A 72089-nucleotide genomic window follows, 5' to 3' on the forward strand; every position below is an offset into this window, starting at 1 on the left:
ATATTTATTCATTCATTTTTATGTTTTCTTTTTCAGAACCTGGATTTTTTTTTTGGATCCACCCAAATCAATTTTCCTCCGGGAGCCGGGGATCCCCTTTTCGTTTTGGTTTTTGAATTTTAGACTTAAAATATTTAATGGTATAAAAATCAAATTCATTTAATTTATATAAATTATCTTAATAAATCTGATATGTTTCTTTTCAGAACTTGGATTATTCTTTGTTTATACCCAAAGGAAGTGTCATTGGAGAGCCGGGTAACTACTTATAATTTCTTTTGTTGTATTTTATACATTTAATATTTAATGGTATAAAATCAAATGAATTTTATATACATAGAATATCTTGAAACTTTTAAATCATTTGATTAAAATTAACTAATAATTATTACTCTTTATAAATGTTGCTCATAAATTTAAATTATAATTGAATTTAAATTAATCAATCATATTTTGTTTCAAAATATTCAAATATTTATTCATTTATTTTTATGTTTTCTTTTTCAGAACCTGGATTTTTTTTTTTGGATCCACCCAAATCAATTTTCCTCCGGGAGCCGGGGATCCCCTTTTCGTTTTGGTTTTTGAATTTTAGACTTAAAATATTTAATGGTATAAAAATCAAATTCATTTAATTTATATAAATTATCTTAATAAATCTGATATATTTCTTTTCAGAACTGGGATATTTTTATCATCTATCAAAATCAAAATTGTTTCAGGAGCTAAGACCTTTTTTCATTTTCCACTTTACATTTTCAATGGTATATACATGATAATTTTGTAATTTACTTAAAATAATTTAAAAAATTTTAAATAAATTATATTAACTATATATATTCTTTATATAATTACTCTCCTTTAATAACCAAATAATATTATTATAATTCAATTTTTATGGTTGTTTTCAAAACTGAGATTTTTTTTTTCATTTACCTAAATCAAAATTCCTCCGGAAGTCGGAGATCATTTTTTCATTTTTAATGGTACAAATATGATTGTCTTATAACTTATTAAAATATTATAGAAATATAAAAAAATATTTAAATTTATGCTTTATTTCTGACTTTTTATTAATCAAGTTTAAATGTTTATATGAATAATTAATGTTTTATGAAAAGTAATAAGTTATTTAATAGTTTTATTAAAAGGAAATATTTACTTCTACAAATTTTTATAGCATTCAGACCTTGAAAATTCTTTAATGTCATCTTTAATACCATTAATATCAATCAATAATGAGAAATTTTTAGCTATTACTGGATCACTCAGTCGACTTGATACACCACTATTTGCCAATATCTATATCACCACATCAAGGACACTCTTCGCAGGAGCATTTCTGAAAAAGATTATTGAACAATAATTGTTGTATATGATGAAAGGAGAACATAAAATAGTTTAATGGAATTTTTTTACCTTGGAAGTTATAAAAAATACATATATTTATTTTCTTATTTTGAATGGAAGATAAAGTTTAATATTTACATAAATTACCTCAAGTTGCCACTATGTTGAAGATTTGACATTGTAGTGGTTTAAGTAAATAAAAAATGTAATAATCTGGTGTAGAAGGAATAAGATGCAAGTTCTGCTATACCATGTGTGATGTTTCGGTATTGTTCCTCTTCTTTTGGCCAAAAGGTACACTTAGTCACTGACCTATAGAAGGGCCGCTATGAAACATTGTTGGACAACAAGATTGATTGACAAGGAAACAAATTAAAACGGTGTTTGAAACATCACAGCAACATAAACATACTATCAGTGTTCACGAAAAGACAACAATTTACAGAAGAGCCCTCGTGATTATGGATGTTGCGATACTACTGAAATTAAAAAAATATCATAATGGTTCAAAAATCAAAAGTACTCGAATGGTCAAATGGTATCAAAGAATAATTCTTTTCTAGAAAAATTATTTGCGCACATGGTAGAGAATTTGTTTATAAAATTCGGTCATCATACTAAAGTCTATACTTTATACGACTGTATTTGTTATTTCCATGAACCAGAAACTACAGTCCACAATACAATAGTGTCAATAGGTTTATAATAAACCTTTTTATCATAAATTATGTATACTGAGTTCATTTTTAGCCATGGAAATAGTAAAAAGTATTGCACAAAATATACAATATGTTTAGATTTACTGATTTATATACCGATTAGATGAAATATAAATTACAAATAATGATATAGGTACCTGGCAAAAAACAATTAAAAATTTGTTTACATACAGCATTTTTATCTGTGGTTCATGAACCATAACTAGTTTTAGTTAAATATTAGAAAAATGGCATATTTTAAGATATACTAACATTTTGAATTCATTCTTAACTTGGAGAAAGAAAACTTTAAAATATAAAAATAATTTTTCATTTGATACTTATTCATATAGGTCGTTTTCATATTTTATTGTTATCAATATTTTAATTATATTTGTTACGATGATAGGACTAAGTAAAAGGATCAATATTTTTTTTTTCGATACTCATACCGGTCGTTACGTTTCGTTATTTTCATTCCATTCGTTACCAAGTGAAAGTATCGATACTTTTCTTTCGATATCATGTCTCTACCTGTAAAACCATAGATAATAGTTAGATACTTCTTTGACAGTAGAAATTAATTTTTTTATAGATAATACATTACATGCTTTTATTAAAGTTAGATTTAGGCGGTGCGATGCACAATGAGTGTATATTGCCTTTGGTTGCAAATTTAAGATTCTAGCTTGAACTCCGCGGTATTTACCAGACATATTTGCTCCACCATCATATCCCTGCCCTCGTAAAAATTCCAAACTTAAACCAATTTCTTTTAATTTTTGGACAATTGTATTTGCTAAATTTTCACCAGTACATTCATAAACCGGAACAAAGCAAATAAAATTTTCTTTTATTAAGCATGATTTTAAATCAACATATCTAATTGATAAACTCATTTGCTCAATGTGTGATAGATCAGAAGTTTCATCACATGAAATTGAAAAAAATTTACATTCATTCACCTCTTTTATTAATTTGTCTGTGATAATCAAGCCACATATATCGATCAAATTATTTTAAATAGTTTTACTAACAAATGTTGCATTTTTTTGGAGCCGATTCTAAGTGATTGCGAAGATCTACATCGGCCGCGTCTATTCTGAACATCAACAATTCTTTGGATATTCCAATATTAAAATAATTTTTTGCTTGGTCATTTGAAATCAGATAAATTAACATCGTCTCTATGCCTCCTTATAGATATATTATAACGACCACAGAAAATAATTGTTTTAATTATAGGAATTAACTTCTTTTTATTTTGTTTGACAGTTTCATTTAGTTGGTCATCAAGTCTATTGTTTTTTGTTTGCCTTCAAAACATTTTATAAATTCTAAAGATCGCACAATTGCTGTTTTATGATATTCTCTTTCCATATGTATCTTAAAATCGTGTAAAGCATCTTTGTATTTTATCATAGGAATTTCTTTTAAGACCCCAAGCCTTTGTCCTCTAATCCCACCAAACTTTGGTCCAAAAAGTACACATACTTTACAAAACGCTCCTTCTCTATTACGACTATAAGCTAACCAGTAGTGCTTATTTAGCCATTCAATTTGAAAGCTTCTTTTATGACCTTTTTTATTCATACTTACAGGGAAAATATAATTTTGTTTAGGTGACCACGTTTCTTTTAAATATTTGTAAAGCATATTTGGATCATTTCGAATTTTTTGATTTGCATTTTCTTCAATGCGATATCATATTGACTGTTAGAATCGACTTCACACGAATCAGAAAATGTAGCTGGCTCTGACTCTGTTGGTAACACGCTTACATTTTCTATACCTTCACTTGGAGATGGATTATTTTCGTCACTTGTTTTCAACTTTTTAAAAAAAAAGTTTATTTCACTTTGTCGTTTTTTGTGACATTTTAAAACAGAATAATTGAACATGAAACTACAAACGAAAACACTACGCACAACAGCAGTACATGCGAGTACAGCACGAAATACGAATTACACACGAGTGACACGACGACTGTAAAATTACTAACATTTTAAAACAATAATAGTAATATAGAAATGGATTAGTGAGAAACGTCTTACAAATAAAATAAAATAAAATAAGATAAGATAGTGATGGCCAGTAAGAACGATACATGGCAAAAATAGCCGATCTGCCGTCTGCGTTAAGGCGAAATGCCTTTATAACCGCATAATAAAAGAAATAGTAATATGTTTGGGAGAATTTCTTATATAATGATAATATAATAATAATATAAAATATATGTAATGGTAATATTTCTTAAATTATAATATAATGTGTTTGAGCGAAACAATATAAAAGATAAAATTATAAAAATTAATAATAAAAAATAATAAAACCTAACTTATGCCAATGGGAGGGGCCGAGGCCCTTCGGGCCCCCCTTAAATTCGCCACTGAATACTCACAAATGAAATGATACGTTGCCTGTATTATCTTTAGAGGATACATGACAAACAATGCAAGTACGAACCATAGCTTGAAGACAAATGATAATTCGTACAGAATCGGGAATACTTCAATTTGTAAAAATGTTAAATAATTTTAAAATAAAATGCGTTAACAATAAAAATATTTGTTATCATCATAGATATCTTCTATTATCATTATGAAATAAAACTAATGATAAAACCCCTTGCTAAAGTGAGTGCGCTATATAAAAGCAGTCTATCTCTCATCCACATTCCGGACCGCGACCCCTTGTATTGTTAATATATGATTGGCCTATCCATTCTTCTATTATCTATGGCTGTGACTATGATGACTGTTATCAGTTTTAACAGTTCTAATTCTAATCTAATACTATCTTTAATCTTGTGTAATAGTATATACTATAAATACCTATGCTATCAAATATTGTATACTGTGAAGAGTATACTTCATTATTTGTTAAATTAAAGATATTTAACAATTTAAACAGTTAAAATATATATATAATGAATAAAAATTATATTTTTTCTAGTTAAAATGTTATATTCATATAAATAATTAATACAATTTTAACAAATTAAAAATTTAACCTAGAAGTAGTTGAAGCACATAATTGCTTGTTTTGAATATTTTCATTATTCTCGTCATCGTTTAAGCAAGGTGGTAGATGCAGTTTCTATAAAAATAAATACAATATATTATTATTTATTAGAAGTTATTATGAGGTTGAATATGAAAATACTATGCCACTATCTATGATGTATCAATAGTAACAATATCATATAATACATGGTCTAAACCAGTCATTTTTTCTATTTTTTAGTGAACTGCGACACAAAGTGTGTAGTCAGAAACTGGAAGTGTACACTACAGATTTGAAAAGTGTGTACTTACTAAATACTAATAACCAGGGCTCGGGACTTATAGCACTTAAAATCATTAAAATAAGCGCTTAAAAACATCATTATAAGTACTAAAATAAGCAATTAAAAAATTTAAAATTAAGCAAAAATATTTATTAAAAAAAAAGAACTATAAAATTCTAACTAAAAAATCAAACAAAATAAAAATAAATCTTCAATTTCAAGATTAAGGATTTTATGGATTTTCTGAGGGATTTTTCTGAAAAAATAAAATGTAAACTGTTCTCTTTGTTCTTGATCATTCTGACGTTTGACACTCAGTTCTATTTTCAGCGTTGGAATATCTTTGTTAATCCTTCAACGATGCCTAGGATGACAACGAACTACGTTATATCGTAGATTAGTATTAATTTTAATTTTAATTTTATAAAAAACGACAGGAGAAAACTATAAAAAAAAACTATAAAAACAAAAAAAAACTGGTCAAATAAGCAAAAAAAAGCTAAATAATTTTTTAAAATCTTTGGAGATAGCTGATAACAACCACTGTTATAATAAATAAAAATAAATATATCATATTAAATAATGATAATTAGAATAATATAATAAAATATTTAGTATAACTAAAATTCTAAAACCTTTTCATTCTTATTTTTGACTTTTGAGCGTTATAGTATTAAAACTTAGAAAATCCGTTTTAAATTATAATAATGCCTCCTTAATACTAACAAAAATTTTGTAAAGAATGGTTAAGTGATCCACTATTCAAAAATTGGTTGGTTAAACTAGAAGATAAACAGAAAGTCTGTTGTAAATTTTTTAAATGTGACATAAAATCAAAACTTTATGATTTAGTTCAACATTTTAAATCTAAAAAACATTTAGTGGCCTCCAAAGATTTTTTTACTTTTAGATCAATTAAAACATTTACAAAAGTGATTTCAATAAAAACAGCTGAAGCTGAAGGTACTACTTGTCTGTTTATATATAGCTTGTTCTAGTCGTATCAAGGAAAAATATATTTAGCCTAATCTAGCTTTTTTTCATAATAGTAATGCTTATTTTAATAGTTCAGCAATGGCAACACTACTGATGAGGACTTAAATATATCTATTAAATATTAAATTATATGTCCCACATTAAAATTAATAATTTGTAAATAGTTTTAAGGTTTATAACAGACAAAAGTATATTTTCAGTTTAAAAATAGAAGCTGGTCTAGACCATATAGTCTTAACTCTAAATACTAAGAATTCATTAATATATGGCAAACATTGTATGGCATATAATGTAAAATCATACAAAAAGAAATGCTATTACAAAACCCACCAGCCCATATTTTACACAAATATCAAGTGTCCTGGTGTCTTCGTAATAATTAAAATCATAGGAATTTTAGTGTATTGAAATATTTACTTATTAAAATCATAGAATATATTAAATCTTAAAAAAAATATTTTTTTTTTTTAAATCTAAGATTAGTAAATTAAATAAGATTTGTAATTATCAAACCCAATCATTTTTAATAATGCATTATAAATATAGAATATATCAGAAAAAAATTACTAAAATTAACATTTAACAAACAAACAGATTTTTATATAAAATTGTTTAAAATTAAATTTTATTAATTATGTTACCCTAGTAGAAATATAACCTAATCAAAAAATTACAAATTAATAAAATATTTATAATACCTCAATACATAGTTTTTTCCTTGTGAGTTTTGTAGCCCAATCTACACATGATGGTTCATATAAAAAGGTATTAAATGACGCTAATTTACCAATGATAAGCTTTCCATTATAATCTGCACAAGAACTTAATTCCATTGGCTTAAGAATTAGCACTGTATCGACAAAATGTTCTATTCGACATTTAATTATCTAATAAAAGTAAAAATTTTATATTATGATAAATATATTTAGATTCGTAATATTTAATAGCTGAATATTTAAAATAAAATAAATTCTTACATTATTTATTATTTGAGCTCGAGTTGTTATAAGACAAGTAGCATATGAAGAACGTATAAGAATTCGAAGTTTGTATAAAAATTTAACAATGTCCATATCATTAGAATCCCAAATAGGCGAAAACAAATTATTTATTGTTATTCTTAATACATGTCTTTGTTCAACAGGAATCTTCGTACTAAAACCATCTGTAGTTATAACTTTATTTATGAATTCTAACAAATGAGAATAACTAGTACCTGATAGAAAAAAAATCAAAAAAATAATTAATATTACAAGTGTACTTGTTTAAAAATGAAAAAATTAAATTGTATTGTTTAAATTATAATTTTTTTAAAATAGTATCTAGGATAAAGTTGGGTTTTTAGTAGGTCGAAAATCTACCTAAATATTTAGTTAATAAACTAAAAATATATTGAACATTTCTTAGTGTACATAATTAGCTTTATAAGTAACCTAATAGTTAGAAAGATCCTTATTTACTTAAAATTATAATAATTTTATTAATTTCTAAGCAAATAAATACGATTTGGATAACAGTGTAACATATTTAAAGATATATGTCTCCATATTATTTTAAGTTTTCTAAACAGTCCATTTATAATCAGAGCTTAATTCAAATATAACTAAAAATACTGAGAATTTATTAAGTTAAAAAAACTGAAAGTTATAACACTATTTTAGATGAAGAGATATACTTTTTTTTATAGTTATTTAAAATTTTATAAGTTTAGTCAATAGTTATGCAAATAATTTATATTTATAGAGTTTAGTACTCATTGGTACCATCCTCCAATTTATTAAAGATCAAACTTAATATATTATATTAAATATTAAGGTAAATACTTTGGGATTGGACATTTGGCCAGTATTTAATGTTTTGTAATTCATCAGTAGATATTTTTGCTGACATATCAAATGTATGTCCAAAAGATATAGATGTCTGATGTGGTTTAGAATCATAAATTGGATTTTGACTATACCGCCATGCTATTTTAAAATCTTCAACAACACCTGTAGGTTGAAAACTTTCTTCTTGAATAAGTTTTGGTAAATCATTTGCCTAAATAAAAAGTAAATAAATGAATAAAAAATATTTAAAGAAATAATTTTGAAATTTATGGATTATTTTAACTCAAAGTAGAAAAAAAAAAATTCTAATGAATGTTTAAATAAAATTAGTTTTAATTTAAAAAAATTGTTTCATAAAATATTGTTATTTAGAAATATAAGAATTGTAAGATTATACAAATATTTTATTCAATATCAAAATAAGTATTGAATAAAAGATTCTGAAAAATATTAAAACCGTAAAAAATTAATAAAATACTTGTATTTATTAATTTTTAATATGTCTACCATTTATTCAAAAAATAAACTTACAATTGTTTCTGGTTTCTTCTCAATATCAGCTATTAAAATAGAATGGTCACAAACAACTCCTTCAGCAATAAAATGTTTTGTAATCAAATCAGCGTTTCGGCCATAATTTTCTTCTTCTACAATTAACAAAATTAATTAATTATAAATAAGAGTAACCTTACAGATAAAAAATAAGACAAAATAGACTGATTATTAATATAGAACTCATAAAAAAAATAAGAGTTAATAATATAGAACAATAAACAACAACATAAAATGTAAACATAAACATAAACATGTTTAAAATAATTGGAAGTGGTATAATTTTATATTATTGTTACATTATGTCCTTACCTACAAGGGTAACTGTGCCAATTGGAATACCCCCATCTGAAATATTTAAGTTGATATAGTAAATGTAGATGAATATAAAGAAATAACATTGAAATTTTATGCTTTTACCCAAAACAGCATCCAAGGAAACAATTCCGGTAGAAATTAAGATTTGGTTTTTAGCCACTGATGTTTTTGTACCTTTTAGCTTTAAATTTTTTCTTTGGCTAATTGTATGAGATTGTAAAATAAACGACATAATGAGGAAACAGAAAATATTTGATTATGTATGCAAAATAATGATTAAAAAATAAGAAACAATTTAATATTCAATAAATACTAAAATGTAATAAGTAAATGCATTTGAAAGTGAAAAATTGTTATCATTGTTTATCGAAGAATAATATAATCTAGTAAATTAAAACAATTTATTTTATTTACATTATACTACAAAATTAACAAAATAATTATTTATTGTATAGAATTTAATATTCATAGTCAGTGATATAATTCTTAAATTCCAAATCTTCAACTGTTTTACCTCGTGACTGTTATCAATTATCATAGTACTAAATAGTAAATCAAAGTGGATATATATATATATATATATATCCACCTTGTAGTAAATATTTTATTATCGGTTCTTATCGTCAGACAATTATGTGAAACTTGTGATACGACACAGACAGTGGCGCCGAACACGTACTTTCATGGGGCGATTCCCCCTTGTATTTAACTTTGTGCAAACGAGGATTCATTGGGGGGTCGGTAGGGCACCCCACCCCTCCGTTGGCTGTATCCATAGGCGTACGCACGGGTGGTGACTGGTGTACTTGGGCACCCCCTGAAATATCGTAAATGGAGGTCTATAATTTAAGTCTATAGTAAGGGGCCTGTATTTTAACTGATTTTGTTCAAATTAAATTAAATTTATTCGAAAATATTTGGTAAAAAATAAATGATTTTTCGTAATAGAATAAAACTAAATTTTCTACACTTTCATGCAAACATGTATTATGATAATATAACAATATATATTCAGTAGTAATGGACTACAAAAAACAAATCGTGAATAATTGAAGCTATCTAAGAAAAATATACGAGATTCAAGGAAAAAATTATTTATTGAGACTAATATAGCACAATATTAAATAAGAAATTAAAGTTATGTTACACGTTTTGTTAAGATAGGGCCTAAAAGAATTGTAGGTACCCTCTGAAATACAAGTCTGCGCACGCCTATGGCCGTATCAAAATGTGTTACCTATTTAATTTATTTAAATATAATATTTTGTATAACTATAAATTTATTGTTATATTTTTCAGTTAAAAATCTTTGTATTTTATTTTTATAACAACTTTATCATTTATTATGATTATACTACATTATTATTTTGACTGACTGATCGACGACGGCCGTCGACTGCCATCCACTTATAGGGTTTAAGCCTGTTTCACACCTGTCCGAAACAGCACAGCAGAATACCGAACTGAAACGTAAAGGCATATTATCATTCATGAGTTAGAATATTGTAATTTGTTTTAAATTTTTTTAGTAGATGTTATAGTAAGCCATCGGGTAGCAAACATCCGCTAACATAATATATATATAATACAAAATAATACATAATATATATATATATATATATATATATATCATGTATTGATACTGATGTGGCAAAACCGAAACGGAAACCAATATCAATACTCAGCTACCCGGCCAATAAAAATAATTAGAAGTCAACTTATAAATAGCGTGAGTACCGAGTTAGAATATAAATAATGATATAAAATCAGTTAGAAAGGCTATGTATATTCAACGAAGAAAAAACTTTCCTCCTTACCCTTCATCTTTAGAAAATGCCATTATGCAACTTAACGAATTACAAAATAAAGATTTTTTAATGTTTAGAGGGAAAAAATTTATACATTTACCCGATGATTGCACTTTTATTTGCTTAACAACTAAAGAGAATCTTCAATGTTTGACAAGTTGCACAGATATATTTTCGGACGGAACATTCGACTATGCTCCAAAATTTTTTTTGCAATTATACACCATTCATGGCTATAAAAACGATGTTTACGTACCTTTGGTATACTTTTTTTTAAAGGATAAATTTAAAAACACATACATAAATGTATGGAAATATTTAATTAATATATGTGAAAATCAATCACTACTTTTTAAAATTGAAATATTACACATTGATTTTGAAATTGGTGTTATTCAAGCAACAAAAGAAGTTTTTCCGGATGTCAAAATTAAAACATGCCGTTTTCACTTAGGACAAGCTTGGTGGCGCAAAGTAAGTTGAATCAATATGAATATTTTTTAGAAATAATTAATCAAAATCAATTTTCAGATTAATGGCAATACAAAGCTAAGAATGGCATACAGCGATCAAAAGAACGATTTACAATTATGGCTTAAATCATTTTTTGGACTTTCTTTCATCGCTCCAGATGACCTGGAGGATGCTTTTGTAGAGCTTATAAGTACGTGTCCAAATATTACAGATGGACAATTATTTTCTGACTATGTTTTGGAGACGTATGTTGAACCTGGTTGTTTATTTCCACCTATTTTATGGGCTGAAACGCCATCACTAAATCCTAGATATATATTTACTAATAAGTCAAAAAAATAAAAATTGTTTACTATATTCATACATTTCAGAACTACAAACGGGGCTGAAAGTTTCCATAGAACATATAACGCCTAGTTTACTAGTGCTCATCCTCCGACATCTGTTGTTATAAGTACGCTTATGGAAACTCAGGCAGAAACCGTCACTAAATTATCAACTATTTCCAAAGGAAAAATCAAGCCAAAATCAAAGAAAGAACTAAAAATAATCGAATTTGTGAGTAAACAACACAAACAATATCTAAAAAATAAAACACCGGAAAACTTACTTAAGTATTTAGCTTTAATTGGAAATAGATATCAGGGCTTTAAAATTTAAATTTTTTTCGATATCTATTCGAATATTTTATATTATTTTATTACAATTTTTTATTGAATTAGACTGAGTGTGAATATAAAGTATCTGTTATTTTTTGTAACTATTTGTACTATTTAACCTAAACACATATAATTTAATACATATATTTTAACATACAATACACATACAATTTAACCTAACAACATATACGACAAATCACAAATTTTTTTATAATTTTTTTAATAATAATAATTATTTTATATTTTAATAATAAGTTGGCAATGTCGCATCCAATTTCACACGCAATCGTACGCTTTTGAAAGGTCAAAAGCGTGTTCTTTGTTATTCCGGCACTGCGCGCAATCGTATGCCCAAAAAGGTAAAACGCGCGCAATCGTACTCCACCGATACGGCTGTATCAAGCGTATAGCTTGTAACTTAACAAATGTAAATAGTAAAACTTTTGGTTATATATTTGACGTGATTCAGTATCGGATATATTATTATTTATCTTTTTTTTTTTTTTTATATGAACAATTCAAATTTGTTGTCATTTAACAAGTTTTCATTAGAAAAGGGGGATCCCAAAGACTATGTGAAATCGAGGATGATAAATCATATATCAGCAGAAGACACTAGAAATAAATTAAGTCACCCAGCTGTAAATCCGGATAGTGAAATCAAAACAAGTCTTTGGAGAATAATAACATAAAAAAAAAAGTAACAATGATCTATTTTTTTTTTATTATATCTTTTTATTTAAATTTTTTTGTCAACATGAAAGAAATAAACGTGATATAATTCAAACGAAGCGTGAAATTTTTTTGTATGTCATATTATACATTTATACCATAAACACGTACTTTCTAACTTTGAAAATAGAAAGAGATATGAAGAGCGGTTAAATTAAAAATCAATACCCACTTAATAAAATAATTAGTCCATTTTTTTATCATGTAAAAGTGTTATAGAATGAATACAAAAGTATAATATTCTATCATGTTTTAAGCGAATACAAGTAAAGTGAATATTGTTCGAGCAAAGCGAGAAAAAAAAAAATTTGTTTCCTACCATATGATATTTATTACATGAAATAAGGCGTATACCCATAATTTATTTTAGCAATACATCACTGCACAAATATATAAAACAGTGATTCTCAATCTTTTTTTTTGTTCACGACACACTATATAATACAAGTTTTCGCGGCACACTCATGCACTGGACAACAACAAAAACTTTGGCTTCACCAAGTCCAGTAGGGTTACTATTATATTATATATTATATATTATAATCTACACAATTAATTGAAATTTAACTGTCACAGTTTTATCAATCGGCCATTTTTCTCGGCACACCGATTGAGAACCACTGATATAAAACATCTATAGATAGCCGACATTCTGAACGACATTACAGGAAGACATGAAGCGTGTGCGCCATATGCAAAGCTGGAAATGTTTACAAATGTTGTAAAGGTGCGATCCACGTACCGTGGGATTACGTCCACGTCATAGTCCCCCATTACGAAAACTATAAAAAAATTATACTCAAATATTTTGTTCATCATTTGTATAAATGTATACGAAAGTTTTTAGAATTTATACGACGTAATTATTAGACTTATATCAAAAATACTGAAGAGGGGTCAGAGACTGATGTCTCCGGCCCCTCCCCCTAACGTAAATAAATAAGTATTCTTTTTTTTAATTTAGTAAAACTCAAGAACTCAATTTGTATGAATTTGTACGACCGTTTCCGGAAATTTTACCAAACCCCCCCTCCTGTAATATGTGAACCCCCCCCCCCTAAATTAATTTCTAGTTACGCCACTGCTACCAGTTCATTTTTTGAACTGTGAACTGTTAGATTACAGGTATCTACCGAAACTATTCATTCACGAACTTAATATATCTACTGTCAAAAGTTCGAAACTCGACAACCGTCGATACACATATACCACGATCTATTTAATTTACTATTTGTTGATGCGCGTCACAATTAAAAAAGATTGCATTATTTTTTAAAAGAAAAGAGTAATTTTAAATTTTAAATAATTCAATTAAAAACATTCAATGTAATGAAAAAAAGTAAGAATTATAATTAATAAGGAATGTATATATATTAAAGATCTGCAAGGGCCGGGCCGGTCCAACCTGGTCCTCAAATAGCCCGGCCCGTACTAAGACTGGACCGGGCCGGGCCTTAAAAAAAATAACGAGGGCTAGATCGGACTTTCGTTTTCGTAAACATTTTCAGACCGGGCGGGCTGGGCTTTTTTGGTAGAACTTTTCGGGCCGGACTCTCAAAATAATAAAACCAAGGATGAATCGAGATTTTTTTTTTTGTAAAATTTTTGGGGCCGGGTCGGGTTTAAGGTTTTTTACATTTATTTCACCTTTCTAAAAATACAATAATAATCAATTTATTGTCTTCATTATTTGTTAAAAAAATTACCTAGGTAATAGGTATCACAATAATTTGTTCTAAAGATTATAATGAATGGGTACATAGGCGGATATCAGAGGGGCTTGGGGGGGGGGCTTAGACTTCTCAAATATTTTAATAGCCCCCTCCTAAAATCGAAACTTTGTTAGAAATTTTATTCGTTATTTTTATAATTTATTTATAATAATTATAAATATAATAATATTATAATATTAAAATTATTATTATTATCTGTTCATTTTTTTTGAAAATCGTAAAATAAGAAATAATAAAAAACTATTTACAATAGCATTAACAATACCAATTACATAGTTTGGCTACTTGCGAAAGAAGTTTCAGTGCAATGAAAAAATAAAAACTTAATTAAAGACATTGTTGGTTCAAGATAGGTTCAGCAATCTTTCAATACTATACATTGAAAAAAATATATCGAAAAATATAAAAAGCGATGATATTTTGAGTATCTTTGCTAATATAGTTATTTTTCATTAAAATAAAATATTAATTATTTTTAAATATACAATATTTAATGTTTTTTTAATACAATTTAAACATATCTATATTTTAATGGTAATAGTTTTACTTGTGTATGGGAAAGGGGTGTGGGAGCAAAGCCCCTACGGGTTATTTTACATTGAATTATCATAGTCCCCCCAAAAATTCAACCAAATGTCCACCTATGAATGGGTTATTAAATAATATTGATGAATAATTACAGTGACTGTGTCATGTGAGTGAGGCATTTGTCATAGTCTGCCTCCCCCCCAAAATAACGCCCCTGAATGAAAGCGTAAACGCATTGGGTGTTAATAAAACTGAAGAGCGTTCGATGACAAAATTATTAGTAGAAATCGTTTAGTACAATTGTACTATATTGATTTATACGTTGTATAAATTTAAATTGATAAATAAGCATACATAATAAATAATAATTTCCGCACAAAAATGTGTATCATAATTCATAAAGATTATAATTTAAAATTTAAACAACATAAACAAATTTGATGTAAATTTTTATAATTTATATTAATAGATACCTGTAATTTGTAAAATTATAGAAGCGTATAATGTAAGCCAATGTTCTTCTGATAAAAGGCAAATGTTAATAAAATCATTAATATTAACTTATCTGTAATTGTCAATTAGTATTCGGTACCTATTTGAAGTCAATAATATTCGTCAACAGTGCGTTTTGTGGAAGAGTTAAAATAGAAAACAATAAAACACGTTATCGGGGTCAGACAAGACTGATTCGCGGAACCGATTAAAAACCGTCAAGAGAACACTGTAATTTGCTGCGATTGGCGGTCGAACAGTTCAAAAACATAAATCCAAGTTTATATTTGTCTGATCATACTGACCAAATTTTATATTTTTATATTCATATTTTTTTCACAACACACGATTTAATATAAGTAGATGCTAGGAATCTTTTTAAAAATTACGTATCTAATAAACAGAAATGTTAAAATGCTGCCACTGAAAAATGCCGCCCTAGGCATGGGCCTATATCCCCTAACCTTTGAGCTGAGCCTGGGTATACGCACTAAAAAACTATGGATATTAATCCTAAAATATATTTTCTCGTTTCGCTTGACAATTTTTTTCTTAAGATACGTTCGAAAAAATTAAATTTATCCTTTGTACCCCTTTTTTTTTTAGTTATAAATTTGTGGATTTGTTTGTTGTAGCTCTCCATGCTTCTCTATCGTAAGACAATTCCTTCAGGTCTTTGTAATTTCTTTTATTCGTGTCCTGAATTATCTGTGTCATGAATTCTGCCCTTGGTCTTCCTCTTGCAATGTGTCCTTTGTACCTGCATGTTTATAATTTCTAATAAAACTATAAAATATAACACCACAAGATATACATTTGCCGCGCGTTATAAATTGCATGATGCAGATTTAAGAACCATGGGCTGAATGCCCACTAGGGATGGGCAAAAAAACATCGATGTTTTTGTTCCATACAATTCAAATAAATGGTGTGGTCTAAAAAATAATTTGTCAACTTATTGATTTACATCATAATATAAATAAATGCCATGAATTCAAAGTATTTATAAAAATAAATTTGAAAATAGTATGCATGATGCAAAATATCTAAAATACTTAGTACTTATGAAAAAATCAGTAGCAGAAAAAAAAAATTAAAAACTAAATTAATCCATTGAATTATAACTCATCCATGCACTAAAAATGATTATTAAATAAATAGCTTTGATACGGACGCACATCAGGCTTTAGAGTAAGTCTTTTTTCCAACTACACGAATAAAATATATGATACACTGTTACAGAAATAAGTAGGGACACACACACTAAATACACTATTTAAACTATAAAAAAACTTTATGGGAAAAATTGTGAAACTAATTTTATTATGAATTATTTTGTAAATGATTAGTTAATAAACATAATAATAATAATAATTTTAAACATATTTATGGATGAAAATTATTTTTTTTAAAATTGTCTGTTTTTTGGAATGCATTTCCGCTTTATTATTTTCAATATATAGGAAATCTCTTTAGACCTTGGATTTTAGATGCTTTGCGAACACTCCTTTGTACCACTTTTTTTTGTGGGCCATTTACTCGGCGACACGTTTCATTAGATAAAACCGAGGAGCGGCTCCAAAGCCTTGGTTAGGGGAGGTCAAGTTATAATTTTACAAAATTTTATAACAAAAAGAAAACAACTATTTTTAAAAGTGGCAAAAATATCAATAATATGATCTATTTGATCTAGAATATCTACTTTATGATACACATTAATTAGACATAATTCTGATAATCTATCTTCAGTCATCATTGAACGAAGCCAGGTTTTTAGCTTCCGAAGTGTGGAGAAACTCTTTTCAATCATCATACCTCTATGGCTCTATTTACATACTTGTGCTGTCGTATGATATATATTACATACATATTATAATATGCATTTTTTGTTAACAATATGCATTTTTTTATAAATACGGTACGAGTTTGGGGGACACGGCCCCTAGCTCCTCCCCTCTGGAGCCTCTCCTGATAAAACCGCATCTCTTGGGTCCCATAATAATAAAGGTGGCATGTTGAAATGAATAATTATTGTTGTATTTCTCAAGTACCTACACATATTATCTAAGCCAACTGCACATTTTATATTTCCTAATGCACAATTAGTGTCCTACTGCATCTTACAATAAAACCTGTTATAATAAAGCACACACATATATATATATATATATATATATATATAATATTCATAAGCGGACATTTAGTTGAAGTTTTGAGGGGTGAGTATATAATAATTCAATGTAAAATAACCAGCAGGGGCTTCGTCCCCATACCCCTTTTTCGTGCACAATTAAGACTTATTACTATTAAAAATACAGATATGTTTAAATTGTATTAAAAAAAATACTAAATAACGTATATTTAAAAATAATTAATATTTTATTTTAATGACAAATATCTATTTGTATCAGCAGAGATATTCAAAATATCATCGCTTTTTATATTTATCAACATAGGTATAGTATTGAAAGGTCGCTGAACCTTAGCCAAGTTTTTATTTTTTTCATTGCACTAAAACTTCTTTCGCAAGTAGCCAATCTAATTGGTATTGTTAATGTTATTGTAAATAGTATTTTATTATTTCTTATTTTACAATTTTCAAAGAAAAACTAACAGATAATAATAAAAACAACGAATAACATTTCTAATTAAGTTTTGATTTGGGGGAGGGCTAAGCCCCCTGATGTCCAACTATGTATATATTACATATCAGTGGCATATACAGAAAATATTTTTGGGAGGGGCTAGTATAGACAAAGTTAAATTACCACTGCTATCTGAGAATTACTAACAAGATACAATAGGTACTTAACTACATTTTATTTACAAAATGTCCCAAAATGATTTGACGTTGGACGCAAATTCTAAATAAGCATAAAGCACCATTAAAATATAAAATACATACGTTTAAAATAATTTCTAAGTTTTTTTGGAAAAAACATTTCGGGGGGAGGGATGTAGCCCATTAGCCCCCCCCCTATATACACCACTGTTACATATACTTTTTAGAAATATTTTGTCGCCGACTATGGTAACTAAGTCTGGTCTGGAAACGTCTTAATAAAATGTCTAGAAATATCTTATTTTTGTAAGAGCACTCATGATTTTTTCATTAAAAGCTGTTTTTATGTGAAAACACAATATTAATAGAAAAAGTTTTTTAAGCTTTATGTATATAGTACATACGGGTGTGTTTCATAAATTGAAACTGTTTTATCATTATTCAATTACAGTCAGTGGTGTAGATACAATTTTTTTCTGTGGTGGGAGGGGGGTGTTTAAGAGTAAGTTTTTAAGTGTTCTTAGTATATCTTAAAACGAAGTCATATGTAATAATATAACATTTAAAATGGTATTATTTTTATTTCCCGTATTTAATGAAAATTATTTTGTTACTCAATTTTTAATATAAACCTAATCATAGTAAAATCAAAATATTTTACTATAAAATGTAGGTAAATATTAATAAATAATAATCAAATATCATTAAAAAAAAATCTGTGGGGGGGTGGAAACCCCTTACACCCTCCCCGTAACTACGCTACTGATTAGAGTTTACCTAATCAAAATCCGTAGGCTGAATCTTAATAGATTAGAACTTCGATTTTGTGAACAAGAAATGCCCTTATCAATATTCGGGAGAATAGTACCAGTAACCCATTCAACCACGGTTGAAAATACCAAATCAATGGTAAATCTACCATTGAGTAAAAATAATTAATGGTCAGTTACGACAATGATAACGAAATGGGTTCGATTTCGATGAAAAAGATACTGTCGTCATTTCAAATAGAATTTAATTAATATAAATTTAATTTTCAAGTGAACTATTTTTAAATCGTTTTGAGATTATTTAGTTATATTGTTAAAGTATAAGAATAATGTCGAAAAATTTAGGTGAGTGTGTCTAATTCGTTCATTTATCGTGCTTTTTGAAAATAACTACTATAACGTTTTTCACTATTCCTCTAGTGCAATGTCTGCAGCACCCAGATGCTCCGTTGATTGAGGATTATAGAGCAGGTGATCAAATATGTTCTGAATGTGGCCTTGTAGTTGGCGATCGCGTGATTGATGTTGGTTCCGAATGGAGAACATTCAGCAACGACAAAGGTGGCAACAGTGCTGATCCATCTCGAGTGGGAGGTGCTGAAAATCCACTGCTCAATGGTTCAGACTTGTCAACCCTTGTTGGCCCTTCTAGAGGAGATGCATCATTTGATGAATTTGGTGGCATGAAGTACAAAAATAAAGGTATGGTGTGCTCAACAAATCGTTCACTGCTCAATGCATATAGAGAAATCGGTTTAATGGCCGACCGTATAAATCTACCAAGAAATATCGTAGATAGAGCTAATGTGTTATTCAAACAAGTACACGATGGAAAGAATCTGAAAGGTCGTTCTAATGATGCAATTGCCTCTGCTAGCTTATACATTGCTTGTAGACAAGAAGGTGTGCCACGTACATTCAAAGAAATATGTGCTGTGAGTAAAGTCAGTAAGAAAGAAATAGGAAGAGTATTCAAGCTAATACTTAAAGCTTTGGAGACTAGTGTTGATTTAATAACAACTGGGGATTTCATGTCAAGATTCTGTTGCAACTTAGGATTACCAAACATGGTCCAGAGAGCAGCTACTCATATTGCTAAAAAAGCAGTTGAATATGATATTGTACCGGGTCGGTCACCTATATCTGTAGCAGCTGCTGCAATATTTATGGCTTCCCAAGCATCTGATGAAAAACGTTCTCAGAAAGATATTGGGGATATTGCTGGTGTTGCAGAAGTTACAATCAAACAATCATACAAGTTGATATTAGCTAATGCTTCTTTACTATTTCCAGAAGACTTTAAGTTTGTAACTCCAATTTCTGACCTTCCAACATCCTAAGTATTCCTAGTTTATATTTATATTTAACTATATGTAAATTACAAAATTTATAAAAAATTTCTATATGTAACTAATTTCTAAAATTATTACTGTACAATTATTTTTATTAAGGTATGGATTAAAAAACTATGGTAATTATATAAAAGTTTGTTCTATTTTTTATAACTGATTTTGAACTATCTTTAACTTTTGGTTTTTATAAAAGTAAATCTTGTAATACATGATTATTATGAAGGACATTTGAGTGTATTTCTCTAGAGGAAATGCAAAATATAGAATTACACAACTTATTTAATGAATACATAATATATTTTTTTCTATATTTAACTATGTCATATGAATATGATTTATGCAACAAATTAGGACTAGAATAAGAAAATACCAAATTAATTTATTAGTATTGTAAAGGCCTACTAGAAGAATTTATCAACTGACTAGAACAAGCAAGTTAATAATTGATATAATAAACAATTTTATAATAACCTAACCCAAATGATTATTTAGGACACTTGGTTTTTCTTTAAATTGAAATTAAAATATTTTGCTCAGTTTCAAATTTTTAAATACATGAATGATAGATCATTCTAGTTTTAATAATAAATTAATGTAGAACCAGAATATTTCATTCACAATAAAAATTAATTTATTAGAATAGAAAGCACATTATGGTTCAATTTAAACTTTAGTTCCATTTTGAACAATTATGAATCATATTTGTTGCTGTACCAATTTTAAAATAATTAAATTTACTCTTTTGGATTACCTTCAATCATTGAGAAGCAGATAACTAACTTAACATATTACAGTTGAAGTACATAGGTGGTAGGGATAATCAGGAAGTACTTAAATAATGACATGAAAATTTATCAATACTTGCTAATTTCCACTATATATGTGGACTATATATTAAAGAAATTTTCACAATCAATACAAATATAATAAGCATTGATTTTGTGATATTTTTGTAGTAAATCATGTATTAAAAGATATTAGGAAGATTACAAAAAATAAAACCAATAGATCGGGAATAAAATTTTTTATTTCTTCTTTTTTTTGTATATGTATATTATTTTATATTTCTATTATGAAACGCTTTTAAAAATTGGACTTACACTTCACTTGAAAAAAAAAAACAATTCTTTAATTACATTTAAAGGATTAGTATGATTTTACTGAGTTAGCTGTAAGATGTTTTTTACAAAAAATGAAATTATCTATAATTTATGGGCGGGAGTAGAGGGGGGAAATGTATAAAGTAAACAAAGACCTTAAAGTTAATAGTTATAAATGAAAATTATAAAAAAAATCTATATTTAAGTTGAATAAAATGAATAAATAAAAAATTTAATATTAAATTGTTAACATTCTAATAATAACAAGCATACATTTATATCGGCATTATTTTTGCACAATCACTATTTTCAATTACAATTACAAATAAAATTAATCAATTTTGTTCTTATCTGTCTGTCAGACAGTTATATATCATACCAACAGAGGAAATTTTTTTTATATTGATTCTATGACATTCCAATTACATACATGTATATTTGTACTATTTTAAGAAAAAAATGATCAACCCACAATTGAAATACCTACAAATTAATAGCACAACTTTTTTTATTTAGTTGTTAATTATTATATAATATTCATTTAAATGATAATAATAAAAAAATTGACACAGAAAAAACTTGCTTAATACAAATAAATAGCGTACAAGAACTCTCAAATCATTGTTTGGGATAGATTATGACAATTTTTTTTTTTAATATATATAATATAAATAAATTGTTATCTAAAGAACACGACTAATTTAGCAATTTGCATAGTACTCATGAGTTCACAAAACATACAATGTATAGTCTACACGTATATCCATTCGAGTATAAAGTTTAAAACTATTCATTAGCCGCCAAGGGTTTGTCATCTTTACATTCTGTGCTTTGTGGTTTAGAATTGCTATCTATTTTTTCTTCAGCTTTCGAATCAACGTTCACATTAGCATTATCAATTTTGTTGGGTAAAGGCAATTGTGATTCAACAATCAAACCTAGAAAAAAATAAAATAGAATGTATTATTTAAATAAAATAAAATTAAACTACAAACGATAAAAAAAAAAAAAAAAAATAGTAAAAACCTAGTTACCTGTATTTGATACAAAATAGTTATTGGAGGTTTGACTTTTGTTCATTAAGTGTTGCATAGGTGCACAATTAGGTTGCATACGCATGTTTTGTGGAGGAGGCATTCGTTGTATATGTTGGAACGTCGATACTGGCCTTTGGATAGGAGATGGATATTGAGGTGCAATATTTCCAGCCATTGATCCACTATTACTATTATTCATATTCATTCTAGGTTGTTGCATCAGTGGCTACAAATAAAATAATAATTATGTATTATTGTTAAAATTACATACATCAAAAAAATTTACCAATTGATTATTTTGAGATGCAGACACTTGATAGCTACTGTATTTTCCTTGCATAGCCTGATGAGTTTGTTGATTTGAATTCATCAATGGTTTATTAGCTAAAATGTAAAAAACCACATAATAACAGAAATTATTTTTATAAAGAGAATAAAATAATAGCTTACTTTCAAAAAATTGTTGTTGTCTGAATATATTTGAGGAAAACATAGGATTTCCTAAATCTTGTTGGTTAGAGATACCAGATTTTTGTAGGTCATTAGTACCATTTCCAGCAGCTAAATTACCTTTCATGTATGAGATTTGTCGATACTAATAAAATTAATATAAAAAATACTTTGAATAAAAACACTTTTATACATGAGATAAAAGAAATATATTTTATGCACTATTTTTGTTTTATACGTAGAACAGATAAAACAAATCTAATTTTAAAAAGTTGAAAATAAAGAAAAAACAATTAAATGTAAAAAATAATTCATTAATTCAATTTCACTGAAGTAAAGCTCAGTTTTTTAAAATAAAAGTTTCAAATAAATTGATTTGAGTCAACTATTTTAATGCTACATTATATAATTTATACTTTGTGCAACATTAAAAATTATTTATTTTTTACAATAATTGAAACAATTTTGAAATATTAGTTAGGTTAGTAGTAAGAAATTAAGTACACAGTTACCATAAATGTTAAGTTGAGGATACAATTGATAGCTGAATTTAAGAAATATATAATCATCATTAGGGTACAGATGTTGTAATAATAAAATTGATTGCAGTATTGCACTAAAATATACTGAAAATAGCATTTTAAAAAATCTAAAATTGCACTAAAAAAAATTATATTACGTAATATTTCATAAAATTACGTTTATTTATTATTTTTCATAATCTTATTGGTTATAAATATATACTTAAAAATATTGTTGCATATAACTGTAAATAATTTTTTTTTAATTGTTTTTCGGTTTGGAGCCAATAAATTTTTATATTTCATAAAATTTTGTCCTACGTCGGTTGATGGGAACGAAGCGTACTTAAAATAAACTAAATAGCTTACCGTCAAGTCTTCAGATAATGCAGCCAAATTTTTTTTTCTCCAGTCAGTAAAGAATTTATTATACTTATGGTTTTAAATCTAATATAACTTCAATGAATTTTTTAATATTTTTTGTGTTAAATATATTTATTTGTACGCATTTTAAATATGGCAAATCAAATAATCATAGTATGACGAAACCAATATAATTTTTAAAATAATCAAACTATTGTTGTAACTATATATACAATAATATCAATATACAATAAAACATTTAAATAATATACATCAATATATCAAGTACTTCAGATAATTTAACAATTTTATTTCATGGAATTTTAGTAAAACAGTTTAAAAAGTATAAAAAAAAAGACGTTATATAAAAAGTGAAAAAAAAGTTGAAAACTGTATTTTTAGATTTTCATTCGTACCTACACGAAATGCATTTAAAACTTACTTTGCAATAAATTGGAGCAGAAGAAGAAAAGTTGCAAATGTAACAACATCCATGTCCTAATCATCATTATTATACCATATACAAATTTTTAGGTCATTTAAAAGCATAAGTTAATATTTATTGTTATAATTACATTTTATGGGTTAAAAATAACGACTAAATAAATTAGTAATAAATTAAAAAATAAAATTATAATAATTGTGTACAATTTAAAATAAAGCTGAAATTACCTGAGATGTGTAATTTTGCATGTTTGGTGGTGGTGGTGCATTTTGGGAACCAAAAGCAGTTGGAATTCCAAATGTGTTGCCACCCGATGCACCAGCAACCACTTGTGCTTGAAATGCAGAGGCAACATTTGGAATATAACCAGGATTGGTTGGTCCTGCTAAATATTATAAATTTAAATATTAATAAATATCAATTTTTAATAACATATTAAAACTTACTTGCTGAATTAGTAGAATATAATGATGATGAAGACTGTAATGGTGTTGGCCGTGCATTATTCAAAGAATTATATGGCTGATTGAACATAGTTGTTGGATCATACTGTACCATATACTAAAATATAAAATATGATTTTAAAAATAATTTAAGATATTTAAAAAAAAAACTTACAGGTGAAGGTTGAGGTGTTGTTGCATTATATGCAGTCTTATTGCCAATTGTTCCAATTTGCTGTGAAGACTGTTTGACTTGTGAGGAAGAAGAATTAGTACTGCTTGGTAATAATACAGGATTTAAATTTGAATTTATTTGCTGACCATTGTTATATGGCTATTTATAATCAATTATATATTTTAATTAGATGGTTATAATATGAAATAGTATTTTATATTTTATACGTACTGGTCCCATTCGAAATGGAGATATAGAAGATTGAAATACTTCTGAACCACCTTGACCACCTGGTGTAGAGGCATGAATAAACATTGATGGATTATATTGAGGTGAATTTTGATTTAAACCATTAGATTGAAGACCATAAGGAAATTGATTATATTGAGACCGTGTAGTATTGCTTATAACCTATCATTTATTAAAAAAAAAAAAAATAAATAAATAATAATTTTTTAGGAAGAAAAATATGATTATGTATGTATGTTACCGGCAATATAGATAATTCAGGTATTTTGTAAAATGCTTAGGCATTATGCAAATTTCCAAACCATTTTAGGTAATGTAAATAAAACATATGATTTTTAATATTATTTTACATATAACCTAGGTATTATATTATTACCATTATATAAATATTTTACTTAACTACTATTTATTTATTATAACATGTTTTAGAAAAGTGACATTTTGAAGAGCACAAAATATTATTTTTTAGGCAAATACACTTTTTATTTTGACACTTGGACTTACAAACATATTTTAAAAATCCTTAACCTATTCTTGTGGATTCAATTTTTATCAACTTATTATACTGTTCGTCAGATAAAACACTGGTATTAGTGGCCAAATTTTTAAAAAAAATTTGAATAAAAATTTTACTTCATATAAATCATATGCATAGTTGCAACCAAAACAAAACACGAAAATGACGAGAAAAATTACGATATCGTAATAAAATTATTAGTATGTTCAATAATACATATCAGAATTACTATTGTAGTAGTAAGAGGATATTTATCTTTATTGCGTTAAATTGTGAACGCACATTTATGATAAACAAGTTGTTAATAATAGGCGAGCCCAATTTAGTTTGTTTTCTTCATATTGCCTACTCCACGATTGGCATTATACATAATACCTAGACAAAGCTCGTATATTGCGTAGTGATTTTTGGCATTTTATATAATGTCTAGGCATTTTGCAAAATACCGGATTATCCATATTGCTGGTAACATATATAAATAATAAGTTTATAAATTATATTTATGTTTAACATATTTTAATGATGATAATGAACTGTATTAAGTAGTGAATTTATTAATAATAAATTTCTATTTTTATCATCAAGATTTAAAATTATCGACGAATAGATTGTGGGTAATGAACTTTTTTAAGTTCAAAATACAATACAACTGTCAAATATAATTTAAAGTTATAAAATATTAATAACATAAGTTTAGAATGTAATCTACTAAATTCATTAACTAATAAATACGAGCATAATGATCCATTCACCTATTTTACCAAAAAAAGAAAAAAAAATTAAATTTAAAATGGCCAACATACCTCGGGTAAATAATGATTTTTATCATATAATTTTTAAATTATCAAATATTTAATTTTTTTGCTATATTTTAGAGCAGTAAAATCTTAGCTCTATAACACATTATACTGTTCAGTAATGAATTATTGGTAAAAGTTAAATTTATTAGATGTTCATCATTACTCTCTTTTTTTTTTTTTTTATTTTATAACATTTCAATGCATAAAAGTTAAAATTTGTATTGACTTACGGTTTGTGAAGGTTCTAACATCGTTTGATACACTTGTGGTGCTGATGGTGATGGAGGAGGTATTAAATGCTGTTGAGCTGAATTAAACAAAATAGCTGAAGATGGAGAAGGTCCAGGAGCAGCAGATACATATTGTTTAGCTAACATCTCTACACCAGTTTTATTATTTGTATTTAATATTAAATGTGTTTGTTGCTGTTTTAAAATATGAGCACCATACATATCGGGTAACGCATCACTATTATCCATCATTATCTAAAACACAATTAAAAAAGTATTAGAATACATATTTTGTTTAAATCTATATATTATCTTCAAATGTCAAATATATTAAAAAGCTAAACTAATAATTAAATTATTAATACCAAACAAATGAAAAAAAAAAAAAAAAAAAAAAATTGAAAATGTATCATTATTTTTTATTTTGCTATGCAACTAGTAATAAGTATGTTAGAGGAAAAATTTATTTAGCATAATTAAACTGATCAAAATACAATCAAAACTTTAACTTAAATTATTAATAAAAGATAATGTAATTTACTTGTAAGTTCATATGTGTTGCTTGTGTTGGAATAGTATTTGCAAGTGGTGTAGTAGAAGTATGTGGTTGAGGTGTTGTAGAACTGAATACATGAGTACTTGTAGACTGTTGTTGTGGTTGTTGAGGTTGTTGTTGTTGTTGTTGTTGTTGACTCAATGGAGGCGACAGTGTACCCTGCGGTTGAGGTTTAACCTTGAGAAATATCAAAATATTATAAATGATATATTACCTTATTGACAGCCAAGAAATTACCTTGCATACGTTTGTGGTAGCAGAATTTGGATCTTGTTTTAGTTGACCAGCAGCAGCCATTGATACTGGAATGTATGAACCAGCAACATTTTGTAATTGAGGGGCAGGACTAAAATTTTTTAATTCACAAATATTTGATTAGCATAGAATATATTATTTTAAATTTTTTGTACAGGGTTATACAATAAAAGTAATGTTAAAAAGCAGCGATGAACAAATATTAAAATTTACGTGTTAGTTACAACAAAAAGTGTCACGTACCAAAGTACATACCTGTACACTTGCTGGTTATGAACTCTTTGTTCATCAATAACAGAAATTTCAGATTTATCATGTTGTCCACTACTTGCAGTGCTATAAACTGTATTAAAAGCATTTTCAGCAATATTTTGTTGGACTTGTTGATTAGACTCAGGTTTATCATCCCATACCTTCAACAGAAAAAAAAAACATTTATATTTAATTTAACTACAAATGTTTTTATATAAAATGTTAATTCAAAATAATAATACAATAAAATTGGGATTGGAAATATCCTAGAAAATTATCAAGCTAAGATTTAGAAATGCAGAACACAAAAGAATGTATAAAACCATTAATAAAAATAACTATAATTACAATAATTTACATTAAGAACCAAACCATAAAATGTTTGTATATAATTTTTATTACAATATTTCAAATAAACTATCGCTACATTTCGCACATTTTTTCTTTCTTTATTAATAATATACACAATTGGCATAATAAGACTATGAACTAAGTTAACAAAAATCAATTGAAAAATGTTGGTTGAAGAAGCCACCCAATGATTAGACTTTCATTTTTAACTATTATTTTAATTTATAAAATTTATCTTTTTTTTTTTTGTTTGTTGTTTGTTTTGGATTAAGGATTTAGTAGGTTTCTGCACTATATTTATAAGTGCGATTGGATGACAGTTTAGGTGTAGGTGGAACTGTTTATAATAATTTTTTGCCTAATACCTATAATTTTTCTTTGTATTTTATTTTGAAACCTCAGAATTTTATTTAAATTAAAAAATGTTTGCATTGCCCTATAGCTATAGGTCGTATGTCCAAATTGGCTTTAAGAAAGATTTGTAGAGAAGTAATTTAATATTTAGTTTTGAGCATTTGTTGTTGACGATTAGGGTTTTGAGTATTCATAAGCAAGTTAAATTGTAATTTTTTAGCTTTGATGTGATGAGCCCCGGTAAGACGGCAGTCTAGGGTTAGCGCGAGATATTTAACAATAGGAGATGGGGGATTCAAGTACAAAAGTGTTACTTCTGGACATGGTACTAATTTAAGTGTAAATAAATGTAATATGTACTGATTTGGATTAGTTTATTTCAAAAAGCTACTTTTTATACCAGATGGTTTTATAGGTTTATGGAGGCTATAGTAGGATCTAAACTGGATGATACTATGACTTTGTTGCCCACGTAGTCAGCTAATAATGTGTTGGACGTGGTCGGTTGGTCAGATGTATGGATATTGAACAGTATTGGGGAGAGGATTCCACCTTGTGAACACCTGCCACAATTCCAGCTATATTAGAGTACAAAGAACCATAATGGACTTAAGTATTGGTCTGCGAGATATGATTTAAGTATAACGTAGTATGTTGGGTGTAAAAATTTTTTTAATTTGTATAGCAGATCTTTATACCACACTCTGCTGAAGGCCTGAAATACTTCAAGGAATGCACAGGTACAGTAGTTATTTTTTGGAGGGCAAAGTAAATAGCGTCGACAACTCTATGGACTTGATGAATAATCGAGTGTTGAGCACAAAAACCAAATCGATGGCCTGGTAATATTTTTTTTTTATTTAACATGATAGGAAAGAAACATTTAAAAAAGTTTTTCTAATATTTTGCTGAAAAACAGCAATAAGCTGATTGGTCTATAAGAATTTAAGGAGTCAGTTAGTTAATTTGATTTTGGGATTAGAATGATTTTAAAAAATTTCCAGAGAAGGGGGAAATAAGAGTCTTTGGGTTGCATTGAAAATGTGTGTAAGGAGGGCGATAATACATTTTGGTAAGCATCTGGCAACTTTCACTGTAATTAAATTGAATCCTGGGGATTTCATAAGTGAGTATTTTTGTATAGTAAATTTTACGCACAGGGCGTTAAGTGTTTGACTGGTAAAGATACCAGGAGAGAAGAGTCTAGATACTTTTGTAGTGTTTGTAGTAGCTCGTGAGAATGTTTCAGGATGAGATTGAAAAAATATAATAATAAAGATGATTTTTAAATAGTTCTGCTTTTTCAACATTAGAAGAAGCAAGACTAACATCTGGATTTTTTATTGAGGGGGGATGAAACTTTGTATTGGAGAGCATGTTTTATTTTCCTCCAAAGACTCCCATATTTGGTCTACAAGTTAGTTAAGTGATTTGCAAATGAATGCACACTAATATAAATTAAATAAATTATATTTAAATTGATAATGAATTTTAGATGTATAAATAATGAACAATTGATGGATAAAACAAATATATGAAGACATATAATAACCTTTTTAGTGCCAGCAATCATGGTTTTTAAATCACTTGCTGCTAATGATGATGGTCCAGTATGCATTGATCTAGAATGTGATGTCATGGCCATAACGTCTTTGTTTTCCGCAGATAAATGACCACCATTATGAGTAAAATCAGACTCAAAGTCACCAAATCCAAGATTCAAATCAGAATTTTCATCATTCTAAAATAATAAGAATATATTATGCATATAACAAATAAAACTTATAATTTAATAAAAAAAAAAAAAAATTAAAAATATTCAACTAAAACAAGAAACATTAATTGTATATAATGTTTAAAAAAATATTGAGCAATAGAAAATTGCTGGATTATAAATACATTCAAAATCACAGAACATTGTGTACACAAATAAATTTTAAAAATAGGATTTCAGAAATAAATTATTGAGACCTTTAAAATATAAAAATAAAATACTAATTCCAATGAGTATTTGAATAGAAACAACAAACATAGCAAAATAAATTTAATTTTTTTTTATCAAATCCTTTAAAAATACCTTAAAGCTCATTGACATTTGAACGGCTTCGTTCAATTTAGCATCTTTATTATCATTATTTGAAGATTTGAATGCTCTAAAGCAAGTTTCTTGACTCTCTTCATTAAAGTTACAAGTTTCTAAAAAAAATATATTTTATCAATTATTTAAATAATTAATTATTAAAAATAAAGAAATTTTACCTTTATCATTGCGCTGTTTAATATTTGAGTTATATTTATTTTTAGATTCTCCACAAGGTTTAGATTTGTAAGTGGTATTTTCAAATATAATTGTTTTCATTCGTTGAGAAGAATCAAGAATACCATTTTCCATGACCTTATATAAATGATTAAATAAAATATTATAATATTTAATTAATTAAATAAATATTTATATACAGGAGATCTGGAAGTGAAGTAATTATTTTAAATATTTAGGTATTTGAATATTCAATCTTATTCTACAAAACTAATGATGAAAAATATTTTCATAAAACACAAAATTAACTAATTAATAATTAAAAAGCTACCACAAATTTTTATTACTTAAAACAACAACAGTTACACTAAAAAAAAAAAAAAATCAGTTTTAACATAAAAGCCTTCATACATTTTCTTTAACTATATGAAATCATAAAAAAATGTCTTTATCAAATGAAGAAAATGGTTAGTTTTAAAAATTGTAAACACATTTCAAATAGTTTTTAGTAAATTATCTCTTCAAGGTTTTTCAGTTAAATAATTATTCAAAATATATATAAATTGAAATTTAATAAATCAATTTTAATAAATATACATACATTAGGGGATCCTTTTTCTTTATTTGAATTTAATCTTTGAGTTGTTTGTCCAGGAATTTCTTTAATTTCAGTTAAACTAAAACATAATGTGTTACTTGTTAAAAAATAATTATTTCAATAAAATTATAAAAATAATAAAAAATCAATTAAAAACTATCTTGAATAAATATAATACCTGTTGGCTCGGTTATTGGATTGAGGAGCAACCGCCTTATTTACATTAGGCGATTGCGCTCGGAGTGCATGAGTTATTGGTTTGTCCCAAGCATTAGTTTGCGGAGGAGGCGGGGGATTGTTGCTAACCATAACTACAGCATCTGTTATAACAATTGATAATTAAAAATAATATTTTATTAAATAAAAAAAAATCATTAACCCTATTTAAACATACCTTTAATAATGGTTGCATTTGAATCATCTTGACTAATTTGAGGTTGGCTTTTTTGTCTTTCATACCTCTGATTAGTTTGACCAGGCTTGACCATATTACTATTTTGATTAGAACGGGACGATGATTTAGATAAATCTTTGCGATTACTTTGATTACTTAAACGTTGATTTTTTTGCTGCGAATCACTTAATTTTCTCTGTTCATCTTTTTTATTGGATCTTCCATCCTGAGAAGAACTTCCTAAAATAACAAATTAAACAAGAAATAATAACACTGATTAAATTGTAATGGTTTATTAAATATATACCTCCATAGTTATTTTTAGAATCATTAATTGAAGTAGTTGAGACTAACTTCTGTCCGGACTTTTCATTACTACCAGATTCTTTAGGTTGATCTTTTTTATCATAATTTGGTCTTTTTTCTCCCCTTAAGTAAAATATAATAATTACAATTTGTTTTAAATTAAGAAATCACAAAATTACCTTGAAGATGACAAATATGTACGACTGCTAAGTCTACGATTACTACTTTTTTGTTGAGCTTCATAATCACTAGGTTCGCTAACAGATTCCCAATTATTGTCTTCTTGTTTTTGACTACCAATAGATCGATTATTAGGCCTTGAACTGAATCGGGTTTCACCACTTCTACGGTTTGTATCCCCTGACATTCCGTATGTATCCATTTTAGATTGTGATTTAGATGAAGAATTTTTATTTCGAATGGATCCTGAATTCGAACTTGATTTGTTGTTTTTATCAATACTTTCATCAATGCTATTTTTTTGACCACTGCGTCCATTTATAACGCGGGATTCCATAGTACTTAAACGTCCTCTTCCTCTTTGTTCAGATCTTTGACCATAACCACGTAACGATTTTTCAGAATATCGATCATTTTGTCGGTTACTGCCTCTATTACGATCATCATTTCTATTTCGATCATCTCCACGATTTCTGTCATCCCCACGATTTCTATCATCATTTCTGTTACGATCTTCACCACGATTTCTATCTTCACCTCGATTTCTGTCATCACGTCGAGATGGACCTCTTGTTCTTTGACTTTCTTCATAAGAATCTGGCCATGCATTTTTTCTATTTGATCCAGACCTGGAAACTGTTCGAGAATTGATACTCTGATGATATGAACGTAATCCAACATTGCGGTCAGATCTCATTCCTTTATGATGAGATAATGTAGAAGTACCAGAATTTTCTAATGAAGATTTTAGGTCTAAAAATATGTTTACTTAATATTAGTTGCTTCTACTATGTTTCTACTTTCTCCAAGTAACAGGAGCACCTCGCATAGCTCCCTTCTCCCTTACCAAAATTGTGATCGAACCACTTACTAAGAAAAAAACTAATTCAAATATAATTTAAATAATCTAGATTGGATAAAACTCATTCTTCAATTTCTATTATATACTTAAGGATAATTATAAGGCTTATATATGGATCATTAAATTGCATCATCCAAATGAATAAAAATCAACTACTTCACCAGTTTTGCTGATTATTGTTGAAATTATTTGAAATATTTATCAAATAATTTAAATAATAACTTCTGCGCTCCTGTTTCTTGATATGACTAAAAATTTTTTTAAATTAAATTTTTAAATTAATATTAGAGTATATACCTGATGATTTAATGTCTTCTTCATTTTTTTGACCACTTTTACCACTTTTTACTTCCTGATCAAGCTTTGATTGATTATGATCTTGTAACATTTTATTTTTGTTTGTTGGAGCCAAATCCCAAACACCAGATTTAGCTTTAGTAGATAAATCATCACCCTAAAATATTAATAAATGGTTATTGCTTCATGTAAAAATTTAATTTTATATATATATGCATTAATGAAATAATAATTCTAAGAAATAAAAATAATGTATCAACTCAAACATAAAACTTATAAATGAATTGGTTAAATGATAAAAATGTAATACATTTATATAATTTATTTAATACATTGACTACTTTGAGGGTTATTTTGGACCCCTAAGTAGAATTTTTAAGTGGGCCATGAGAGGTCATTTTGTTTGTCATTGTAGACTCAAAGGGTTAATAGCCCTTCAGTTGCTGTCTAAATATCAAACATAAAATATCAGATTCTCTGTTATCAGCTAATCGAAATTTTCCACTTAGATTTAAATATTTACATTTTTTGTTAGTCATTAATTTAATTTAGTTTGATTATTTTTACTTTTTACATATTAAGTTTTAATTTATATAATTCAATTTTCTCTTAAAATAAATTATAAAAACAATATTACTGACTATTGCAATATGTCAGTTGATACTGAAATATCACTATATTTACTATCAATAATGCTTAAGGATATTTTAAATTTTTGTTTTCGTAAACTTAATTTTTTTTTTTTAATGAACATTACTCAGTGGGCGAATACATTTTCAGATGAAGGTTAAGTCAAAAATTACATCAATGATGAATTAAATGATCCAGGTTTAAAAATACCTGATTTACAAAACAGAAGCAATTGAATGGCGAAAATGAAGATAATGAATGGGTCTGCGAGAAAGATAACATTGATTAAAGAACATAATATTATTTTACTTTGGATACTAGAATATTGAAATGGGGTCCAGTTACTGAAAACTTAAATGACATACCATATAACTTAAACACTATTTTGTAGGAATACATTTAACTTTATATTTACATAACATTTATTTTTAATTTTATAATAGTTATAATAATTCTTTTTGCAAATGAGGTTCAATTTGACCCTCCACATTCTAAAGGTGAAATAACATATGAAATGATATATAAACAAGGCCTGTAACTAAGAATCATTAAAACAAATTAGTTGGGATTCAAAAAAAAAAAAAAGTTATAAGGCATATGGATAACACACTGAAAATGGAATGCAGTCAAGGCGTTAAAAATTTAGAATAGAAATAATTAACACTTGCTTGATCATTTTTCTTTGAATCCTTTCTTTCACTTTTAACCAACTGGTTTAAATTGCGTTTAGGTTCGTTAGTTAATTCACAAGCTTCAAGTTTTTCTTGAGTAATAGGACCTGGTATATATTTTTTACTCTAAAATAAAATGAGTTAAAATATTTAATAAAAATATGAATAAAACTATCAGATAAAAATAAGTACTTACATATTGACCTATTAAGTTTATATCATCCTTATAGTAATCTGTGTTAAGAGATTTCTGTCCCCAAGAGTACGATTCATCATCAACTTGCCTAAAAATAAATGTAAAATAAAAGATGTTTGGTTTGTTAAAAAAAGTTAAGTGCCCAGTCAAAAAGTGCAATATTCCCAAGGACCACAATTTACATGTTTCAATTTTTTTTTTATAGATTTATTATTCACCATTTTGATTTAAATAGTAATTATTATGATGAAATGATTTCATTTAATAGTTGGCTTTTGTTTAGGATTTATAGAGGGCAATTATGATTTTTTCAAGGATAACAAAAAAGCAGTAATTAGGTTAGGTTACAGCTGATAATATTTAAGACGATGTATGATAATAAGTTAATTTTCATGCTCACAGTATACATACATACATATATATATATATATATAAAATTCAACAAGTACTTTATTGTATATTTATTTTGATACTAATTTCTCAACGAAAAAATAATTATAATCACCAATTATTAGTAAAGCACAACATTAATCCAAGAACACTGATACAAGATATTTGTTTATTGTTATTAGTTTTGCAGAAATAAATACAATATGGTAAAAAATATATAATAAAAACATAACATAACTCTCAAAACTTACAAATTGTCTTTTTCAATTTCCTCTGGAGTTTCTAACGAATCTCGAGAATGATACTTTGACACTTTTTTATCAGTATCATAACTATCATCACTGGATTTCTTTATATTACTTCCAGATTCCTATAAAAAAAAAAAAAAATTATATACAATGAAATGAATTAATTCTTCACTGATAATACAAACATTTCTTTTGAAGTCACGTTTGTGGTCAAACATTTTTCTATTATCATCAGTCCTAGAAGAATAATCAATGTGAGCATATTTATCATTTTTATCTTTTGGATCTGAACGAGCTTTTTCTCTTCTATATCTGTTAAAAATTAATTTTAAGTTAAATTTATTCGAGAACAAATATATTGTTAGTTACAACCAAAAATATTTCGACGATTATTGACAGTTAAATAAATATTTTTAACATTTGAATATTAAATAAAATGCAGTACAAACCTATCAAAATCTGAACGCTTATCACGTTTTTGACTTGACGTTTTATTTATATGATCATCTTCAATCCATGAATCACTTCTATACTCTGAATATCCACTACTACTCATATCACTGTCAGTACGACTAAGTGTTTTAATACCTTCTGTAAAATAATATTTAAATACTTTATAAATTTAAAAATTAAAACTTTATCAAAAATTAAATATACTTGAAGAAATATTTTGAACTTTATTAGTTATATCACTATTTGGTTCAAACTGTTTCTGCAGTCTTGAAGAAGCATATTTGTTCATTTCTTTATTGTCATTAGATTCATCGTTCATATCTTTTGATAGTTCAGAACGAGATTTGAGAGAATCATCTACGAAATCTTTATTCTGCAACAATAACATAAAATAATTTTAATTTTATAAATAATATTTTATTATTTTAAAATTAAGATGGATAGGATAGTCTTATTATGTATTTAACTATGTATTTAGTGGACATAAATATTTACAATAATTTGACTTGATGAATTGTCTTACATCATTGTTTTAAAAATTACCATTTAAATATTAAATACAATATTTACTTTATGATCACTATTTTCTCCATCTAATTTTTTAAATTTTGTTGCTTCTAATTGTTGTTGCATTTCAAAACGTTTCATTTCTTCTAATTTTCGATCTTTAGCACGTTGTAGAGCAGTAGTTAACTCTTCATTTACACGGGCTCTACCCAAAGATTCATCATCATAATCATCATCAATCTGTCGATCTTCCTAAGTTTAAAAATTAAATAATGAGTATCCATAGAACACAAGTAATTTAAAAAAAAAATCTAACTTCATGTAATGGTAGTCTATAGTATTGCATGTAATCTGTATTATAAGGAATACCGTTGATGTTAATAGGCATAAATATACCTTCCTATAAAAAAAAAATTGCCATGAACTTTAATTTTCTTTCTTAAACTTATACTTTACTTACCTTTACATTTTGAGCTAAGCTTGGATCACTATTAACAGCTTTATTTGAATAACCTTTTGCATCAGATTTACTTCTAATATCTCCATTTAATGATTGTTTTTTTAATTTTTCGTTTATTTGGTCTTCATCATCACTAAAGTCTAATTTTTTACTGTAAAATAAATCAATATTTAAAAATAAATATACTATAATACTTATATATACAAAATCATTACTTATAATCAATTTCCCCTTGTATAGACCATCCAGCTTCTTTTGAAAGTTCATTCATTCTTTTTAAATCTTCTTCACTTATAATTGGAGGAGGTATTAGTTCTTTGATATCTGCTGAAGGTTTATTAAGGGCACCATCATTAGACGATGATGCTGATGTATGATGCAAACTTTTTTCTGATTGATAAATATGTTGTTTGGGATGATGTGTTACAACATTATCAGATTGATTTGAAACCATCTAGTAATTATAAAAAAAAAAGTATAAATATGGAATTTCGAAAATTATATATTAAAAATCTTACAAATGTAGGCAACATGTTTCTCATAATTGGATTTTTAGTCATGTTATACTGCATGTGATAAGGATTCAGGCCGGCCGGGGCCCCTGCCACCCCATTTTGGACCAAATTGCTCCGTACGCCATTCACATTTTCTGTCCCTTAAAATTTATATTTATACAAGACATGTTTATTTCACTAACACATTACAAATATTAATAGATTAGCTAAATTTTATTAATTACACACAAAACTAGTATTTCAGTTTTTACTATTTTAATAAAGTAGAAGTATAAAAACAATGATTTTTAAGTTATAGTTTCTTAAGTAAATTAAAATTTGTTAATTATATGATGATAAATACATAGGTTATGTAATTACTAATTGCTAAAAGAATTCTATCAAAAAATAATATGTATTTTAGTTTTAAATATTATTTAACCTAACATTTAAAGATTAAACATATTCTAAATTACAAGTTTTAATTGTATAACATATGTACTAAAATTAATGCATTAGGTTAAATATATTATATGTATTTAGAATTTTAAAGATACATAATACCATAAATAAAAATATAATCCTAAAATGTACATACCGGAAGATATTTGAGAATGAAGGGTTTGACCTGGAGTTCCAGTAACACTGCCACCACCTTGAGGCATTTGGGGACGACTGCCACCTTGCATCCAACTTGTTTCGGCTAAGATAAATTAAAAATGAGTCAATTTATAAATTCTAAAAAAAATTATCTTACTTTGTGGACGAAGAGAAGGTCTCTGTTCTGTGTTGGCCTGTGTAGGTGTATTCGTAACGATTATATTTTTGTGTTCTCCACTTGAAGTAAGACTTGGAAATTCTTGTTGGAATAGCATTGTACGATGCGCTAGATATGTGGGAGCAACTGGAACATCCACAATTTTTTTTGCCCATGTTTTGTTGTCGGCATGAGAAGGCTATTAAACAAAATACATATAATTTATAAATAAATAGTTTATATAAATAAATAAACGGTCAGTCAAGATTTGATTAACTTTGTATATACCCTATGATGAATTTTAAATATATTTTTTTATTTATTTATACATACAACATTCATTAACAAGTATTAATTATTTACTAATTTTATTTTTTTATTTTATTTAAATATATATATTTAAAATATTGTTTTCTGGTTAATTGATATAGGCAATAAATTGACATACCCTCGCTGTGGTAGTAGTCACTTGTACGGAAGTAAGATGGGACGAAACATGTTGTTGTCCCAGTACAGGCCCACTTTGGGACTGTTGAGATGTTGTCGTGGCAGTTGATGTTGGCGGTACCTCTTTGCCCGCAACCTAAAAAATATTTAATAAAAACCAGTTGGTTAAATTTTTCATAAATATAACAAAATAAAAAAAATTACCACAAGTGATTTCTCTGCAGTTTGTTTGTTTCCCCATCCTGGACCACCAATAGGGACTAAATTAATTGAAGACTCATGGCTAGATTCGGATTTTTCACTTGGCAAATTAACAGGGTTACGAATATTGCGGATAACCTTTCCGATAGGTTGTAATCCATTTTTACGTGTGGCTATGTTTTTATGATGATTACCTTCAGCTGATTCTCCCTAAAACACAAATAAGTTTTTTTTTTTTTAAATTTATGTTAACTACAACTACATAGCTAAAAAATATAATAAATAATAAAAATATTTCACTTACCTTATACAGATTATTTATTTTGAATGATTGAAATGCGATCTTTCCTTTGCTTTTCTCCCCCTTCAAACTGACCCCTGACAATGTAGACATACTGTCTGCAAGGCACCATTTAGATTATACACTCGCCCGTAGAACGTACCTTTAGTCTGCAATACAAATACATTTTTTATATTTATTATATTAATTATTTACTCAGTTGATAGTTAAATGTAATAAATCCTAAATATCGCAGATTCTTTTATTTTGTTTTAACCAAAGTATGCATTTTGTATTATTCATACAGATAAATTTTAACTTTAACATTTTGTTTAACTTAAACAAAATTTGTTAGGTATACAAATATAATAACTTTATATGAATAATAGAAATTAGTTATAACAGTATCATGAGGATCAGTAAAAATGTAATTTTTCATTATATAAATAATTGTAAATAAATTTTACCAATTAAACAGTTAAAAAAAAAAACAATCTATATTAAATGAGAAATTTTTATAATTTTACCTGTTTCGATGAGTTAAACATTGATTTAACATATTTCTATTTTTAAGTAATTCTTAAGTATCTATGAATATATTTAAGTTAATTAACAACCTTAAGAATTGTTTTGTTTATGATAGTAAATATCAGGATAAGAAAATAAATAACAATCACTCAAGAGTTTATACATACAATTAGATTGATACAAATATTAGTACACATTAATTTGAACAAGAATCCAATATTGTTACACATATTTAAACTATACAATATTTTTTTTTACTTAGAGATAGTTACTGTTCTTACTAAATACTATATATTCTTCGTTTATTTTCAAACATTAAGTGAAGATTTTTTTTTTTTTAATTAACAATTATTAACACATGATCTTAATATCTGTAAGTATCGATTAAAATATTTTTAATGGGAATATAAATAATAATATAAAATTATAAAGTTAATAATTCAAATTTAATATAGTTATAAAATAAAAACTTTAAATCTACTGAAATATTGTGATAAACTTTAAATTTATAATTATAGTCAAGAACCAATCAGGCTTAAACTAATTAGATACTAGAAAATTAGTTTGACTTTGTATTGACTTTAAACTCCCTTATAATACGTGATACAAATCCAATAAAATATTTATATATAGCTATAATAAAAATAATGATAAAATTACGATACAACTAGTACAATTTACGTCAAAGTTTAAAATTTTTTAACCTAACTATATATATAAAAAAATAAATAAGAAACAGTAATTAAAAAACTATTAATTAGATAGGTATATACAATAGTGTAATTTTATTTACAAAAATCAATATAAAAAATAAATTGCTCTCATATTTTAAAATGTAAAGAATGTCATTAACACTTTTTATGAGAGTCCTTGACCTTTACATTTTTTAATAAGGAGTTCCAAAATAATGGAATGAATTTCAAAAACAATTATGTTAACTTAAAATTAAATTAAAATCATGTATTTTAGTAGGCATCTAAAGAAAATATAGGAATTTTAAATTTAAATATATACTTGAGAATATAGGTTAAAAATGTAAGGATGTTTATAATAAATGAATATTATAGATAACAGATAACTAAAAAATAAAAATTAAATTCAAACTTTCAACTTTTATACACAACTATTAATTTTTAAATATGTATATTATAAATAATGTAAAACAACAAAGAAGTTAGGTAGAATTCATTTTAAGAATGATAATTTAATATTTAATCTCATGAACTTAAAAGGTTTCAAAAATTATTCAAATTGTCAATAAAGATTTAATATCAAAATAAATGTCAACAAAACTTAACCAGAAAATGATTATAGTATATAGTGGTATAAAATAAGGAGAGAATAGAGTTTTTAATTTAACCCTCTCCATTGCTAAAATCCTAGTTAGGAAATAAATAATAATAAAAATAATTATCATCTAAATATATAAAACCCCCCCCCCCATAAATAATCTTTACTAATACCCTCATATACATATATTTATAAATGTAATATTATTATAGTATATTATTTATATTTGTAGTATTAAATAGTATACTTAATTTTACTAATAATTGTATACTTAGCTGAAAAAAAAAATAAATAAAATTATAAATAAATGCACAGTTGAATAACTAAGTTATAAGCTATTGATATATTATTGAACTTAGTTGTACATATACAAAGCAATTAATGATAAGTATTTAACTAAGAACAACTCTTGATATTTATAGAAATGTACTCTAGGGGTGCAATGACTCAGGAACAATGTTTTTTCAAGTATTAAGATATATAAAGTATGATTGACAAAAAGGATATTATTCTACACTAAAAATACTCAAAACAAACGAAAATCACACTAAGCGTATAATCTACAGTTTAAATTTAAATGGAATTACAGATCATCAACTATTCGTAAAAACCCCAGTATTGATTCCTTTAACTTTTTTAACCACTAGCACAACAGCCTTACACTATTATGCTTAAGTAAACATGCATACGGACATTCAGACTACAGAAGACACTCGAGATCAAATATGTGTTGTGTGTCTGTACAGGAACATCAAATTGTTGTGATGTATGCGTGGAATTAAGAGTCCGAGGACTCGGAGGTTGATTATCACACATTATCCGGGGACGCGGAAAAAAAAGGGTGTAGCGATTAATAGATCTAAAGAGTCATTGACAGGTTGGGTTATAGAAACCCGGAAATGTGGCAACAAATGCACCGTGTGCGTCTGCAAACATTGAGACCGGTCGACCGATCAGCCATAGAGATGGCTTGAAAACAATGGTATTTCTCGGTGAGTCACAATGTCTTGTATCGGCGAGTTGAACTATATTAAAACTGTACTCACTTAGGTCCGTTCGAATGGGTGCACTTGTGACAATTGAATAATATCACTTGAAAAAATTTATTTACAATTAACTGGTGCGAATAAAAAACTAATACGAAGCGAAATCCAATGCGAAATTGTCTTCTTTTTTATCAAACATCACATCGAAAACACAAAATGGCGTCTTTAGTATTGGAAACCTTCATTCACCACATTTTTGCGTTGTGCCGCTCGCCCGCCACGCCTACAATCTCGATTCTCGAACGAGAACGCAGTGCCGGCGCGACCGGGGATTTTGTTGGCGACGGGAATTTTTGTGCCACTAAAGCAGAACGTTGTTTATTTCCGTTTTATCGACTCGATTTTGGAATTTGCGGAGCACTCTCATGCGCATAGACCTATTAACTAAATAGTATTTAATTAATAGGACTGTGCTCACGCACTTGTGACGTGTAATGATAATAATAATAATAATAATAATATTATTATAATAATAGTTCACGGTTCATGTACCTGGACATTAAAATGCACTGACGAAAATAGTACGCGAAAAATATTTTCCTGAACAACAACAATACTAACACTCTATTAAGCCTTCCAACGAAGAGTATTTCGAGAAATATTGGTTTACCCTCAGTCTTTTAATGTATATATGCGACCATCGGTTGTTCGTCGTCGTAAACAAGACTTATCGCGTTTGATACGCTCAAAACGGTTTTTGTTTATATAGATTTATATAGTTATAGAACTTCGGGAGTGATTCAGAATGAGAAGCAGGAAAGCGATGACGAGAATAAATATTCCATCGGGGTGGTGAAAACGATGACGGCGTTGACCCATGGCCAACGTCGACGGCCTTTATTGCGCGTCCTTTCCGCATCCGACGATCATGACCACCCCCACCCCACCCTAAAATGGTGTGCCGTTCGCCCCTCAAACATCACGTCGGGTGAACGACCTTCGAGCCGCACAAACCTGTGCGCACCAACAACATGCACTATAGTTATTGTCACTATTACATTTGTACGTACGTGTATACGTAAACTTCATTCGAAATAATATATTATTATTATTATTATTGTTATTAATATAGAATCACAAACATTGTCATGAACGGTAGCGGTTTTTGTTATTTTATCTGGAGGGGGGGGAGTCCTTTAACTTTATCTTATAATATATGAAGACAAAAAAAAATGTTTAACATATTAATAATTTATTACTTAAAGTTTTCAGATGTAATTCTTACACTAAAAAAAAAAACATAGCATACTTAGCATTTTAGTTACAAGACAAAATATATAAAATATAAAATATAATATATCACAACCTAAACGTGTTACCTGAGGGGAAGTCCAGACCCCCTGGACCCCCCATAAAACTGCCATTGGTCATGTAATCACTTATATACCACGATGTTTGACAACACGTGATATATTAGTCAATGCTCGACTTGGAAAAATTAAAGAAGAGGGACTCTATTTACTTTAAAAAAAAAGAGCGTCTTCAAAACTTGTTAAGCGTTATAATTATAACATAATAATCGTAGGGGGACGCTAAAATTTTTGAAAATTAGTTGGGGTACTCCGTCCCCTTGCGTCCCCCCCTTAATTCGATGTATAATACATTGTAGTAGCATGAAAAAACAGGCGAGAATTATGTAACCGCGTTGAGTGTAGGCACTGCATGTAGACGCGTAAGGTTATAACGGAGGTAAATAAGGAATACTGGTTCATGTTTATAATCTCATAAATTACTTCGTTCACTGTACAGCATCATGACTCCAGAGAGTTCTTTGTCTTATCCGTATAGCCGTATAGGCAGTGCCGGGAATATATATATATATATATATATATATATGTATGTATACACAAAAAGTTAAAACATAGTTAAGATTGTTTAATTAATATATATTTATAAACATATTGTAACATCGGTAATTTTTAAATGTATAGACCTTAGTAGGTACTAAATATAAACATTCGAATACAAATTTATTCGATATTAAAAATTTACAACTATTTTTTAGCTTTCTGTGCAGCAAACTCTTTAATAATATCATTCCATATATACATTTTAGGACATTATTCTCAATAGACATTAGAGCCAATGATTTTATATTTTCATTAGATAATTATGTTCTCTGGTAGTTCTCGACTATTTTTAAAATTGAGAAAAATTAATTTAAATATTTTTAAAAGGATCTTTTTTTCGCTAGCATTTGAACATAATATAGATACAAAAAGTTTTAAAACTATTTCCACAATAGGAAATGAATCGTTTAGATTTAATGTTGTTAATGCTTCAAGAAAACTATGCATAGATAATTTTTCATCTTCTGAAAAATATTTTATTATTATTTTAAACTATATAATCTCATTCTCAAGGTCTTGTTACAAAACTTTACTATAAATATTTACTAATTTCTTTGATTTTTCTCATAAAACATCATCGTCAATTCTTTCAACATTAAAAAAAAAAAAACTAAACAACTCATTTATTTCAATATATGCACTTTTATGATCCTTTCACTCATATTGATTGAAAATAAAATATTAAGTACGTTTGTTTTTTAGTCAATCGTGATTCGTGAATCGAATTCAACAACGACGATAACTATGACCATAAGATTCAAGAGAGATATAATAAAATAAATTAAAAAAAAAAAGCTTAGACAATTACCTACCTATTTTTTTTTATCTAATCACCGTTGAGATCAATACATTTTTTCATGTGGTGTACCTTCTTCTATATGCCACAGTCGTAGAACTCTTCCGACGCTTCACGAAGATAGCTTAAAACTTCTTCTTTAAGTTCCTCTTCCGGTTCGAAATGCGTCCCACTCAGATGTTTCTTAATTTCATAGAAAATATGGTAGTTACTATGCCCGGGCTATAGAGTGTTGGGTTAATATTACATATAAACTATGGTCTATATGTTTTATTATATACTAAGGATGTAATAAGTGGTTAGATAATGTAATGAACGTAATATCCTTTCCTTTGTTTACTCACAAAAAGTTGAATCAATGTTTACTTTTTCCTGTACACTTGTAATGATTAAAATGTTAACGTAATATTTTGATAATGTTTTGTTATATAATTTAAAAATATTGTAAATAATATAAAAATAGATTAGTAAAGTTTTTTTGAAAATATACAATAGAAAGCTTATAAGTCAGTGTACTGTGATAGAATCAGTAGCGTATTTGAGGGAGGATTGCCCCCTCCCCCCGAGAATTTTTAGACCCAGACAATTTTTGGACAAGTAATGGTTATTTTATTAAGAAACAAAAATTATAAATTATTTTATAGTATTACTACATTCGAGAACGTTTCAAATTTTATACTAATTTAAATAACGCAAAACGTTAAATTTTTCATAACGTTTTAATTGTCAATAACGGTAAACGGAAAATTTTTTAAACGTTTAAATTTATGTAACGTTTAAACGCTTAAATTGAATAACGTTTAAATTATTTATGGCGTTAAATGATCAATTGCTTATAGCGTTTATATGTCCCATAATGATAAATAATATATACCTATTTTTTTTGATTTAAGACCCAGTCCATACTTAGTGAAAAATTAAATAAAATACAAGCGAAACTTTTAAAACACAGATAGGTGTTAAAAAAGAACTATATAAAAGACCATTCTAAGTGGATCTGGCATTAGATTAAAAAAAAAAAAAAACACAAATATTTCCAAAAATTTTACTTGTAAATTTTGAGTCTGAATTAAAGAAAAAAATTGATTCGCTTCCCTTAGAAATAAGTCTAAATACGCCCCTGGATGGAATCAACAAAGTCTGACATTATATAACAATACGTTTCTATTTTATAATCAATGTTGGAGGTAATCAGATAATGAGATCTTCTGAAAATCTCTCTAGAATTCTCTTCTAGCATTACTGCGATCACACATGATCGTTTACTATTAAACTATTGAACAAATAGTATTTAGCTATATTTAAATGAATAATTAATCATAAATGATAATATAATTCATGTGTAAAGTATATGTGTTTGTGTGTATGTACAACTACTATGTATCACACATACATTAATACAGTCAATAGTAAGTATTCAACTGATATTTTCATAATTTCTAACTTTTTATCATATCTTCTATATTTTTGTAGTATAAATCTTGTATTAAATTCATCTAATTCTGGTCATTCGATTGAAATGTAATCTTTTATTCATATCTTATAGGAATATTCACTTTTTCTAGGCTCAGAGATTCGTTGATATCTAAAATAATGAAATAACTGACTCGTCACCCACCTTCACTAAAAATAGTATCATTCTTTAAGAAATTACAGTTTTTGATATCCTTCCTGATCACCATAAAAAGCTTGAACCAATATTTGATCTTCTCTTCTGGCTCAACTATTGGCACAGTCTACTTTCAATGAAAGTCTTTCATCATCTATTCTCAGTTCTCCCTAATCTATGTCTCATTTCACAATCATATTTTTCTCACAACATCGTTTGGATAGTATAACATTATTTATTTATTATAATTAGTATGATTAAATAAATTATTTTCTTCCCATTCAATCGATTCTCTTATCACTAATTTCCCTTTTCTTTGTTCACTTCAACCGTGCGATACCAAAAACGGTAATCCATCATATTCTATTAATCTATCACTTTCTTTTTATTTTACAGATCTTTCTATCAATGTCAATTTCCTTTAAAATTTAATTTTACTACCATCATCTATCTTCCTTGTCATCAATTTTATTATCAAAATCGGCTTTCTTAATTTATTTACAACATATAAGTAACCATGCTGAAAATGATATTATTTAATCACTAACAGGTGCTGATCTAGAAATTAAAAAAAGGGGGGGCTAGTAATGTGAGTTACTGCCATAATTGGTTGCGCATGTCGATTTGTACGAATTTTTTCTTACGTTCAATTTTTTTAATTAATACTTACGTACGATATGGTCCTACCTAATGTCTAAAGGGGAGGGAGTATTTAGCCCCTTTCTTGTATCCGAGCCTGATAACTAAGCTTTAATATCGCAAAATAAAAGCAAATATATGTACATATATGTTTATATATTTAGTCATTCGTAATTTGATGAACTAATAAATATTGAATTTATTAGTTCATCAAATTATTATTGACGTATTTTATTGCCGTTTTACTGTTTATTAAAATATGGGTAATAATATTATTTCATATTTTCACGCATAGCTTTTATTATATCTTATTATACTGTACATACTATTTTACGTCTATCCATGTAAAGTTTAAATTGCAAAAGAAATCTGTAATAAAAGAATTGTATGTAATCAAAAGTGACACACAGATTTATAGATACATTATAAACACAGGATATCTCACGATCATTTTTTATTTCAAACTTATGGGTTAAAAAATTATTTTTAAAATATAAGTAAATTCCCATGGTGTATTTCATATAAAAATACATGCACTAAACCAGGGATCGGCAATTAATTTCCATGATGGTTCAGATAATTTAAAAAAAATGTCGAGGACCAGAAATAACTTAAACGTAATTTTATCAATAATTTATTTATTTTTGTATTAAAAACACATTATAAGACAAATTATTTATTATTTAATTATTTATAAAGTAATTACACATTCATACTAATAATAACAAAATTGTATACTTAAGTTTAATGAGAGAAATGACATTTCTTTTCTTGAGCTAGTTTTTTTTGAAAAACTGATATTCTTGGAGAACAAATGATGCGCAAAGTATTTTCAAAGTGGATCTTGAACGGTATTTATTTTTTAAAAATTTCATTTTGGAGAACGAAGTTTCACATATATATGTGGAGCATAGTACTTAATTTTATGGCCAGGGTTTTACAGTTCGTGTATTTATCCTAGACATATTTTGTCCAAAAATCTTCAGTAGACGAAGTTTTGTTCATTTGCAATGAAATATCTTCTTGTAATTCAATAATTTCCATTTAAAGTGAAGATTTTATAAGTTTAGTCGGAAAACTAGCAAAATATTTTTGGTGGGGACAATTATTTCCCTTCTACTGGCTGCACATGGCCGCGGGTCGCCTATTGCCGACCCCTGCACTAAACAGTTCTCCTTTCCAAAAGCAATTTTTAGAGGAATTCATCTTATTTCTAAACACACATCACAGTACACTCTCATACACTATGTACATAAAATATATAACTCATTTTAATAAAATATTTAAGTATTTGTAAATTTTTATTTCTCTTATATGGTACAATATGTATTGATCATAATAAATAAAAGGCCTTTTTAATATTTAATTCAATTTTTTTAAATGTATTTAATAATGTAAAATAATTTTAGAAATTTATTTAATTTTCAAATTAAGTAAATTATGTAATCATTTTTATTCTCATAACATTTTGAATATTGTTTTTAGTATATTATTTTTGATAATTATTTTATTAAAAGAATAAAATATACAGGCTAAATATTGTAGTTATATGTAGTTTATTTTGCAGATATTGAATACTAGGCGCAAAGATTTATGTTCTACTTTTACTATTTTTTCTAACTGAAAGCTCCTAAATAAAAAAATAAAAAATACTTTTACTATGTCGGTATTTCAATAGCTGAATTAATTATTAAAATATAGCCATAGAAATATATCAGAAGAAATGTATATTGTTGTAGATTGAGAAGAAATTTTTTATATGAGCTTAGTTAAATTTTTCCTAAAAATAACCAAAAATTTGTTAAAAAAAATTGTCATTGTTTTTTATTTCTTTAACAACTAAGTTTAAATTCAACATTTATATATTTTAATTATAATTATTTTATACACTTATTAACCTGGTATTTAGTTTAAAAACTGCATAAGTGGGTACAACTATTTGAGAATCTTTTCTAAATTATTTTGCCAAATAAAAGAAAACTTGCATAGTAAAAATAATAGTGTTCATGTTCCGTAAATAATAATCTTTTCACTTATAAAATTCAAATTAGTATTATGCATTTATCATTTTATGCAGTTACTTGTATTTACTGTGTAATGAAAGAGTGAAAATATTTTGACTTTCTATTAACTACACATTATACGAGTATTTGTTTACTTAGGAATATACTGTTATTATTAATATATGAATATATGTATAACTAAATGAATCATTAACAAACGATTTAAAAGTATCATTTTATATTAAACTTCATGTAATAAATTAATTTAGATTTTACATGCAGATTTACATAATTAATTATTTGATTTCCTCTTTTTCATTTTATTCTTGACTTATACACTTTTATGGGTTATAAACTTTGCAGATTTATTGCTTTAAATTTGTTTTAATTTTATTATTATCCATCTCAATCACAACTTTGATTATTACATAGATAATCCTTTTAATTGTAATTGAAAAAAAAAAACGTTTGTATTTAATAATAAATATGATAATTGGAATTAAAATAAAAATATAATTATGTAAGTAGGTACCTAATACCTATTATACACATAATTATTAGTAAATATATTTGATGCGAAACTTTTCCTAATTTCCAACAATTTTTTGAATTTTATTATAAATCAGTGTTAGCATAGCAGATAAGTATCCCGTAACTGATGTTTTCTTCATGTCTATAAAAACAATGTTATAACATTTTGATGAAAAATCTCCGCTTATAAGTTCTTCGACAAAAGTTATTTTAAGTTATTAATCATAGTTAGTCGAATTAGTCATTATAATTAACTTCGTTTAAAGGGGGAATAGGAATAATGTTTTAACTTGAAAACTTCATGACTCATACTAACATTCAAATGTATATTTAGAGTATAATGATAAATTCTAGGCAATTCAATAATTATTGAGTGGTTTTTTTAAGTACTACACCAACTGGACAAAATCATTATGGTGAATATATTTTTACTTATAAACAACATCAGCTGTTGACTCAAATTAAAATATATAATATATAATTAAACATGAACATATAGTGGTATATACATTAATGAAAAGATTTACTATATTATATAACCTTGAAGACGTAATTTCTTTGGTGGGTACGCACCTCAATTTTTGTTTATTATTGTCCTACAAAACTAATATTTATTATCTATTTATTATAAATCTATTAAATTACTTGTAAATATTTATTGTATAATATGTTTTGTTGACTTAATAAAGTTTTTGATTTTTTGTGTGGTTTAATTAGGTACGGTTAAAAAAGTTTGATTATGACTGTTGAAATTATTCTGCAATTATCACATGTTATAACTTATATGTATATTAAATGTGGCATATTGATTGAGATACTTATATGTATCTTATAGTTGATGATAGCTTATTATTTATCGAAATAATTGAGTTAAATAAGCGTTTTCTGTTCCATATTATCATCACAGTGATATCCATTTTGTTAAGTACCAATGTCTATTTTCCCAACTAAATGTAAACAAGTAAGTTTAAAACAAAACAATTTTATGATTTTAAAACAATTCTATACTTAGGTTTTAATAAAAATAAACAATTGTGTAAAATTTAACGCAAAATAAAAATATGTTTTCTTTGTAAGAGAAAAAAAAAATTGTAAAGACAGATACAGTCAAAAGATTGTGTTAATTTCACAAACAATAGGTAAATATGCTACAGGTAAATTATGTACAGTTTCTTCCGTGTCTTGACCACTCTCCGTTTACGAACGTCGGAAATTGTGGCGAAATTTGTCGCGCACCGAACCTCGTTGCACGCACGCTAGAGCATTATTTAAATCGGCAGAACCACAACATCTCATTAAACATTTATTTATTTATTTTTGATTTGATTTACGCGTTTTTTGCTGTGTTTACGTGTAAAATATGTAATCACAACGCAGATACGCGATTATTGTGTGGAGATTCCGAAAAACGGAGGTAACGCACGGGAGCTGTGAGTGCTTTGAATGTCTCGAGTGATGAAATTATGAGCGCATGCAACGAACCGGATACTTAACAATCGATAATAATACATTATTATGTGTGAGCACACGCACCTGTTACGTATTAGGTCCGTCGCGTTCGAACGCGTTTAAAATGTAACTGAGCAAAGTTATTCGTACCACTACGGTATAACGCAATGAAAATGCCTATAAATACGTGAAAAATCCTACGACCGTCGTGTTGGCCGTGGGGTTAGACGCAGCGCGTGTATGTTTACGTTACGAAAATTATTTTTGAAAAGTTTTTTCGACCACCGTAAACGTGTGTGTACGCAGCAGAACAAAGGCACGTGGTGTTAACAGAAAATATTGGTAGAGAAAAAAATATATAGAACAGAAGACACACCATCGAAATACGGCAACGTGATACACGCGTACAAACGAACAGTATTATAATTTCGGAAAGTCCGATTCCCGCAGTAATAAATTTATATGATATACTGTGATCACGGGACCGTGGTGGGTTGGGAGGGGTGGTGGTGTGTTATCATGTGTAAACACGTGCGAGTGTGTCTGCTGGACGTACGTCGATGTACACAATATCAGTAAGGATGTATCGCCGCGATACCGATACGGCCGGACGGCTGTAACGAACCGTTGTGACGGTACACCGGGTCCTGCGACGACGGCGGCGGCGGCTGCGGCGCATACTGCTGGTGGTGCTGGTGCTGGTGATGGTGGTTGTGGTTGTGGTTGTGGTTGTGGTTGTGCCTGTGGTAGGCCTCCGCGTAGCTGTGTCTGTACCTGGGCGAAACGGGCGCGGCCACGGTATCCTCGTGCACCGCGGCCCGCTTGTCGGCCACCACCATCATGTCCCGCGGTCTGCCGTAACCGCCGGCGCCGAATTCCTGCTGATGATGATCCTCGTAAGCGTACGCCGCCGACCGGCGCTTGTACTCACGGCTGGCCAACGGTGGCGGCGACGACAGGCCGTCCTCGTCCGCGGTCCGGCCGTCCGGCGACGCGTCGTGTCTGCAGCCGCCGTAGCTTGGCGGACAACAGCCGCCGTCGCCGCTGCAGTCCTCGTACGCGTACGCCGCTGAACGTCGTTTGTAATCGTTGGCGCGTGACGACGACGACGTCGACGACGTGGGTCGTGGCTGTGACGGCTGCGAGTCGCCGAAATGGTTCCGTCTCGGCGCGGCCCTGGGCGCCGCTTCCGTTACCGTCCGGCGTTGTGGGCTTTTGTACCGGTCTCCCAGCGGAGACCGTCTCGGTTTGTGGTCCACATAATCCTCTGTCGAGTAGCTCCTGGGCGCCGGCCGCGGCTCATCGTGTTCGTTCTGTGGACATCGAGAACAAACGAGATAAATGTACGCGTTGCACGTAATCATACCGTACATGGTTATTGTTATATTATTTTATGATTGAATTATATCGCAGTTGTTTTCAGTTAGCATATAAGACCTGGGACTCCAATGAGGCAGATACTTAAACCGCACCGGGGATAGGCTTTTTTTGTGCATTCTTATAATACAAACGAAATCTTTTCATTTTTTCGCACATTTTTTGCGATAAAATTAACACAATATTTCCCAACAAATATAACGTATTAAGAGATTTGTTTGATATGAATCTTTAAATTTACGGTTTTTGCTGACAACTTTTACTACTTTTATAACTCTACTACTAATCTACCAGCTATTAAAATTTAATTTCAAATCATTTTAATTGCCTAACTATTGCATTTTTTTTGACCTTTGTGAGACGAATGAAACCTTTCTTTTATATATTCATTGGACACACAAATGCGTCTCATCTACTGGCAATCACTCTTTTATTCTATAGGGATAGGGTGTTATTGCAGCATTTTGATGTATTTTACGTTGAACTTATCGTTTTGAGTATCTGGAATGATTGGTCAAACTGTGTTCCAAAGCTGGGTTACGTGAAATAAATAGTCTTAACTCACGGAGCGGATACATGGCAGTAAATACGAAATTCAACATTTTGGAGTGGACTAGCCTGTATCGTGGAAATGTTTTTACGGGCTCAACAGGCCGCAATATAGTACATCTATATAGAGTATAAATTTAATTGTTTGAACACCACGTTCAAAGGAAATTTCAAGATAAGCAGATAAACGCTAATTAGTAAAATAAAAATAGTCATCATTGTAATACCTATCAACATTATGATATCAGCTATCATTAGTGATAAGACAAGAGCCATCTTAAGGATTTTTAGGGCCTGGGAAAAATTAATTCTAAGGCCCCTCAATCATCATAATATACGGTTATGATAAAAAAAATACACACCAAGTTTGTAAAATGTCGATAAAGTTTTCCATATCTCAACCAATCAGTCATTTAAATGTTTCGATACAATGAATTGAATTTAAAATAACTTCTCAACAACACAATACCACATTTAATTAAAATGTTATTTATTCCTAGATAATTTATAAACAGACAGATACTTACGATAACGAATTTCTACGTACATTTGGGTAAAATCATGACATTCTTCTCACTCCGACAATAACAATAATAAATTACAATTATAACTATTTATAAATTAGAATAACTAAAAATGTAGCCTCCTGTATAATACCGCTTAAATATAAATGTAAATTAATTTTATTTATTTAAATTTATTAATATTTCATAAAAAAAAAAAAAGTTTAGAAATAATATCAATTTATTAATATCAATAATCTCTAATGAATAACATCGAGTATTTCTAATAAATCTGAACTTTAAGGGGCCCCCTTTTAAATTTTTATAGAGCCTGGGGTAAAACGGTTCCGTTATATTCCCCCTCTGGTGTAATATTTTAATAAACAATATATGTAAATAACGGGTTAAATAATAAATTTCCAACTGTTTAGATAATTTTTATTAATGGTAATAAACTCTGTGTCCTATTTTATATATTAATTTTTGTATTTTATAATTATATTATATTATTATTTTAATCTACACCCGGGGGGGCATGGTAAGAAGTTCTACGTGATGCCTCCTGGTAACAGCGTGTCTTTCATTTCACATCCATTATTATCTAAGAATATAAACAGCGAAAACAAAAAATAAGACGCTGGCCAATCTTACTATTTACAGTTAGCCTAAATGGCTCTTATCAGGGCTAAGCTCAACACTGGTGTTTCTCCACACCAAGGGACTCATATCAGAGAAAAAACAGTTCAGGGTATAAATAGGAACAAAAAATAACTTCGTTAATGGGAAAGTAGAAGAGACCACAGAATACGAATGCAGAGACAAACAAGACGATCAGCACCTATTGTAGTGCGGTATGGCCAATACGAAATGCATTAGAAACGAGCTCTTTAGAGAACTCACTGACGAAGTAATAAAACTGATTTATTATTGGCTTCAAAAAGGAATCTGACACAGTTAACTGATACGATGAAGAAGAATCCACATCCATCGCGTAATTCCGTAATAGTTATGTAACTACTGTTTTATCGGAACTCGGAACGCAATTCTTTTCGAATCATATAAGAATGCGTTTTCATTTGCATTAATTAATGTAAAAGTTGAATTCCGTTCACTAATTCTTGTTTTTAAAATTAAAGCGTTCACATATATGCATATATGCATTACGAATAAAATAATTTTAATCTTTTTAGTGTAATGATGTCATGTTAATTTTATTAACATTATTCATAGAGCTAATTTTATAATTTTACAAAAATATATTTTTATGGAATTCAAACAATTTTTTTACCCTTTATTTCAAAATGAAAGCAGGTAAGTTCATAATTTACTAAAATTACAAATATGAAGGGAATTCCGGTTACAATAAATGCATTTTATGATTATTATTCAATGATATTATCATACATAGTGTTATGGATTCTATAGTATAACCCAGTGATGCCGGATCTTTTTCCTTTGGCGGACCACTTTGGTAAAAAATTATCTTCAAGTGGGCCACAAATTATAAAAGTACAAAAATAATCTTATATATTGGAATAGTTTTCTTTTCTAAACAAAACGATATTTTAAAATTTTATTCAAAACTTCCACACGAAGATTTCTCTGCTTTAAGAGACTTTACAATGAAAATAGCTACTGTATTTGGCTCGACATATATATGCGAACAAATATTTTCACGAATGAAACAAACAAAATCAGTTCATAGATCGCGACTTACGGATGAACATATTCAATTATGAGGATTGGAACCACCAAATTTCAACCAGATTTTTCATTATTAGTAAAAGAAGTACAAGCTCAAATTTTACATTACAAAATAAGAGTAAAACATTTTTATATAGTTTTTAGTTTTATTACTGTCATTATAATTGTATTTTTTGGAATAATTATTTAAATGAGTTCATAAATTTAAATAGAAATAATATATGAAAATAAATAATTTAAAAATGTTTTCATTTATTTTTAAATTTTTTTTTTTATTTTAGAAAATTCGTAACAGACCACATAGAATAACTTTGCGGGCCACATGTGGCCCGCGGGCCGTGAGTTGGGCACCACTGTATAAACCTTATAAATAATATTCCCCATTCCGCAAAGTGTTATTTCTTTTTTTTTTTTTTATATTCGATACATGGAGATCTGTAGAAATAATGTTCCATCATTAAGGTAAAATATTTTGAATGGTTGGAACATTCGATTTGTACATCGTTTTTTCATTTTGTTTTTTTTTTAAGTTTTACAATGACACAAGTTATTTTTGATAATAATAAAAAAAAAAAATCAATGAGATTTTAAAGTATGCTTATGGTTTTATATTTTTTTTCACATACAATTCACTTACAAAGATTACAATGACTTACAAAAGTGACAAAATGATATATTTTTAAATAAATTGAAATAATAAATTATTGATTGGTGATAGTAGTAAAGGTAAGAGACGAAATTCGTCCAGAATCTGTAAAATGTTTTTCAACAAATTTTTAAGGTAGGAAAAGTGGAAAGTGGTCATGCAGATTATATAAATCGAAAACATACTAAGATATATTAGCAGTGGCGGTTCTGGTAGTATTTTTTTGGTGAGGCAACCTATGTATCCCCCCCCCTCCCCATACAAAATAAGGCTTCACAATAATGTGATTTAAAAACATAAAAATAATAATAGTTGTATGAATGATAATAATATACTTGTTTATAATATAAACAATGTAATTAATATAATATTAATATATATATTATTATGTAAATAATATAATAAGTAATAGATAAGTAATAAACAGAGCATTTGAAAATTTGGTATTCCTTAAAAGGACCTTTTAAGTAGGTATACCTAGTCCTGAAAAGAACTTTTTAAGTAGGTATGCTTAGCAGGGTATATTGTAAGGCGCTGTTGAGCATTGATTGCGATATCGAGAACATTTTTTGTGATTTTGGAAGTACATTTTTATGTTGTTGATAATGTTATAATGATAATATTACGGGTGAGAAGGTTGGTGAACTCAGTCGTGTAGCTATTTCAAAAGGGAAGTGTTATTCAAAATTATACACAACAAAATAAATACTTTACGTATATTTTATTGTACAAGAATACAAACACATTAGTACATTTACATGAATATCTATTCATGTGTAATGTACTATAGTATGAGAAAATATTTAAATATTTTATCATATTAAAATTTCAAATGTACATTTTTGTCATATGTATCTATTTTAAATCGCGCATGATACGACATAAAACCACGGTTTTGGTATATTAGACAAAACGATGTAATGAGAAGCTGGATCCCGGCTTTACATTATTGTTATGTTCATATATATTTCGTTATGATAAATATGTTTTCATCATGGTTTATGATCAATTTTTACCTTTATTAGACTTCAGTATAATGTTAACACGGTTAAGGGTGGAGTGGGGGTGTTACTACACCTGTAACCCATGGCTACGGGCCTTGGTAAAATGGTTTGAAAATTATATTTTTGAAAAACCACCGATATCATAATTTTGTGGGAATTACACGTATTTTAGTGAAGTGATTTTCAAATTTTTAATATTACTTGTTAAATTATTTTACCAGTTATATGTATTATTTTAAAGATTATTTTTCGGAAGTCGATTACCTTATAAGTACTTGCTTACGCCGAACATAGACGTCGTTTCTTAATTGTTTCCTTAATTGTACTTGTTTAATTTAGTATGATGTATATTGTATATAATACACTATTTATATGCGTTATGAATATAACATTATAATAGGTATGCGAGCCTTGGTTTGTTTCGATTCAGTTCCAGTAATTCCACCAATAATTATTTTACAAATCGTCGGCTTTCTATTTATTGTACTGGTATAATGTAATCATATTTGAAGTACAGTATTAGTTTGAGAGTGCACTTAATATCTAGCGTAGTATTTATTCATATAAATAATTATATTTAGTATACTTAATTAAGAGTAGAGTTATAAATGTGACTTTTGATAAAGGGGTAGAGGGAATTTAATGCGTCGTTGACCAAAATTTTAGAATAGACCCTGATGCCTAGTCCTAAAAAGGACATTTAAGTATGTCTAGTTCTAAAACTATTAATTAACTAAATTAAACTATTAAGTTTTGTATAATAAATTTATACTCCTATCTATTTGACTAGCATACATATTTATATCATCGTAAAATGATTCAGTTTTTTTAAGTTGATGAATCAAGAACTTTTCAATTGATAGTATTGAAAGAGAATTTAAACGAACTTGTGAAATACTATTTCGAGTACAGGTTTTAATTCTTTTGAGGCAAGAGAAACTTCTTTCATTTGATAAACTAGTTGATGATATGGTTAAAATAAGAATAAGTAATTTATAAGCTTCAGGTAAAATGTTTTTCAATCCATCTTATTCAATAATTTTAACCTTGTCATAAATGTGTAATAAATTTTGATATTTTATATCACTATACAAAACCTCCAATTCTACTTTTAATGTATTAATATTATAAAATATAATAGAATTGATTTCAAATTGTTTAAAGCATTTACAGGAAATTTACAATATTCTTTAAATTTAGTACATCAGTTAACTGTAAAAAAATTTATTTATTTGTATCTTGAAATCTGGTACTTAATTGTATTAGAATATTATCAATTATTTTATAAAACAATATTTTAAAACTTGATTGATTGTTAAATTCATTTCTTGTAGCTTTTGGAGGTTTTGTAAGAGTAACCACTTGATTAAATAATTTTAAAAATTAATTTCTTTTTTTTTATTTATAAGATTATATGTTATATATATTTTTCTCAAGCAAAATTCTACATCAAATGATTTATTTTGCAGTATGTTAAATAAATTGTCAGTATATATGAATATATCACAAAATATCAGTGCTAAAAAGGCAAACTCAAAAGTTTTTAAATTTTTAAATGACCAATAGCACCACAAATAGATTCAGATGACGATTTTGGATTTTTGCTAATACAATCAAAAACATTTATAAACCCAGGAAACTCATTAACTAAAGTGTGTAAAATATTTGACCATGAGGACCATCTTGTTTGAACAAATTGAGGAATTCTTTTCCCTACAATAGTGTCTAAAACATTTGTACGCGAGGTGGAATTGTGAAATTAAGCAGTGACACGGATGAGGTTAGTAAAAAATATACGACATTTAGAATTTATGCTACAACCATGTTACAATAACAAATTTAATCTGTGAGTTAGGTAGTGTGTAAATAAAGCATTAGGTGCAACTTCCTTTATTATAGTCTGTAACCCTGTTAAATGCATAGACATTAAACATGACCCATCATAACATTGTCCAACTAATTTATTTTCAATATCAAACTTATGAAAACAGAATTAACCAAATTAAATAAACCTTGAGCCGTACGGTATTCACTAACATTATGAAAACCCAAGAAACGCTCAACCAATTCAGATTTATTTGTAACATATCTTATTATTATTGAACATTGTGTTTTTTGACTAATATCTGTAGTATCATCAATTTTAATGGAATAAAATTTACATTGCCTGTTTTACATAACCTGATTTCATTTTTTATTTGGTTTATTAAAAATCCAGAAATACATGGAATTAAATCATTTTGTATGGACTTGGACATAACTTAAAATACGTTTTTTATACTATTATAATGATTTTGTATTTCTTGAGAACACCTAATAATATTCATATCAAACAACTCTCTAAAATTCCCTTTATTTAACGAATCACTGCTTTTATCATGACCTCTAAATGCCAACTTTTGTTTTCCCAAAAATAAAACCAAATTGATTAAGTGCTCCCATAAATAAACGATTCAATCTCATATTTTCATTATAATTTTTTTAAACATATTACCATGTTCATTAAAAATATCTAGTATAGTAAAACAAATTTTTTCTAGGTTTTTTAATCCTAAATGATTATGAATATGTTCTTTTCATGGTTGATGTATTTGTATACCCCTAGATAAATTGTTTTATCATAATACCCAACAGTAATCCACACAACTTCATTTTACCCAACAGCAAATATGGCCAACAAAATAATTTTTGTATATAATGACTTTCACATAACCAAGAGTATTTTTGATATAAATTTGGATTAAATGACCTACAGAATACTTAACTTAGTTTCTTGACAGGAGCCAAAGCTGAAAAAATTGGAATAGGCTTACCAACTTTTAGTAAATTTTTTTTACTGTAAGAGTTCCAACGTCGAAACGGTGTTTCTAACCACATGACTACCACGTCTGTCACTGGATACATAACTCCAAAATGAATTTAATAATTTTCAATAAAAAGAATAGCAGCATTCATACATACATTTTAACGAAGACGTCAAAACAGAAATGACTAATAATAAATATAAAATTATTATCAATAGATATTATAACGGACAATGGTTTAATTAGGATTGTCCCGAGTCCCGACTGTAACAATAACAACTTTACTGATAATGTGTTTTTACGTTGAAATTACGGTTGACCATAATTCCTGTACATCGCATCTATTTTTAGTATATAAGGCAATGTTAGTCGAGCCTCGAGATGATCTTTGCGCATGTACAACTCTACTTATTTTTATAGTCACGTGCATTCGCGTACATACGCTCAATCTAAAACAAATGGACGTAGCCGTTTGGACGTGGCTGTTTGGACGTCGGAACAAATAGACGTCAAAAAAAATATATATATTAATCAGTAAATACATTTTTTTTTATATAATCATATATAATAATATATAATTGTAATTTTTTTATAATGAGTTCTCATTTTTCAGATTAAAATCCAAATTGCAAGTTTTTATTGTAAATTAATTAATTATTTTTTATACAAAATTTGATCAATATCAAGACCGTATTTGTAGAGGGGTCCAAGTGGTTCGGACACTCCCTCGAAATTTCTTTAGTATTTTATAAATGTTTAAAATAACTATTTATTTTTAATACTAACATAAATATTTTCAGTTATAAATGGCTTAAATTCCGATTAAATTAACTGCTTCATCAAATATTCACCATATTTGTTATTTTATAGGAATAATTAAATCTATGGGAAATTTTATTAAAATATCGGCTAAACGAACTAAACTTTTAACAAATAAAATAAAATAATTTCTATCTCAAACTAAATGGATTAAATTAACTTCCATATATGAGACTAGGTGGGTTGAAAACTACGATGGTATGTTAAAATTTTCAGAAATATATAAACCTATTGTTGTAACATTAGAAGAACTACAATTATTTGTAAACATTGAATCATCATCTAAACTTTAGAAAAAAGAACTTTAGAACTGTAAAGCTTTAGATTCTAAAGTAATGATAACTAAATATGATAACTGCGACAGCACTTATTTCTATAACTTTGCCATTATGTAAGGTATTGCAGTTTGCAAAAGGCGATTTAAATAAAACAGTTGAAACAAGTTGAAACTGTTTTAAGTGAAGTGAAAGATATGCGAAAAAACATTGATGACAATTTCAAAGAAATATTCATTAAATCAGAACAATTATTCATATCCGTGAAAGATTAAAATTTTTTTTAAAAATATCAATAATAGTCAGTCATTCAAAAAAAAAATAATAATAATAATATAGATACCAAAATTCTGAAGATTATTTTCGTATATTGCAATTTCTTTCTATGATGATTTTATTAGTCAACTTAAAGAACGATTTTCCAAACACAAGATAATTTTATTGTCTTTGTATTTATTAATACCAAAAATGTGTGTGAAATCTTCAATTTTAGAATTAGATTTTAGTTTATATTCAAATTTTATAAATGTTGATTCATTACCCTCAGAAATAAAATTATGGGAAAGAAAATGGATTGCATTTAAAGACACAAATCGTCCAAATACAGCTATAGAATCATTAAATTATTGTAACCCTGAACTTTTTTCCAAATATTCATTTTTTATTAAAAGTATTACACTGCTGGTTTCTTCAGTAACTCCCGAACGAACTTTTTCGACATTAAAACGCGTCGAGACATTTTTACGAAACTATACAGGACAAGAAAGACTAACTGGCCTGGCTCTATTAAGTGCTCATAGAGATGTTACATTCAATTCCGAAGAAGTGTTAGAGTTTGCTCTTCAAAAATATAGAAGCATTATATTAGTTTAAAATATATTGGATTTATATATGTTATTTTATTGTTATTTTGTTTATTCAATTATATATTTTATTAAAAAAAAATTAAACCTTCTTTAGTCTTATTTTTAACCAAATTTTAAAACCCAATTCAGTAAAATTACAGTAAAAATATTTTGAAAGAATAAATCGGTGCATTTTTTAATAGTATACCTTTGATTATTGTCAAAATATGATTTATTATCAAATTATAGTTTACCTGCAAGTTCCTGGATCTTCTATTGGAGGAAGTAGGTTTTGAATAACCAGCATTGTGATAATCTAAACTTTCTCTCGATCGGTTTGTTCTTTTAATATTTTTCAATCTTTTATCATCAAAATCATCATTATTATACCGATTACTGTCAATTTCATCATCAGAACCGTGTTCTTTTGACCAATCACTCGAGTCTCTGACTGCTGCTCTTATCATGGGCATAGCGTTTTCTTTTCTTTGGCGTTCTAAACATTTTTTTAGAGCAGACCGTTGCTCATCGATCCGTTCTTTTTCTAGCATAAGGAACTTTTCTTTAGCATCCTTGAATCGTTCTCGGGGAGATTCATTGATTATAGAATCATTTGGAGATGGAGTTCTCTGACGAATTTCCACGGGTTTTCGTCTGAATTCTGATGTTGTGGGTGTTATAGAGGTTTTGGTCATTTCACAGTTTCTCGGTCTCGGTTGGACTAATGCGACATTACGATCTGAATATTTTTCTCTAAGGTTTGGTGCAATGTTTTGGTTTTGACGCTTAAAATTGGATGGATTTATATGCTCTGTTTTTCCATAATAATCTTTTTCTGGAGAGGTCACTGGACTACTGCTGCTGTCCACGCCACTATCTTGTCTCCGTATTCTGGGTAGTGGATGATCATTCATTGATTTTACAAACAAAGGTTCTTCTAATGGATTTGTATTCCAGTCATCATCTGAAACAAATAAATATAGTTATGTAAGTCATGATATTAAAATTAAATACATAGTTTTTAATTTAAGATATATTTATTTAGTAATGGTCATAAAATCATTATCATCAATTCATCACGAAGCAATAATTACTATAGTTTAGGAAATCGCTTAAGGACAACAGGTATGATTTCTAGTTATTATTAGATTAAGACCGGTTTTTTTTTTAAAACCATCAGTTACCTAAAATATAAATATATTAAGTAGGTTAGGTTGCCAATGAAAATAGTATTATCTGTATTTGCGAGACTCTTATAACTATTTTCAAATAAAATGAATGTCTATAAATTATAATAAACGTCTAATAAAACCTGCACCTTCCAACTGAATATGGTTGTATAAATATATTTATAGCGTTAATCGATTATCAACAAAACTGAAATTGAATAAAAAAAAATCGTAATAGTATTCACCCATAAATTAAAATTAATTGGTTTCAACTTTCGAGTACAAAACATAGTCGATAGAAGTAATTGAGGACAACTTATACATGTTTTTGACCACTTTAAATATAAGCTACGTGTATAATGTATATACTACACATTAAAATATATAATACATATGTATTATATAAGCAAAAACCTCAATTCTTCGCCAAATTCCTAACAAAAAATGTAAGCAACCAATGTTTTATTAACTACTGGTTTGTTATACCGAAATAATACAAGTATTAGTGTCGTTTTAATTAACCGGTTTCATACACTTTGCCTAGAAATCTAAAATCCTATTTTTTGACCTCAAGAATCCTTTCTCCCAAAGCCCAATATAATGACCGAAATAATAAACCGGCTTACATAGATAATATATTGGTATATATACATACATTACAATACGTGTATAGAAGATGACCACAAACAAAATTATACGGATGCATTGGTTAAACTTGACTATGTATTTAGATACCTTGCATATTGAAAATCAGAATACGGATCGATACCATAAAAATAATTTTTCTTCCTATATTATACATTCGTGTAGTAGCAGCAAAACAATGGTAGTTTATTATTTTAATCGGCTATACGGCACAATTCGCACGGTTTTTTTTATACAGCCACAAGAGGGCATGAGAAAGAGGTCATATTATTACGTACGAATTGGTGGTTCTTTACAAAACGAACGAATCGAACACTAAAAGCCGCGGAATTGTACCAAACAATTTTTTTCTCGTGAAGGTGGGGCTTCACACGTGTGAAAATATAATATATTCATAAAGATGATTTCGTAACCGAACTATTACACCTTAGTTTTTGTATTTTAATAGTATTCTTAAAGCCAAAAATCTCCAAAGTAAATATGTAAAATACACTTTAGACTTATTTAATGTTTTTGATATCTAGGCGTAAAATGTTGTTTTAAATCGTTTTCATTCGCGTATTGTGTATACGGGAAAAAAATTAATGTGTCAACAGTTGTTTGATAACAAATCACATCGTGAATGTTCATTATTTCAATTTGCAGCACCAATTATTATTTTTTTTTTATTATTCAAGTTGGACTAATAATTTTAAATAATACAATAAAATCAATAAAAGTCATAAATAACAAATAAAATCTAAAAACAATACTCCGAGTATATAGAAAGACAGTGATTGTAATAAAATAGTTATCAATAAAACTTTTAAAAGTATTGTCATTTGGCACCTTTTAAATGAACGACATATACGGTTGTTGTTCTGCAAAAACTATGTATTGTATTAGACATTTAAGTACCTAATTATATATAATTAAAATTGTTTTGTATCCGACACAACAAAAAATTTGTACGGAGAAAGTGCACCAGATGAATTTTACACGAGTGCTTCGGGCTGTGTACCGTTATCCAACTTGGCATGCAATAACGCATATTCGTGTTTCTTTTTACAATCGATACATTCCGAATGTGATTATTTCACTAAGGATAGAAATGAAACGTGCAATTTATGTTTAAATAAAACAAAAATTAATTACGCGTAGAAGGTTTACTAGACACGCACCTACGTGGTTATATTGTATATGCTTATAGCTGTTAATTCGATGTACGGTGCATTTAATGTATTAAAATAGTATTTACATAATATAACGAGGAGACTGAAAAATAAGTATTGTATTATACTTGGTTCAATCGCGTTTAGGTACACATACAGCCACAAGATTAATATAAGATCATTATAGCGAAAAAATATACTATGAGTATTATATTATAGTCTTCCTTTGGCCGTAATTTCTGATTGTTGAAATCCATCTTTTCAACGAATCGACGACCTCTGACTCGGGCCGTGTGTGTATGAAGAATCGTGCCGCGTGAAAGTCTTTCGCGCGTGCATATACGTTTACGCTCTCTTAATATCGCCAATAGACATTCGGAATTAAAATAATCTGTCTACGGTCAATCCGAGAATAATACGGCTGTCGCAGTTGAATGAATGTAGATACATCTGGTATATGTGTTGTACAGTTTAAGCCTTTGAAATCGAATAAGAAGCGCAGCACATTGCACGGACTCAATCTCGATTTTTTATACTTGCTAAAATTTCAAGTCTAAGAATTTTTTTCCTGTACAATTTTACGTTGAATGCGTCATATTTTTTTTTTTTATTCGATAAAAAAAACCTATTTTAATTTCTTTAACATAACCGTGTATAATTGTAGCAAACGAGGGGAAAAAACCAATTATATTACCATATCGTTCCATTCCTTGGTAATATACATATATGAATAAATGTTATTTTATAGTACCGTTGTGTACACTACTTTACCGAATAAATTCAGCATATATCGTCGTTAATAATATTCTGTTAATTGACACATTCTAAATTATATTAATACACTGAAGTGGAGTTAGCAAATATGGGGAGATACGCCTAATTTACGATTTTCTAATGTTTTCAAATTAAATGTATATATGTATATGAATTTTCTTTTGGTAGTTTTTGAATGCCACATAAATGTGCGTACCTCACAAACACTGAATACAAACGTCATAATATATGCACTTGGACTATATATTTATGCGCGTGGTATTATAATTTTGATAGATAAACAACTATTAAAGCTCAGCAATTATGCGGTAAAAAACAATCGCTGGGTTTGCACAATCCTGTAGTTGGCGCAATTTCGTTAGCTCTATTATCTAAAAAAAAAAAAAAAATAACCATACCTGAAATATACGTTCGCATAATTTCAATCATAGTGAATCAGATATTATTTTTATGTATACCAATAAACTAACATTTGAATACTCCATACGAATGAATGTATTTATTGAACACGCAAACATACCAAATAGGTCATCTACTATATTATATCGTCTATATCCATTGGGAACCCCTCGGGTTACTAGCATTATACTGTATACGTACTATATAAAATATATCATGGACAGTAAAGTATAACTACTTCTCATCGTGTTGATATTCATGTTTTATTATATAGACACGAAAATGACCTCTGGTACTGCTTATACAATACAATCTTATTTTAAATGGTGAAATTTAGAAGTGCTGTATGTAGTTTTTTACGTCTAGAAAAAGAACAAGTTCATTATTCAATATATATATATATATATATATATATATATATATTATAAATTTTATTTATTGTATCCTTCACCGTAAATTTTACGTTTGTTTAGATTAATTATGAATTTATAAAGTAAACCTGTAACTTCCCATAAAGAAAATATTTGTTTAAATATTCAATAAATGTAAATACATGTAATCACTCATTTCTGATATAATCCTCTAATTCTAAATATACAATATAATTTAAGGTAACACTAACAAAAAACCAACAGTGGCACCAGGGATAGACTACGTAGGGTCATGACCTTATCTAAAAATGTCTACCCCCCCCCCCTTCTAGTGGACCTACTACTGGCCTGATTTTAAGCATAATAATATAGCCAATTTTCATAAGCAGAAATATTTTAAAGTAGTTTTATCATAGTGTTGTAATCATTTAAAATGTTCAAATATATTAATTAACTCATTTTAATAATAATAATTCTTTTTCCGCTGAAATCTAATTTTTTATAACCCTTTCTTATAATTATTGACCTCTAATTAGCTCTACTTTAAAAAAAAAAATCCTGACACCACCATTGCATAAGGCTCTTCAATTAGCTTTATACTTTTTTCAAGTTAAAATTTATGTTTATGCGTAAAATAATATAGGTTTATGGGTTAACTGATGATTCTATGCCTCTATGGTATTTATATATATTGTTTTTTATTGTGTAATATAAAAAACATTAATAATCACTATTCATATTGTGATTATTAATAACTGATTATTATCAAAAAATTATTGAATATAAATGATTTTTATCTTTTTATAATTTAAAAATTTAAAGATTCATCAGAATTTACTTGAAAGTCATTCAAGTACAAGAATTGATTCAGCACAACCATCCGACAGTAAATTATAAACAATTTTCACCTTGTGGTATGGTAATTATAGGCAAATAATCTCCTACGGATTTTAAATTATAATCTTAACAGTGCTGTAGTTTTATTATTATTATTATTATTATTATTTTTTTTTTTATTTCTTTGTCTTGATAAAACAATACGTAATTATAAACAAAATTAAGCTTCATGGTAAACAAAAATTTATAGAAATGTATAGGAAAAAAAATTATACATTATTGACTTATTTCCGAGAAAAATTTTAAATTATTACTTAATGCGATTCCAGTCGCTATAGGTCATTGGTTTTCAAGATTTGTGCATCTTACGCAACTCAACCATTGCTAATTCATTATCTTCGAGTTACGAAGTGTACAAAATATACTGGGAATTAACCTCACGATTTAATAAATTACTACCTAACAAATTGTAAAATTACGAAAACACGCGTGCTTATAAACAGAGCCCGCCAGAGTGGTATGTATGTTGTGTTGTTTGTATGATGGAGTTTATTCGAATTTTTCCGATCAGAGATGAAAAAAACAACGACCGTTTAATCCATAACTAAGTTAGATCAGCGGTTCTCAAAACTTTTTGTTCACTGAGCCTTTAAGGTGTTATAAAAAATCTTTTTTTTAAGTTTATTTATAATATGTATATATTTTTACAATAATATGTATTCGCTTATAAATATTGTCAAAACTATACACTTTAAGTTATTTTAAAACGATACGGTTCAAATAATAGTTCATTGCAAATAGTATATATAAATTTAAAACAATTTAACTGGTAATAATTTATGAATTTGATTTAATTCAGATGTGCCACACAGTCTCTAGAATACTTTTGTCGAGCTCCAGAGTTTCGCGGAGTACACTATGAAACCGCTGGATTATACACACAGCAATTTGCGTTCCAAGACGCGAACGTTTATTTATTTTTGTTCCCATCAAGCCTCGTCTGTACAACTATATATTTATAAACGACGCAATTCGTGAAGAATATTAAATTTCACGTGTGTACGCGTGCAGCACAATGAATGCAACGCACGACTATATAGCTGCCCATCTAGGATAAGGTCCTACATGCACCGTGCTACTACATGATGTAAAGCCATAAACCGGTTTCCTATTTGTCATCCTGTTACACCCACTCATCGGTATGTGCAGCACCGTTAACGCACGGGCATCATGATTTAGGTATCTCTACCCAATACAAGCTGTACTCCGCACATTATTATTATTTCATAGAAGACAAACTCACTCTCACTACATAATAGTAATAATAATATGCGGGACAAGACGTGTCGCCGTGTCGATTATAAAATGTCATATTGTATCGCAACAATTGCACCGAGATACTTATAATATTTTTTTTATTCTATGTATGTATATAATATATTAGTTATTATATTATACAAATACATTTCAAATACGTTTTCGAGGTGCGAAGAGAAAAATTCTTTGAGTAGGTAGCTAATACTTACATACGCATGTGTATGTTTATGGGATATATTATTCTAGGCTGGTCTTGTGGAATGTAGGTACAGCAGTTTTACCAAATTAAGATGAACAAGAAGTGAATGAACGTTCAAGGTTAACAAGGATGGTATTTTATTTTCAGCGCTAACTTCAAAGGAAATATTCTGTCACAGTTGGTTGACTATTGTCGCCACTGAATTATCTACAGAAGTGTAGAAAAAGGTATATTATAATATTGTCTATGAGAACGATCACTACACAAGTACCAACTTATGATTTATTCGTGAGATTTATCGAATAAATTGACAACCGCGAGATCGAAGTGAAATAAACGAGGAAATTAAAAAAATTTAATTCGCACAATACAAGTATATTAGAAATGCAATAAAATAGTAATAACTGTTTTTATTGCATATAGTAGTGCCATTAAGTTATGTTACGGAGGCGATTTAATAATATTGTTTTGATATTTTTCAAAATCCAATAAATATTGAAATCAGTAGGTGTTTTTAAAATATTTCGTATTGTTTATATTATTATATTGATTTTAATTTATCATTAAAATACGTAATATTTAATTTCCAATGTGAAATATAAAATATATATACTGATTTCATATTTTTAAAATATCAACTAACTATTAGAACGTTTACATACGTGCACGGTGAAACGAACAATATTTAGATAATAGTAATGAAATTCTAGCGATTTTTTATCATTGTTACAATTTTTAATCTTTTCATGTAGTATAAAAGAAATCAAATTTTTAATTGAAGGAGAAAGAGCCCCATCAACCAGAGGAGACGAAACGCCCACGGCGACCCACATACCCAATGGACATAATAATAACAAACCTTAAGTTATGTTTCTATTTTGTGTTTTCATTGTTTAACCCAGCGGATGCGTGTGTAATATACATAAATATATTGGATATACAGTATTGTTGTACAATTTTCGTATTGTTCTACACGATTAAAAACAAACATTTGTTAATAAGATAAAATTAATAAGAAATTAATTGATTTCCTTTTTGCTAAAAGCTTTAAATGAAAAAATAAAAATAAAAAGATACTAAGTCGTAGAATTTGACTATAGGTACACATTTTTAATAGTCAATTAAACGTCATTAGAAAGTCGCTGCATGCTATATCCATTATGTTTTACTGATGTTTTATGAGCTATCGCGTATGTGGCATGTACGAAAGCTGGTTGGGTGACTTAAAACAGGGCAACAATCGTTTGACCCACATAAGTTTAACATACGTACCTTGAAAAGTTTTTTATTAATCTATTCCTTTATTTTTTAAATTAACCTTTATAAATTAGATGTTTGAATGAAATATTTTGTATTTAACATCTTAGCACTAATTTATAAATTTTAATTTAATTTGTGGTATTTTTTTTATGATTCATTAATGGTATTACAAAAAAAAACAAACGTTAAACTATATTTAAAATATTTCAACAATATAATATGTGTATTAAAAAAATAAATATAAATCTTTAGCAAAAGTTATTATGTTCAAGTTTATGTAATTATAATTTGAAATCCATAATTAAATAGGTATAATGTTAGATCCAACTTTGTAGAAATTGTAAAATATACTAATAAGTTATAAACATATTATTTTTTTATTACTTAAAATAACAAATTATATAAATACAGTTGAATGTTTGAACAACATTATTCAAATATAAATGTAACCAAGATTATGAAAGTAATAAATATTTTATGTGAATAAAATACGTCTAATGGCTGTTACTGTATTTATAAGGAAAAATATGAGACGGTATAGAGCACAGATGGGAACTAGACACAATTAAATTCGATACTGTTCCTGTATAATGCAGGTAGCCACATATCGTCAACCTTGAGAAAGGTTCTTTACGTCCTTGTGTACATTTTTTCTATAATGGATAGCGGTGAAGACTAGACGCCTAAAAATCTTCACGATTGTATGTAATGGAGTTAAAATAGCGTTTATCATATCAATACTAGAAGTATTGAATAAAAGTGCAGTTTATATTATACTATATTGTTATACATCATAGGCATTCTCTTGCTTCGTAAATCATACACCATTTGTGATATTTAATGATACTTCTAAACAGGAACGGATTATCATTATCGTAGGCCCTAGGCTCCTAGTCTTTGCAGGACCGTTGTTCAGTATTTAATTGGTTAAGAAATCTTCTCTTTGGGAGACGGAGTGTTAAATTTCATGCAGTGTTAAGTTTTTAAAAAATAATATTTAAAACATTAAAATTAAATCTACATTTTTATATGATAAAAGTTTTAACAAATTTAAAAAAAAAATTCATTTTAATCCAAAACATATATAATATAAATTGTCAAAAACCATAAAAAAAAATTTTTTTTTATCAATTTGCATACTACAAAAAAATCGTAGCCACACATTTTCGTATGATCAAAAATGTTTGTAGGCCCTAGGCACAGTGCCTATAGTGCCTATGCGCTAATACGGCCCTGCCTCTACAACTAAAATGATTCGATTTGTGTGTCATATGAGTGTTTCTGCCATACTATGTTATAACTTTAACTATAACAATAGTACTCAATATTATTGAAATTTTGATTTTGAATTCAGAAAAATTAAACAACAACTAATAAATATTTAACAATTTTATGATTTATATGAATATAAGATTTGAATCATAATAAGATTGTAAAACTGTAATATGCTTTGATGTTTTACCGGATATAGTAATAAATGTTTATGGATAACATTTGGTTATAACGGAATGTAACGGATCATTAAAACGGGTTCCAGGATATAATTCTAAAAAAATTTGTTAATTACTTCAGATATTCAATAATACAAATGCACTTTAATTATTTGAATATTTTATCAATTTCCTAAGGACTAACATGCACTTATAATAGGTAGTTTTATATAATTATAAATACTTTGTTATTACTATGCTGCAATTTATATCAAAAATCAAATCATACCTGAAGAAGAATTATTATCTGCATATCTGTTTTCTGGTTCATATTGTTCTGGACTGGGTGCGTGATCTGACCCAATGCCACTAGATCCACCGCTAGATCCCATTTTCGTACCGGATCTCCGGAATTCTTGTTTTGTCCCGTTTACACCAACAATATTAGAGCTCATACATCGTCTGAAATCAATACCGTTCAAATTGCCTCTATGTCTGTGTACAGTGTCGTAGTCCCTAGGTGGCAACAATATCGGGGCTCCACCAGTCTTTCCTCCCGTGCCCAATTTTTTTTTCAATTCAGCCGCTAGAGAATCGTACAGGGTTGTCATATTCCCCGCTCCCGGAACTCCACTTTCGGACGATGATGACAGAGGCGATTCTCTTTTCCTTTCATTTCTATTACTCAGTGGTTCGGTTTTCATCAGTCTTAACTCTATCTCATTAAGTTTCTTTTTGTTTTCAGGTCGGTCAATGAGCATTTGCAACTGTCCGGAAAGTAAAGTTGCTGTTTCTATAGAATCACATCGGTAAACATGCACATGTACGGGCCATTTGGTAACGGGGTTGTAAAGGAGTAGAATCACAGCTACGAGGTCTTCATCTTGATGAACACAAGTGATTGCGTGATCAGGGATCAGGTGTTTTACTAAATCACTTTTCGAACTTTTACCTCCGGGCAACGATGTCAAAGCAGAGACATTATGGACTATTTTTAATCCTCTGTGACTAACTTGAAGTGTAAACTTATAAGGAGTGACTTTCTTTTCCCTTTCTGCCAATGTTGATATAACAGGAATGATGCTTTCTACATCTCTCACATTTTTGCATTCCTGAGCTCCGAGGAACCACACGTAGTACGAACTTTTTTTCACGTCTTTTTTCATATTGAAATTGTTTTCT

General features: G+C 27.9%; 5 protein-coding genes and 1 pseudogene across 18 annotated transcripts in view; 2 read left to right on the plus strand and 4 right to left on the minus strand.

The window, feature by feature from the left end:
* Nucleotides 1-1185: 1185 nt before the first annotated feature.
* LOC112680531 lies at nt 1186-4682 on the minus strand. Of its 5 annotated transcripts, XM_025550637.1 has the most exons (6): nt 4450-4682; nt 3648-3880; nt 2656-2785; nt 2501-2582; nt 1498-1662; nt 1186-1342 (listed from the first exon to the last, which is right to left on the minus strand). In XM_025550637.1, exons 2-5 carry the CDS (start codon nt 3702-3704, stop codon nt 1539-1541), a joined length of 393 nt encoding a protein of 130 aa, XP_025406422.1. In that variant the 5' UTR covers nt 3705-3880; nt 4450-4682; the 3' UTR covers nt 1186-1342; nt 1498-1538. The 5 variants fall into 5 exon arrangements, 3 of the variants coding, with proteins under 3 accessions (XP_025406422.1, XP_025406424.1, XP_025406423.1); XR_003148316.1 differs by lacking the exon at nt 3648-3880 and having other exon boundaries at nt 1498-1829; nt 4450-4674; XR_003148315.1 differs by lacking the exon at nt 3648-3880 and having other exon boundaries at nt 1498-1826; nt 2656-2790; nt 4450-4672.
* A 351-nt stretch (nt 4683-5033) lies between these two features.
* LOC112680527 (elongator complex protein 4) lies at nt 5034-9288 on the minus strand. Its single transcript, XM_025550631.1, has 7 exons — nt 9135-9288; nt 9027-9062; nt 8694-8809; nt 8157-8373; nt 7311-7549; nt 7032-7220; nt 5034-5147 (listed from the first exon to the last, which is right to left on the minus strand). The coding sequence occupies exons 1-7, from the start codon at nt 9262-9264 to the stop codon at nt 5049-5051; spliced, it is 1026 nt and encodes a 341-aa protein (XP_025406416.1). The 5' UTR covers nt 9265-9288; the 3' UTR covers nt 5034-5048.
* A 1950-nt stretch (nt 9289-11238) lies between these two features.
* On the plus strand, nt 11239-11974 carry LOC112680506 (annotated as a pseudogene).
* A 7206-nt stretch (nt 11975-19180) lies between these two features.
* LOC112680525 (transcription initiation factor IIB) lies at nt 19181-20407 on the plus strand. The gene is made up of 2 exons (XM_025550629.1): nt 19181-19355; nt 19431-20407. The coding sequence occupies exons 1-2, from the start codon at nt 19340-19342 to the stop codon at nt 20348-20350; spliced, it is 936 nt and encodes a 311-aa protein (XP_025406414.1). The 5' UTR covers nt 19181-19339; the 3' UTR covers nt 20351-20407.
* Nucleotides 20408-21662: 1255 nt separating this feature from the next.
* LOC112680573 (putative uncharacterized protein DDB_G0282133) lies at nt 21663-42132 on the minus strand. Of its 10 annotated transcripts, none has more exons than XM_025550714.1 (38): nt 41953-42132; nt 39113-39258; nt 38812-39018; nt 38609-38743; nt 38161-38359; nt 38002-38106; nt 37428-37558; nt 37125-37363; nt 36910-37060; nt 36766-36849; nt 36513-36701; nt 36147-36315; nt 35939-36101; nt 35675-35801; nt 35493-35611; nt 34852-34939; nt 34653-34781; nt 33355-33511; nt 32195-32963; nt 32017-32138; nt 31710-31949; nt 31494-31635; nt 31319-31394; nt 30720-30855; nt 30538-30656; nt 30013-30201; nt 27747-27916; nt 27486-27594; nt 27234-27425; nt 26693-26947; nt 25128-25307; nt 24897-25055; nt 24725-24839; nt 24506-24663; nt 22950-23094; nt 22786-22883; nt 22497-22725; nt 21663-22400 (listed from the first exon to the last, which is right to left on the minus strand). In XM_025550714.1, exons 2-38 carry the CDS (start codon nt 39200-39202, stop codon nt 22249-22251), a joined length of 6237 nt encoding a protein of 2078 aa, XP_025406499.1. In that variant the 5' UTR covers nt 39203-39258; nt 41953-42132; the 3' UTR covers nt 21663-22248. The 10 variants fall into 10 exon arrangements, with proteins under 10 accessions (XP_025406499.1, XP_025406504.1, XP_025406503.1 ...); XM_025550719.1 differs by having other exon boundaries at nt 35939-36077; nt 37428-37564; XM_025550718.1 differs by having other exon boundaries at nt 35939-36080; nt 37428-37564.
* An 8290-nt stretch (nt 42133-50422) lies between these two features.
* LOC112680513 overlaps nt 50423-72089 on the minus strand; it is a 21788-nt gene continuing 121 nt past the window's right edge. The window contains exons 1-3 of the mRNA XM_025550612.1: nt 71197-72089; nt 61610-62319; nt 50423-52142 (exon numbers count right to left, since the gene is read on the minus strand). The exon at nt 71197-72089 is cut by the window's right edge and continues 121 nt beyond it. Of these exons, the coding sequence (XP_025406397.1) occupies nt 51402-52142; nt 61610-62319; nt 71197-72073 (2328 nt within the window). The 5' untranslated portion in view covers nt 72074-72089 and the 3' untranslated portion in view covers nt 50423-51401. The remainder of the gene's footprint in view (nt 52143-61609; nt 62320-71196) is intronic.

This window comes from Sipha flava, unplaced genomic scaffold (assembly GCF_003268045.1).
Source record: "Sipha flava isolate LNK unplaced genomic scaffold, YSA_version1 177_pilon_pilon, whole genome shotgun sequence".
In the NCBI taxonomy this organism is placed as follows: domain Eukaryota; kingdom Metazoa; phylum Arthropoda; class Insecta; order Hemiptera; family Aphididae; genus Sipha; species Sipha flava.

Excerpts from the sequence above, each read along its gene's own strand:
- LOC112680531 (XM_025550637.1), bottom strand. The coding sequence starts at position 3,704 with ATGCTTTACAAATATTTAAAAGAAACGTGGTCACCTAAACAAAATTAT. Across the intron at positions 2,583-2,655 it reads TCTAACTTTAATAAAAGCAT|GTAGAGACATGATATCGAAA; the intron begins GTAATGTATTAT and ends ATGGTTTTACAG. Across the intron at positions 1,663-2,500 it reads ATAACGAAACGTAACGACCG|GTCAGTGACTAAGTGTACCT; the intron begins GTATGAGTATCG and ends GCCCTTCTATAG.
- LOC112680527 (XM_025550631.1), bottom strand. The coding sequence starts at position 9,264 with ATGTCGTTTATTTTACAATCTCATACAATTAGCCAAAGAAAAAATTTA. Across the intron at positions 9,063-9,134 it reads TTCCTTGGATGCTGTTTTGG|ATGGGGGTATTCCAATTGGC; the intron begins GTAAAAGCATAA and ends TAAATATTTCAG. Across the intron at positions 8,810-9,026 it reads TGGCACAGTTACCCTTGTAG|AAGAAGAAAATTATGGCCGA; the intron begins GTAAGGACATAA and ends TGTTAATTGTAG.
- LOC112680573 (XM_025550712.1), bottom strand. The coding sequence starts at position 39,202 with ATGTCTACATTGTCAGGGGTCAGTTTGAAGGGGGAGAAAAGCAAAGGA. Across the intron at positions 34,782-34,851 it reads TAAACTTAATAGGTCAATAT|AGTAAAAAATATATACCAGG; the intron begins GTAAGTACTTAT and ends ATTTTATTTTAG. Across the intron at positions 30,856-31,318 it reads AAGAAAAAGGATCCCCTAAT|GTCATGGAAAATGGTATTCT; the intron begins GTATGTATATTT and ends CATTTATATAAG.